The 72,089-nt window shown below is 38.3% G+C and overlaps 1 long non-coding RNA gene across 5 annotated transcripts; it reads left to right on the top strand.

The window, feature by feature from the left end:
- Window positions 1–27,396: 27,396 nt before the first annotated feature.
- Window positions 27,397–70,400, top strand: LOC101791220 (uncharacterized). Of its 5 annotated transcripts, none has more exons than XR_011808553.1 (9): window positions 27,397–28,262; window positions 42,727–42,770; window positions 53,501–53,577; window positions 58,048–58,128; window positions 61,580–61,706; window positions 61,958–63,079; window positions 63,233–64,140; window positions 64,283–64,340; window positions 65,251–70,400. It is a non-coding gene; the product is annotated as an uncharacterized lncRNA (long non-coding RNA). The 5 variants fall into 5 exon arrangements; XR_011808554.1 differs by lacking the exon at window positions 65,251–70,400 and having other exon boundaries at window positions 61,958–62,842; window positions 62,953–63,079; window positions 64,283–65,241; XR_011808552.1 differs by lacking the exon at window positions 65,251–70,400 and having other exon boundaries at window positions 64,283–65,241.
- The last annotated feature ends 1,689 nt before the right edge of the window (window positions 70,401–72,089 follow it).

The raw sequence follows: 72,089 nt of genomic DNA, 5'->3' as shown, positions 1-72,089 counted from the left end.
TAGCTAATAGTTCAGGTCAGGTATTAGGGCTGTGTGCAAATCTGTTAATTTAATTGAAAATCTACAGCTGCCTCTGCCAGAATTCACAAGCCTGGTAAACAAGTCATACAAAGCTTGTAGCTTCGGCTAGCAAGTTCATTGCTGTTCAGCTGGTGGCCCTGATCTGATATAATTGTAAAAGTCATCTAAATAAAAATAAAAATAAATAAAAATAAAAAAGTGTAACAAAAATCTTGATACAGGAGTAAAGAGAGAGTCTTGAATTCTGCTTAAAGTTATGCATTTTTATCACAAAAGAAAATTGTGAAGCAGTGGTAAAAGAGAAGATGATAATTATCTTTAACCAGATGACTAGATACAGTAAATATTTAGGAACTGCTGAAGTGAATTGGACCAGTAACCTATGTGCTGTGACACCCTGTGCTCTGTTGTAGGAAGCGCTGCAGGAGTGAGGAACCAGGTAGTGAGCACCCCTGGGGCAGGCTGTCCTAGAAGAGACCTATCGGGTGAGGACTCCAGCCTTCTCTTCATGACTCCTCCCAGGTGCTCCTGGGGGAACCAGACTCAGAAAGGAGCAACCTGGCCTTAGAAAGTGCTCCTCTGACTGATTTTATCATGAACTCATGCTTCTCCTTCTAGTGCCATGCAGGCTGAGTATTAATTTAGGAAACATTTTGTATAATAAAATGGACACAGAAACATCCAAAAGTCATGTCATGTTTTCCCTTACCATGCTTTATTTTCTGAAGCCAGGGCAGACAGCAACTTGAAATACCACATTAGGAACAAAAGACACTATTTATTTCTAGTCCCTCCAGTGACTACTGTATTTGGCTAGAGAAAGCATTACAGGCAGGAACGGTGAGCTTAGGACCAGACAGGATGGAAAGATTTTGATCTCCTGAGTACCAAGCAAATTCACTGGAGGTTTAAGTTCTGAATGCCCTTTCTTGGAACCTAGAGACATCTCTCTCTACCTCTGCTACCAGCTAACGTCATCCTTACAGTACCTCCATCAAAGCAGGAAAGACTATCCAAATAATTACAAAACACTGTGACTGGGTTGGGCTTATCTTATATCTTAAACCATTCAGCTGAAGTTGAGAACATTACTTTCCCAAAGTAGGAAACTCTTAACAACAAGGGAAATAACACATTGGTTTCAGTCCAGTAGCTTGATGTTCATAGGAGCGACATTAAATTCTGGTTCATAAAAGTTTCAGACAATAGTGATTCAGATCATTCCTCTACTTTGAAAACATAAAGAGCTCAGGGAATGTTTGCCTCGTAACTGTAAGCCATGGTGGACAAACACAGTGATGCAATTTGCCATGCAGAAGTGATTAAAATAAGTGTATCTACTCAAAAGGTAATCTGCAAAGATTCTGCTGATACATGATGCACTTTGGGCTCAGAGCTTATCCATGTTACCCTCTGCTTTGGTATCTGTGGTGCCTTAAAAAAGATTGTCATACAATCCATCTGGCTGGTGGGTATGTGTCTGCTGGATAGTGGTAGACTCCTGCCTTTTCCCCAGCACTTATGCAAGTTCCCATGAACAACAAAAAACTGTGAATTTTATCAACAGACAGAAGAACAGGATTATGTTTACTCCATTAGGAGACCTAAACACTACCAAGTTTAAGCATCATACCTGAATAAAACTGCATCAGTGTTTTTCCATCTTACAGGTCTGCAACATACATCAGCTTAGCAGACACTGATCATGGAGTAGTCTCTGTAAGCCCACAATTACTTCTTTGACACCAGGAATAAAGTGCAAGTGGTAAAATACTATAAAAAAGAATATTATTTATTTTGATTTACTAATGCAATTTATTAATATTACTATCTGCTTTACTATTGTTCTTGTAGAGGGCATATTACACACCTCCCCACCTTTCTGATTATTATTATATCTTTCCCTGGTGATTAGCATTTACAGAAGAACCAAAGGGTAATTGAACCTTCCTCACCTTTCATGTTTTCAGCTAGGGTGAGCCACAAAGGCATTTGTGATGCAGTGACTACAGTGGCTAGCCTTGGCCAGACTGTTCTGATCTGATCTCCTTCATTTATGGATATTGGGAGTGGAATTTGGTGACAAGCATACCAAAAACGTTGTAATTTATGTGAGTAGCAGTTGTCTCTTACTCTATGTACATGTGTCTCGGTGAGGAAGGTTGATCAGTAAAGCAACAACTATATTTCATCATATGGTTCAGAAAATGGAATGAAAATGAAAACATGAAATAAAGCAAACACAAGAAAAGTTTTCTGTGATTTCTCCCATATTTCTAGAACCTGTATCTTTACAATTCTATGTCAAGATGAGAGAGAAACCAGTGAAAATGATTCCACTGATTGCAACACTACGTGCCTGGCAAAAGACGCACATAAATAGCATCAGAAACAAAAGGTTTGTCACCTCATAGAAGGTAGTACTACAAAAACCAAAAGCTAATATATGACCTGCAGGAGATTTTCCTCACAGAGCTGTGAAGGGACATTGACAATAGCAGTGTGATATTCTTGGTTTAGCTCAGCAAATGATTTTGGCCATTAAATGCTGTTTAGAAGAGCTAGAGTCAGGAATGGAGTAAAGGGGAATGGAGTCAGTGTTTGGCAGCAGTTACATGCAGTGGGACCTGACCTGTCATCATATCACTTTGTAGCGAGAACGAGAAATAAATACGATTTTAGAATAAGAGGTGCCGTGTGTGACTTCCAAAGCACAACATGGGCCTTTTACAGCTCCACTGTTGCCAGGTCTCGATGTTTAGAGTGAGAGCTTGGTGGGAAGAAGGGCTTATAGAAGTCATTTGCCACTTGAACTGCCTGGCTCAGTGGAGTTGGATGGGACAAATGCAATATAACACTTGCAGCCTTCTGAACACTTCCAGAGACTGAAGCAACCACCGACAATTTTGCCAAACTGTTTTCAAATAAAAGAGTATACCTAATATATATATATATACATACATACATATATATATAATAGGATATTTTACTTGGGGAATTGAACAGGAATATTGCACAAAACCTTGCATGCGGTTTCACAGCACGCTTTCGTACAGGGGTAGAGATGTTTCCCCACACATGCCATGCACTGGGGTGAATGTTTGCCCAGGGAGGAGCAGAAGTCAGGGCTCTGCCACTTACAGCACCTCGAGGGCAGACGAGAACACAGGTGTGTGCGTGGGTGGGGAGTTTATAGCTGAGGAAGAATACCGAGTGAAGAGCAAAACCACACAAAGGGGCTGTGTTTGATCTTTGTTCTGAAAACTCAAAGACAGCAAGAGCTGTAAAAATTACTTGCTGTTCCCATGTAACAAGCAAATCGGTACAATATTTCGCAAAGGCCCAGGACTCTTCCACATTTCTTAAGGACAGATGAATGCATTTTGTCTCACTACGACCAATAGACCTCGTCTGGATAGATGGGAGCCACTTTTTTTCCCTGACACTCTGAAACTGTGAAACTCTTCACTGTGTTAAAATCCTTTGATGCAGGAATTTCAGTCACAGGTCATTCTTTATGTAAGTTTATGTTCCCTTGGTTATTTAGATTTGTATATTATACATTCTCAAGCTTTTTACAAGCTCATTTGTGTGTCTCATGATTAAAAAATCTGTTTATGTTTTTTTGCTTGTCAAGACATAATCAGCTTTCATGCTGTGTCTATGTGATATGTTCAATAATCAGTCAGGTTTATGGGGAAAGCAGGAGCAGCAATGCCATACAAAGTACTTCTCGGGGATAAGTCTGAAGCTGTGAACTCGCTTTTCATTCTGCTTCACCTAAAATCTTAAAGCTATGCACCGCCGTCAAGGAAGTTTTTGTAGCAACCTGGGTTCTGTTAGCTGACTAGCTCCCCCTTTTGAAACTCTGCAAACACTGACAGAAAACTGGTCAGGGCTGTAAAAAGGAGTGAAATGAAATCCAGCGGTACTGTAGTACTTAATTTTTATATCAGTTCTGGATTTTTATTTTTTCATTTGCGACCTTGACAGCTGGGGAACAGTTCTTTCTTTGCTGTTGCTGCCGGTTTCTGAAGTGAAGTTTTAAGAACATATCAGGGGTTTTGGTGCCTGTTGCAGAAGGGTTGAGGGCTGCAAAGTTCACCCTAATGCCGTGTCCAGGGGGGATGGAGAGCAGAGCTCCCCAGCTGAAGGGCACTGGAGAAGGACGGTGGAGGACAAGGATGGCTGGGGGACATCATGGTTCAGCTCCACCCTGCAGCAGACCCCATGCAGGGACTCCAGCAAGCAGCGGGGCAGGAAGGGTAGTGCCCATCTGTGCAGGAGTGCAAACATCAGCTGTGCCTCCTGGGGCATTCCCTCCTGACAATGAGCCCAGCTGACACAGGGAGGTGGCAGCTGTGCCTCCACGCTGCATGGCTTGGCTAGGAACAGGGCTGTAAACATGGTAGGTAACTACAGAAAGTAGTTTCTTTATAATTTTTGTTTTGTTTTGTTTTCTAGAACAGATACAAGGTATAGGAGGAGATTTTGTTCTTGGGTGTCACGGGGAGAGAGGTACGTGGGTCTGCAGCTGTGAACAAGGTGTCCTTCCTCAGTGTACAGCATGCCTCATTAAGTAGAGCAAAGCTCACGCACGTTTTACAAAGAGCTGTCCCTGCCCTACCCTCTATAGAGGGGTAGCTGAGATATAGAACAACACTCAGACTTCATACTACATTATTAAAGCATTTTATCAAAAGACTCTTTATTTGAAAACACATTTGGCATCCCTGAAGCAAGAAACAGAACTCAGGACTCTTCCTTTTCTAGGGTTTTTCTGGCAGTGGGCTATAAAACCAGTCTCCTTTCATTTACCCTTCCTTTTTCTGCATGAATCATGCCTGCTTTTGGATGCAGTGGCCCGTTTTCAACAGGAAGGACAGAGAGTGAGACTACTATCTAATCAGGTGAACTTCTTTCTGGGTAAGGACAGAAATTGTTTGGAAAGTCTTTAGGTTGAAGAGAGGGTGACCCAGTTTCTAGGTAGAAGTTTGTAAACAATGTTTAAAATGGAGAGAACTACCTCTAGCTTGATTTTAAGCTGATTTTGATGCTTTGTGTCATTTTCAAGGGTGCGTAAGTGTCAGCTGAAATAGCTGTTTTGGCACTCCATGTATGTAGCTGTTGCTTTTCCCTGAACCGCAATGGAGCAAACATCACAGCTAGTGATGCAACTGAGAGTTTATTCCCTTCTCGAGTGAACAATGTGGCATTTACTCACTTCTCATATAATCCAAATGGTTGAGGTTTTACAGTCTTAGAGTCATGCTTAAATCTTTCTGATCAGCCTGAAGACATCCTTGGAGATGCAGCTTAGTTGTTTAGGTGTCTTGAATCCTATGTAAATCCACAGTAAATCTTAAGTGTCATAATATCTTTCAAATATCTTTAACTTATGTTGCCTGTCCCAAGTCATCATGAAAATCTGTAAGAACTGGAAACAAATTATCCATACTCTTCCCAAGAGTCTTAACTTCAAAATGATGCTTCACATAAATTAAATGAGAAGCATTTTTTTAAATAAATGGCAGACACAAGGATTTCAATTTTTCTGTATCAGTTCTAGGACACCTTACATTTCACCTAAAGGTGATAGGTGGATAAATACCCCCTTCTGGACAACTGAAACATCCCTCTGATCTGTTTACACTGTAAACTGTGAGCTGTAAACACTGACCCAATTACAATTACTTGCCTTTTTTGAAAATCTTAGCTTTCATTTCTAGGATTAAGAAAGACATGCATGAATGCTTTCAGGAATAAAAAAGAAGGGTTAGAGATACCCTCTCAAATCTGCTGAACTATTGAGAAGAACCGTAGGATCAGTGAAAAACTAAAACAATGAAAAACTAAAACAAACAAACTAACTATAAACAAACAAACAAACAAAAACAACAAACAAACAAACAAAAAACAACACAGAGTTTTAGTCTCCAAAATGTATTTAGTCTCCAGTATTTAGTCTAGTAAACTATCAACAAATAAAGAAAACTGCTAAGGAAGTACTTTGAGGTAAACTTTGTTTTAATATCTTCCCAAATATTTTAACAATATCTTATGTACCCAAACCATAATACATGTTTTTAATTTCAAGCAGTAATGATCTAAAATTGAAGGAAAGACAGATCTATTTTGTATCCAGTCTTCTAATATACATTATTTCATACCTCTGAAAGCCCTTTCTGTGTGCTTTTAAAACAGAACTGTAAAATTCAGCTCTTCAGCTGATAACCTTAGAGAAACTCTGCCCACTTTTATCACATAAAAATCTGAAGGTCAAACGTTGTCACAAAAACAAACAACCCCCCAAACCTCACTATTCCCAAATTATGCATACTGGAAACATGTCATGGAGTGCGGTGGTATGGTTCAAAATACAGTGTATTATTCCTGATGTGCCTTTTATAAAACGCACAAATACCAGCACAAACTGAATGTCTGGGTCTGCATGCAGGAGTATTCTTTAATGCTCATCATGTTTAAAGCTGGGGGTCCTCTAGGCAAGAAGTGACTGTCTGGTTTGGAGGTGATGCAAAGAAGGTCATCTACATTAAATCAACTAGACTGGGCTCAATAATAGTGAGCCATTCTCAGATACTAATGACCATCTGGATTACAGATGCAGTAGCCAGATTGTCTGTTGTGTCCACCAAGTGAGTTGTCTTACCCTGGGAAAAAACTGTCATCTGTCTGTCTTGCCCTGTAGACACAAGCTTTCTTCCAACCTGTCCACATGGATTTACTGGTGGCAAGGTCATTCCGTTCTCTGGAACGTCACTCACTTGCGTTTGCTGGCTGCTTAGCAGCTGCCAAAATGTTTGGAACAGAGCAGAATGGCAAGGGGCTGAGAATAAGACAGTAAAACTGAAATATTTTCGATTTCTTTCTGGTGCACATTTACCAGTAGTTAAAGAAAACAATACCTATTTATTAGCTGAATAACAATTCTTTTTCCAGCTCTGTTTGTTAAATAGATGATGTCGGTTTTAGGGTGTTTCTCTTCTCTGCTCCCACGCTGTGAAACTCCTTCCCTTTTGTTTAGCAGAATAAGCAAATCATTGCAAGACCTAAAATCTTGTTAAAAATGCACCAGTTTGATTTGGCATTTAATTAACACATTTTTTGTTTTGTTTTACTGTGTGAATCCTGACTTTACTTTCAGGTTTCCTTTTCATTTTATTAATGTAATTATGCTTTGCTCTTAAATGTGGCCAGCAAACACATAATCTATATATTGCTATTGTTTGTTTGTTTGTTTGTGGTTTTAGCATCATGCTATCTTTCATGCAATAGAGGATTGTACATATTTTTCTGAGTGCAAAAAGTAGAAGTTAACTATTTCTGAAGGTTTTATACTACTGAATGTTATTCTTGTGTTTGAAATACACAATCCTAAACAACCTTTGCAATGCATCTCAAACAGTGTAATACACTGCAATATACAAACATCAAACACTTCCAATTATTTTCAGAACTTCCTTATATCCTTGTGAACACATACAAAATGAAGACATGAAAGGGGCTAATGCTTGTGTTAGCTTCAGATTCTGAGAAAATAGTCCTTCTGGAAAAGGTTTCATCCCCAAATCTACAGGTAGATATCCTGGGGATTCATTTGTGATTGTCATGGTGAAGTGTTTTTGCTAATTAATTTTGCTAATGAGGTGATAAACAAACTAAGGGAGCCCTCTCCTTTTTGACACTAGCTCAGATTTCATTAGTAGAAGCTTGTCTATGACAGATACAGGTAAATCCCAGACAGTGTGTGCTACAAACAGTACATATAAGGCACTGTGATGCTCTGACACCAGTTTGAGCCCAAAGACTAGGGTTACTTGTATAACTCTCAAGCTGACTATTCAGTCAGCTACAACGTGAATAAGGAAGGTCATACTTCCATGGTACTGCATGGCTTTGATGGGAACATGCTGTGACGGACAGTATAGGTAATGGGGAGAGGGGAAGGAAGGAGAAGGGCTACTGTTCCTTACCCTGTCCTTTAAGATTTGCATCTCTGTGTGTGTTTAGACACATGTATTCAGCATATATATTTTCCGCATGTATACATAATCTGGGCACCTAAGTAGGTTTACAGTGTTAAGAGTGTTGTTAAGTGTTGTGTTACCCCATGGTCGTAAGAAACATAGCTAAGAAAATAAAAAAAGAGGATGGTGAAAAGGAAATAAATTAGGAGATCAAATGAAAAAGGAAGAACAATATGTTAATTTTGGTCACATTCTGCATGGACTGCTAATGGAGCCTGTATATACATGTCTCTGTGTATATAGATGTAGACAAGTGCATATGGTTAGATATTCAGAAATCCTGTGTGCAGATAGAGCTTTTATCTTCATTACATGTGAAAAAGAACCAAGTGTACGGCTTGAAAAAAAATAAAAAATCTTCTGTATGGTATTTCATCTGGCATCATCAGAAAAGGTGTTTTCCAAGCAGATCAGAAACAGTCTGTAGCTTACTGTGGCAATTCTGTTTGGAGTAAATGAGCTCTTAATTAGGTGAGGGCTGATTTCTTGGCATTTGAGACTCTTTGAACCTCTCAGACTACTCTTCACATTAAAAAAGAAAAAAGACTGTTCTTTGTAAAACTTCCTAGGAAGTGGGAGCATAGTACAGGGGAAAACAAAACTGAAAGAACACATACTTCACTGCAAAGGGCACGATGCAAAAGCAAACTGGACTCTGTTTTGCACTTGAACAGTTCCACAGAGGTGTCATTTGGCATATACTGGAGTAAGATAAAAGAAATAATCTGCTGGAACTATAGGTGATTCATGGCCAAGACATGGGAGCTGAGACCCATCCTAAGAATTGTCCTCTGCTGTGGCAGGCATCACAAAGCACATCAGCTTCTTTTTGGAGCCGATTACTTTCTTGTCCTTGCAGTAGCAGAGGGAAAGCTGTTTATTAGCTTAATTCCAGGGGCGTTTAGAACCTATTTATCAGAAACCTTTTCATGGCCGTTCCATACCCACCTATATTTAACATTGGATGTCGTCACATTACAAGTCACATCCACCCAAGAGTGATATCTGGTCCCCTGACCCAAGTAGCCTAGAGTGGCTAATACTCAAGGCTAATCCTGTATAGAGCAGATGAATCCCATTCATGCCATATTGCCCATATGGTGCTCACATACATCTAAAACATATCTGTTTTTGTCTGTGGGGGTGGTTCAGTTCATTGTATTTAAAAATGTGAGGGCTGTGTTGCAAGCCCACAGAACAGTTTTTCTGTGGCATGAACTGCAGATTAGATGTTGCCTGCTCTGAGCCACAGTGTAGATGTGCTGCGAATTCTTGAGGATTCCTGAATTTTGTTTTGGTGGTGACTGGTTGATTTCCTCCCAAAGAGACCTTCTTTCACAATCAATAGAGAGAAATAAGTGATTCATCTCATTCTGAAGTAAAGGTTTGAAAAAGGTCAGATCAATAACGTCTGGAAGTGCCTATTTGTCTCCTTTGACTGCAAATGCAGGCTGGGTTGAGCAGCTAGGGGAAATATGCCTACACTGTAGACACCTGAAGTTAGGTCAGATGAATTCCTGATTGATCAATACTGAAATGATCACCCTGACCTTCCTTCTTTGCTGTCAGTAGCACCTAAGAGCCTCTAACTTACAGGAATTATTCTTGTTATAAACCTGTAATTGCAGGAGCTTCCATATGTTGTATTAATTAGGTAATTCATGAATTTCTATTAGCCTGGTCCTCAGGGTTAATATAACACTTCTCCTGTGTGATATTCCAATTCTCCTCCATATTAGCAGTGTCTCTCAGCTCTATGTCAGCACCCAGATTGAATTTGTAGGCTCCTATATTTTGTGCTGTTTTTGAAAACTTTCAATCATTTGCTCCCTCACAGCTTTTAAAGAAACTTTAAGATTAATGTCCTTCAAACACAGGTGTCACCTTCAGTACAAACTGTTGCCATCTCATAGTTGGTTCCATTTTTAATATATAATACAATTCTCTGTTAATGCTTAGCTTCTCTATTAACTGACAGTGTAAGAGAAGCTTAATAACTTAGCAAAGTCCAGGTAGATGAGATACATGTTTTAGAAAAAAAAATCTTTTTATAATAAAAATCAAGAAAGAATATACTGCTCAACCAAAAGGTATTTCTTGAAAATCTGTTACTGTCTTATCCTATGGCAAGTTATTGTTTCTTTCAAATTATGTTCTGAACAATGCAAATTCTTGAGGCAATATGAATGCAATCCTAATGTTTCTCTTCTTAAATATTAGTAGCTTATTTCTTTCCTCATTTATTATCAGATTGTGGTCTTTCCTCATTTATTATCTGATTTGATCAATTCTGTAAATACCACAGATTCACAGAATTGTAGGGGTTGGAAGAGACCTTGAAAGATCATTGGGTCCAACCCCCCTGCCAAAGCAGGTTCCTTAGAGCAGACTGCCCAGGTAGGTGTCCAGACGGGCCTTGAATATCTCCAGAGAAGGAGACTCCACAACCTCCCTGGGCCCTGAAGAAGGACTTTTTCCTCTGATGGTTCTTTCAATATTCTGAAATGTTTCACCTCCCATACCTTCTTCAGCCTGAACTCTCTGACTTCTGTGTCTACCTCAGATTTCATTTTTGTTTCAGCTTTCATTTCTCTTTGCCTTCTTGCCTTCACATCTTCCCATTCATTGTTAATTTCATTGAAAACTGGGGCGAAATATTCCTTTGATAGCTGGATTTTATCTAGATTGTTTAATTTCTCTTCTGCTATCTCACCCCTTGTCCTCAGTGATAAGAACTCTCTTCTTGCTTCATCTCTTCTTGCCCATGTGGCTGAGGGTATTTGTTTTATTTTGTTTTATTTTGTTTTATTTTGTTTTATTTTGTTTTATTTTGTTTTATTTTGTTTTATTTTGTTTTACTTTTTTGCTGTGATATGTAACTCAGCTTTACTGTGGCAGTTCTCACATTGTCCCTCCACTTTCTCACCTTCAGGATATATTTGTCATTTCTTTTCAGTCTTTTATTTTTTTTTTTCAGTCACTTGTAGAATTTGCTTACCTTTAATATACCTTCTATGGAAATTATTCTTCTAGTTATACCTAAAGCATTTTCTCCTTGCTTGCAAATTGAATGACAGACAAATTCAGAACTTTGTCAAGGAAATTCCAAGCCTTACATATGAGCTTTTGAGCTCTTCAGCACAGTTGACGACACTTGTTACTTTCCTTAATTTCCCACAGTCTGTTTCTTGAATTAAAAAATCTTAATTGTAGACTTGTTTCATTTAAACTGAATCAGCTTATCATTACTCAGGGCAAAATTTCTTTTGTGACTAGAGTTTCTATAAAGTCTTTGCTGTTTACAAAAAATAAGCCTAAAAGAATCTGTTAGGTGGTAGACTTCCTCTGCAGTCAAAGAGGAGAGACAGAAAAGTCCAAAGGTTGAGTTGGCCCATGCAAGGTCTCTAGAAGGGCATTTTTCACCTTCGTGACTTAGAGGAACTTTAGCTCAAACAGCTTGTGTGTCTTTTCTGGATCTGGCCTTTGGAGGCCACAGTTGGTCAGCTGTGGCATTCCCAGTGCCATTTGCTTACCCCATAATCATGTGTTTCCCAGCAGTCTGCTGTGTGTATTGTGTATGCATGTGGACCTGAGTGTTCTACAAAGCTCAAGCTATATTCAGATTTAAATGAAGGTCTGAAGGCCTCTCACACTGTGTCAGGATGAATTCCTTTGCACTGCTTTCCTAACGTATTTGTGAACTACGATAATCCCATTTCACTCATCCCACCACCTCCTATTTCTTTGCACTGTCTCACATAACTGATGCATTGATGTGATGATACCATCGTGATATGATTCTGATGACTGTACAACAGAGCTCACTGCCCTTACCTTGTTTCTACCAAGTTTGCATTTAGCAAGAAGTCAAAGGAGACCAGGACTTTCCTGTTGGCAGCACTTGGTGAAGTGAATGATCCCTTACAGATGTTACTGTGGAGTCTCCTCTTGCCCTTTCCCTGCTCTATAAGTATGCTGCAGTATACTGAATCCTTATTTTTACTTCTCTCAAGCCAGTCATATCCTTCATTCATTTCAGCCCTTAGAGCAATTAACTTAATCAAGCGCAACTCCAGCGTTTAAAAATAAGGCAGAACCTATAGGAATAGATGTGACTATCCTGTCAACTATGGAGTCACAGATAGGTGATATGAATTAAAAAATTACTATATATATATATGTGTGTGTGTTTTCACTGGGATACATTTTCTTTTCCTCCTGATCTTTTTCTCTCACTTTTTCTTCTTTGGTTGCTTTGTGGCTTCACCTTTTTCTTGCCTTCCTCTAAATTTCACTTATCCCCAGCTCTTATTTTTTAATGCCTTTCTAAGAAAAATCAGAAACTCTATCAGTGGTCAAATTAAGTCCTATGGGGCTTCAGCAGATGCAATCTAAAGGTGATTACTTCTATTGTGAACCCTGCCAGCTGTCACAGTATCTGTAAGAGCCGATGTCATGTCCAGGCTGATGGCTTAGGAGACCTCCAACCCTGTCACTATATGGCCATTTTTAACAGTCCCCCCAAAAGAAGCAAACACATAAAAGTAAACTCAGCTACTGCTGCTCTCAGTGCTGAAAGATATGTCACTGCCTAAAAAGTGACAAATCCCAGGAATCTGAAGATTCCTTTTGTTCTGATTTATGAAAAAATAAAACTGTTGCTTTGGTACAGGAAGTACCTTGACTGTATAATTTAGCATATAGTCTTGCTTTACTGGAAGTGTACTGAGCTATGTAATCTAGCAAACTTTTTAGCTCCCAGGAGACAGTCTCTGAGGGATTTCAATGAAAAATTCAGTTTCAGTTTAAGCCATCTCAGTCAGGGAATATATCTTTTCCTGGTTTAGAAGTAAAGGTCATGCAAACAAAGAATTTTCATTCCTGAAAGTGAATCCTGCTCTTTTTTTTTTTTTTTTTTTTTTTTTTTTTTTTTTTTTATGTAGATTTTTCACAGATTTTCAACAGACAGAAAAATTTCTTCAAAATTTCATGTGAGCTTTTGCTGTTTAAATTCTAACATGCTCACAAGGTAAAAAAGAGGGAGTTGAGGCTTTTAGGATTCAGGTTCTTAATTCTGCATAAAAGTGCCCTGGAAGTCTTGAAGTGCCTGAACTTAGAGTTGGTCGCGATGGATCTGCCTTGAAACTGCAGTCTTTGAAATTCTAGGCCAAATTCCCTTTTTCTTCAGTGGAAATTCATTGGAAGCAATACAGATATCTGTGATCCAATGTCTTATCAAGGAATAAAAGTCTTCTCTGATGAAAATGTGCTTTAGTGGGAAGTTCCATACTGGTGCTAAGTAAAATACTAGAAATAATGAATATCCCACTGAGGGAATATTTGGTAAGTATGCAAATCTGAAAGTGAACTGAATAATAGGGTGCAGCTGGTTCTTAGTCTTATATTTGACTGTTGCTGTTCACATACAGTATAACAGCCGTGCATGGGGGAGGAGTGTTAACATGATATTCAGTGAAGGCTGCATGGCGTGGGTGTATCACAGTTCCAGGAAGAGCCTGAGGTTATGGTTAACAGAGTTCACGCCAACTCTTCATTTTAAAATGTAGTGGCACACTGCAAGTCTGCTGCTGACAGAATGAAGTTTTACTGATGCTTGACATGGTGACTAAACTATTAGGCCCATCCAAGCTCAAAATATAAAGCTGTTTTCTGACAGCTTATCAGAAAACAAGACTAACTGCTTTTCAGCTGAATATTTGCTAAACCTCTCTCATTCCTCAACCAATACACATTCTTGTGACACACATTTTGAAAATCCACTTATGTATTTCGCTTTGTTTGGGAATTCAGGCCTGCTTTCTGTACAGAGAAAGCTTGAGCTGTCTTTTTTTTTTTTTTTTTTTTTTTTTTTTTTTTTTAATCAGACATCCCAAACAATTTGCTGTTAGCTCTTCTTTTCCTAAATTTATAAGTTTCAGATAATTTCTAGCATTACAACTTGTAAAATTTTAAACAGACTGACTAATGCACGAAAAATATATTTCTGGAAAAAACATCCTGTGTTGTCAGGAGATAGATTTTTTCCACATCTTGCATCTTTCTTTGCTAGGTTTGGTGATTGTTTTCAGTGAAATGCATTTAATTATTTCCAAAGCTTCTATGCAAAACAATTGCAAAACTCTCCTTTTGTGAGTACACTAAGAAAATGGCATTACCTCTAAAACTTTAGTCTCTCTGCAGCTGACTTAGAATGTGTTTCTCATTTGCTCTGTAGATAAGTTTGATGTCTCATTAGGTTTTAGCATGTTCCAAACCCTGGATTTTTTCATACTTTATTTGGATTGATCTCTGTACTAATATATACAGTAAGAGGTGAGAAAATAAAAATAAGTCACTGCATGAATGAGACTCCTTTTATATTAACCCAGTGTTCTGTATAACCAGTTTCAGATTTTCAGTGTCAATGTCTATTTAGTTGGGAAATGTAATACTTTAAAGTGCTTGATGGAGAGATATTTTGATCTTTATATGTTGAAAATTGAATTCTTTGTCTTTATATGTAATATCCATAAAATATATTTTTCCTCAGGTGCCTTTATCAGAAAAACAAATTTCAGTTATTCACACCAAAGTACATTTGAACAAAAAATAACTTTTAACACATGATGTGGAAACTGACACTAAGGAACTTGAAAAATGAAATACCCTACTGTTCAGCAGCCAAAACTATAACTGGTGCCTGGACGACAGGCTATTCCTTTGTCCAGTCATCACATTTCCTTCCGTGTCAAAATTCCCTACAGTCTGGAGTGGTCATCACATGATCATAGATCTTCTAATTTATTTCACTGTGAAGAATGTTAGGTTTGGAATATTTCTAATATGGTATCATGGAAAATTCAACAGGCAAGAAAAATACAATATTTTGAAATCTCTAAGAAACAGGAAACATGGTTGCTTTCTCCCTTTCTTCTTTTTCATAACACTGCAGTGTGTTGACTGCCTTTTGTTTTGCAGTATAATTGGAATCATATCTGTAGAATGGGAGTATCCTTACAATAAATGATTTTTAAAATTTTCAAATGCTTAAGCTTTGTTTGGCATTTAATTACCTCCTCCTCTCTCCAAAGCCGTTTTTGTGGGCTCCACACCTCTGTCAGGAGCTGTTCATTATCCTACATTAGAGAAAGCTGTTTTATCTTGAAACATACATTTTTAATTAAAAATTTCACTTATGCTCAGAAGGCTTAGGTATGCGTCACCATGTACAAGCCTATTTTTTTAATCATAAAAGTCATATTGAAAAGCAGGTCTGTTATAGACAGAGCAGTGTGGGTTTAATCAGTTAATTGTACAGTTACACTGTTCATAATCACTTTATTTGCTTTTAATGACAATGAGATGGATATTTCCAAAGGAGTCTCATTGTCCTCTGTGTAAATAACTAATTGTTTTGTTATTAAATACTGAAGTACTAAACATGCCCTGTAAATGAAATCTGCATGTGAAACCAAACCCCACATTTTACCCACTTTACATTTCACAGAGAGGTAGTTGCATCCAAATAGTGCCCTGGTTCACCTCTGGGCAAAGGTGAAGTCATTCCTTTACGTCAAGAGGTGAATAATCTGATTCTAAGTGATTAATTATTGCAATGTTCACTAATTATTTTACTTGATTTTATCTATTTCTCTACTGGAAAAGATACAGGGAAGACAACTATCCACACAGCCAGGCAGCCGTCTCATCTAAGAAGGTGCCAGCACTGAATCTGGGTGGAATATAAATGCTGCTCCTTTCTGCCTCTTAAATGAGACCAGTTCAAAGTAAGTGTGAGCTTTTCCTCCTTTCATCTGAATAAGGCAGAATAGGTGAGTACAAAAACCATGTAGGATATATATCACTTGGAAGATAATCTACTCAAGCTCCCACTACAGAAACCATGTTTGCGTACTGTTTCCTCAGTTCTCCCCCTTCTTCCCGGGAAAGCATGGCCCTGAGGGCCCTTGTTTTATCTAGTTTCATCCAGATTGCATGGCTTTTGCTGTCACTCATGTTAAAGGAAAAACAAGCTGGAAATGATAGAAGACAGACTGGAAAACAGCTGATCTAAGACGGCTGCAGTGTGGAGATCTAAATCTGATCTAGTCGCACTAGGCTCCCTTTATAGTCAATAAGGAGAAGTAGGCACTTTAAAGACATGATTCATCTGACCTATATTCAGTGTCTACTGTGGGTTAAGATGAATCATACCCTAAAAGTGCCTATTTCTTTCTATTGACTATAAAGAGAGTTTTGACAATGGCTCAGTTGTAGACAGCTACATTTACTTTTGTTGCTGGTCAAAGATGTGCTGTGTAGCTGCTAATGGATTGTATTACTAAGATGGAAAGATCTGGGTTGGGAAAAATATAATAGAGAGCTATTACAGGAAAAGTAATGTCAAAGGAGGTGAGCACTAATTTGAAGCAACGGAAGAAAAGCAGAAGTAGCAAAACAGCGGAAGGGGGAAGGAAAGTCTGAGTGAATTCAGTTGGCATAAAGATATGACTATATGATTATATTAGCAAATAATTTGACAGAATACAAGATATAAGTATGAGATCTTTATATCTCTACTGTATACAGACTGGGGCTTTTACTTCAGCTTAGATTTAGTGGTGTGCCCTGTACTGAACATCTCTGCAACAAATACATTTCCGAGTTAACTAAAGGACCAATAGTTGGTTGCATCTCCTATATCCACATGAAGGGCCAAGGCACATTTGGTGTGCACCAAACACAGCCTCCAGAGGGATCTGGTTTGTAAACACTGAAAACTCTCCATGAAGTCAGCCAATGTGCAGTGAGTGGGGTGACTGAAAGAGTTATTTCAAGACTGCACAACTGCTCTGAACCAATATGCTAATGTAAATGAAGCCTAAGACAGGCATTTTGCATACAAAATTTAAAATTGTAATGAAACAGTCCTCTTGACATAACTGCCTAAAATCCTGATGGAAGTGGTGAGAAGTACATATCTCTGAGAGCTGCCAGATCAAGTTGATAGATGAACTAAAGAGGACAAGATTTTCCTCTGGAAGACTTTACAGGCACTTCTCATTCCTTGTTGATTATACGGGACACGTGAGGAAAATCTAGCAGCCTGGCACCCACTCTGGCAGTACACAACTGTGTGTGTCAGGTCTGATGGGAGAAAAACAGAACTAGGTTGTTTTTTAAGAGAATAACATGGCAGGGAAATAAAAACACAGTTTGAGCTGAGTTGCTGGGAGGAGACCTGAATAGTACCTGATCACCAAAAGTTGACCAAAAACAAAAGATGAGAAGGAGACAGGTGCAAAGAAGGAAAACATGACATGGCAAGTGCAAGGAAATTCAAATTTGAAATACTCTACAGTTAAAATACAATTTTACATAAGGCAGAGGACAAAGCAATACATATGGAGAGTTTTGTTTGCATTTGTACCGCATTGTCCAGACTTTCTGTTGCTATGGTTTTATGCCACCTGTCTGCTCTCAAGAACTGTTTACCTTTTTCAGTACTGCACAGGGTTATTTAGATGGTTATCTCAGCATGATAGATTGAGTTACCTTTCTGGCTTCACATGCTAAGAACTTGAATTCTGTAAAAAGTGTCTGTTGAACCATTGTGTTACTCCCTTATCTCTTTCTCTTTCTCTTTTTAAAGGAACAGTGTACATGTCTTAATCACAATAATTGATTGTTTTATAAGAGGCCAGATGTGTTTTTCATAAAATGTGAAGCATGGTGAATGTAAGGAAAACCATTAGCATGCAAAAAGACCACACAAAGCTGATGCCAGTTTTCTTTTCAACTTCATATACATTTTTTTTTTTTATCAGTTACAGAACACACAATTTTGTTTACTTGTAGTTTGGAGTTAGTGAAAACTGTGAGCCAGTTTTTCAGGTAGTATGAAGCAATGCATTTCTATTGGTTTCGGTTTAACTGTTTTTGTTTACATCTTCTAAAGTTTATAGGATAGCATAAACATTTCAATAATGTATCGTTCTGTTAGCTTTGGAAAGACAATGTATCTAAGAAAGAATAAGATGGATTCTTGTGCTGATGCTGAGCCAAACTGTTCCTTCCTATATCTTCAGAAATCTGAGAAAAAACAGGGGAAAACCTTGTAGCTTAATCAAAAACTACTTGATTGTATTCAAGGGGCTCATTGGAGCTCTGAAACCCTCATTAATATTGTTACAAATAGCAATGATCTTCCAAGTCCAGCTGGAGTTTGTAGACATAATATTCAGAAGTAATTTCTTTATGTGTAAGCTGAGTGCATTTAAATGACCGTTATTGACAGACGACAATTGAGAAACATTATTTTGCTGTTTATGAAGTCAATTTTTAAAATAGGGCCATATTTTAAGCCCTAAAGCTTTACTCCCCTCATGCATTTAAACCAGATCTCACAAAGGAAGTTGGTGTGAGGAACAGGAAGCTTAGGTAGGGCTTAGTCAGAAAGAGAGCTCCTGACACCAAGAAGTCAAAACAAACAATGTGTCATCCCTAGCCTCACTATGACAGAATCTATGAGCCATCAAACATGCCGTTTATCTGATCCTCCATTCTTCTGTATATGAACATCACTGTTTGCATCTCTCCCCTTCAAAAATTCTCTACCTGACCTTGATATATGCGGATATACCACATAGCTGAGTCTCTTAAGCCTGTTAGCAGCGTATCAGGGCTGAAAATCTTCAATAATAAGAGAAACATGTTGCACAGACATCAAAGGCAAGAATTGTTGAAGCGGCCTACAGTAATAAGACTCTAGCCTACCTGAGATAGAAACTGTACAGCGGTCTTGGGATGAAGGTAGTCTGCACTCTTCTATTGAAGAATGAGAACGCAATGGAAAAACAACTCCTATTTCACCACACAAATAAGAAAACTCTCTAAACCCTCCCTTTTTCTGACACCTTCATTATTTCTGAAGAGTATCTGGCCTATGGATTCCAATCGTACCTTTTTAGGTACTTCAGAAAGAATGGAAGAAACTATTGTATATGGAAATGGTGTCAAACAGCCCCGTGAATGATGTTTCCATCTCTCCTTGTCAGAAAGGAGTGGTAAATTGCTCATCAAAATATCAGGTTTATTGTATCAAAAAAGGAGCAAATACACAGCTGAAGGGAAACCAGAGGATGAGCCCTCTCATGGTTGCTGTTTAGTATGGCTGAATGGTTTCAGGGAACAGAGATAACAAGCTGCAGGTGACACTGTGAAATTAAAATAGTAATGATCTATAATTAGTGGTCATAAAACAGGGTTGCAAGACAAAAGAGGGTTTCTTGTAAATCGTTATGGAATATGGCAGAACCTCTTCAGAATTTGGAGACAGAGAACTTGGGAGAGCAAATCCTGAATTTGAACCTGCATGGAGCACTGGCTGACCTCTAGGTTAAAAGTTGCCAAGCACCACTGAGCTTTTGCTAGCATTGAATTACATGAAAACTTTTAGTCTGCATGAACTCTGATGAAGCGTTAAAAGCTCAAATCCATGAACATTATATCTAAACCTTTTTTTTGTTTTAACCCACATCCTTAGAAGGTGTGACATTTCTTACTATTTAAAAGTTCAGAGTCAGTAGATCCTCAGGGAACTTTATTTTTTTATTTCTTTCAGAGAAAAATGAGATATTATTAAACTAATTATGGCCATGAAGAATCATTTTTAATATTTAAAGACTATTCATGTCTTTAAATAAAATATGTACAGTCAAAAAAAAAGTTCCCTTATGACAGAAATTTTAAAGCCTTTGCAAGCTTTATCTATGTTAAACTTCAGGATGAAAACAGTCCACTCTGGCCCTAAATTCACTGAATCTGTGCCATTTGAAAATGCTATTTTCCATTAAATAAACGAAAGTGTTTACCCCTTGTGCTTTTTATGGCACTAATGCATACGGAATACAAGAATTATCTTAAACTAATCCATGGACTTTAATAATTTGCAATCAGTTAATTGTTTCCTTGGGACTGAATCACAGGATTTAATTCCACCAGTTCTGATTATTTCAGGAAAGGTGATTGCAATTATTAGTATTAGTCATTCTTTCAAAAGTATTTGAATCCTCCCTTCTTGTGTCCACACAATGAAATTCTCAGCTATTGCCTTTCCAAAATAATCTAATGCAACTTAGTTTATGCTGCTAAAATCTAATTCTGAAATAACACTAGTCAAAAGGACTTCTATTTCTGCAGGTCATGTGCAAAAGTGACCTCAACAGGTTCTAGCAACAGTACTGCTTTTCATATTAAGCAGTTATTTTGCTCTACAGCCCTCTGCTGGAGTGTTCAGCTGGCCTTTATAGATTTTTTATAAACAAGAATTTAAGATACAGAGAGTAAAATACTTTTTAATCACTTCTATTTTCAACATCCTGTAAATCCCTGGTGAATCTCTGTGATGATTTCTTTTAATCATTTATGTCCAATCTTTTCATATAGTCCATGTATACTACCAGTATTCATGGGATTTCTGGTTCACTTATATATTTATATATACATTTTTTTTTATTTTATTTTTTTTCACGGACTGAGCTTTGTACCGAAGTTCCACCATTATGCAAGACTGTATCACTGACATTTTCTAAAATCTTACTTCTGAAAGTAAGTAAGCACTTCAGCAGCTGAGGTCTGGCAGTGCAGGAGCATCTCATTGCTACACCCCAGCAGTGGGACAGTAGCCTATCATTTTTTTGATGTTAAGGTCTGTTTTCCACCTGGAGGTCCTGGGATAACATAATCCAAATCAGGAAAGACAAGGCCAGGAGGAGTGATTGACAACAATTCCATGAGAAATATCCAGTCTCATTGTAGGACTCCAGCTGGGGATAGGAAGAGGTACAAGACTGATGACGCAAATAGTCTTTGTCAGTGAATAACAATAACCAAAACTGCCAGATTTTCATGGCATCCATATTTCTATCATAGATCCCAGATTTATTGCAGGCATTTCTACAATGGTAGGCGTCTAGGGAGCAAACTGACCTGTAATTTTATTGTGTGTCCACATCAAGGTGGTTGATTGGGCCTGCTGAAAATAGGTCAGAAGCATTAGCACAGTGCCCTCAACATCACCAAGAATCTACCTGTGAGTGGCCTATCACTGAAGCAGAGAGTTTCTGGAAATTATTCTAGTACATGGGACTGGATATTTCTCATCTCCTAGAATTCTCTTCTGTTTGGGCTACTTTTCTGAGAAAGGTTAGAAGGAGATTGTATTTACTTTTACCGGGAATAAACTGGGATTCTTTTTGCCTGTATGGTTGTTTGTTTTTTATTTGATTTTCTTTTTATTCAGTTTATGGACTTTGATCAAGTACATGGAAAGGCAGTGCAGTACATAATTCGAAGACTGTCCTTTTATGGATATGCATTAATACTAGATTGTTTGTGAAATGCCTGCCTTCCTTTGAGTAATCTGTCCCCCATCTGTGGCCTTAAAAGGGCTTCTGTGTGCACTTAATCTGTTCTAAATGACCCAAATAAACTACGACTGTTCTGATAGGAGCAGGTTATCTTCTCTGTAGGTGGACTGTGACTGAACTGCTCCCCTCATGAATTTGTTTCTGTAGAAAGGACAGATCTGTAAGCTTGCCCTTCAATAAAAGGTGTGTGAAGGTGGACAATTTCTAGTACAGACTGCTGCTCTGAGATTTCCCTGCTCAGCAGTCTCTCTACAGGGCCAGTATAGCTGTACAAACAGCAAATAATGTATTTGCTTGAGAATGTTAAAAGATTTTTTTTTTTCTTGGGCAACAACAAGAAATTTTGGCGTTTGATAGCACATAATGGTTCTCTTGACTGTGTCTGGTAGGAAAAATGAACTTACCCCCCACCAGGTGTGCCAGTGGCCCACTCACTTTCTTTTGTGTGATCTTCTTGGAAGCCTCATAGGTAAAGGCTCCATTCTCCTGATGTTAAGTGTTCAGAAAACACATGGATGATCTTTTCCACATTAGCATTGAACCATTCTCACTGTCAGAGTCCTAAAATAACCAAACACACATCTGACAAATGTCTGGCAGAGGCTAAAAATCTTGTTGTATCCTCTCCGTGAACGCAATGGTCAAAAGGTCATAAGCAGAAGGCAAAAATTCTTGGTTGAGGTTAAGTGAAGTTGGCTTGAGCTGCAGATTTGGTATTTTCCTTAAGATAAGATGATATATTGATTTATTTATTTATTTATTTTAGTCACAGAAGGATAACGTCAGAGATTTGAAATAGACTGGCAATATGAGCATGGCTGGTAAAGACGGTGCATGCAACTGGCCTACCATCATGAAGCATCCCTGTATGGTTATAATAAATTCAGATAGATTCAGCGAATACTGTGGGGGTAGTGTATTCTGTTGATAGTCTTGTAGCGGCTGGATATGGTATTCTTATGGAACATGGCAATGATGCCTGAGCTATCAGAAATCTTGTCAAGGATGAAGCAGATGGAGAAGAGCCCTGCAGAAGCTCCTTGATAATGACAGCAATAAAATAATTCCTAACTTGGAACTGTTAAGCCTCAGCTCTATAGAGGTCTGATATAGTCACTTTAATAAAGCTAATGAACCTATTAAGGCTCCAGAATAGTGTGTTGCTGCTCTAGAGCTGTCACCAGTTCCTGGCACAGAGCCAGCTGAGTAGCCTTTTGCAGCCTGAAATCATCAGCTTTGTGTCTATAGTATGATGTCTTTTCACATGTGAGTGCTAATGCCCTGGACAAGTTAAAGAAAGGTGTCTTGATCCTGGTTTTGATGCCATCCAATGTTTAGATCATGATTCTGTTTTACAGAGAAGCTGAGAAACATCTGACAATCTCTCTGGTCATGGCATCGTGGTTTATGAGAAAAGGCTTCATTTTGGTAATCCTGCCATGACCCAGTCCTGCTCCCTTTTCTCCCCATCTTCATCCTCTCAGGCTGTAGTTTACCACTTCGTGCTACCATAACAGAATTAGTGCGAACCCTAAGACACCAGAGTGCTTCTTGGTGCAGGTGGTACGCATGGTGTGGGTGAGTCCAGGGCTGATGTCTTCTGTATGCTGGCCATTGGGTCGTGGGTGCTGTGCCTGCAAGCTGACCATGCTCCATGAAGTGCAGACATGCTGCAGAAAAGTGGAGGTTCCCTAGAGGTCTGCAGTACAGAAAACAAACAAACAAACAAACAAACAAACAAACACAACCTGGGAAGGGGTGTCCTCATTGGGATAGTCCTTGAAATAAAACTGCATAGACAATAAGAATTATCAATAATTCAATGTTTCTTTATTTCTCGTAAAGAATAGAATTTGGGGGCAGGGGAAGAGGATGTTAAGGGAGCTGAATTAAAATAATCTTTCTTTAAATGTTTAAAATCAAGAATAATAAATTGTTCTTTCTCAGGTTGATTTGGCTTTTAGAGAAAACTTTCTAGCTGTAAACTGCAGAGTCTAAATGGTTGTGTCAACATGAGAACATGGTTCCTAAAAGTGCCCACTTCAATTTAGATTAAAAAAATGGAGGACTGGTAATAAAGCTGAAACCCGAACCACATCTTGTTACTTCCTTAAAATTTGTGTGAAAATGATGTTTCAATTTTCAGTACTGCTTCAATTCTGACCAAAAAATTTCCACAGTCTATACCATGAATTCCTGCAAAATAATATTTTTTCACCCAATGGCAGGAATCTCTTTCACCATATCAGAGAATTAATTTAATAGTCTTTAGAATAGTTTTAATAATAATAATATTAAAAAGGTCCAACCATCTGATAAAGCAGCCTGTCTTATTTTTACATTTTCTGTTGCTGCTGATCAGATTCCGTTTGTGTACAATACAGAAAACAGACCGCTACTGAAAGAAAGAACAAAAGGCAAATCATTGTAAAATCTGAACTGCCAGAATTAGGCCGTCATGTTACAAAGTGGTAATTCTTTCTGACAGCCTCAGCTGTACCAATCATGACATTCGGCAAATTAGCCAGGCCAAGAACAAATAAAAAGAAGAAACAGGTGTGAAACCAACTTCCTGCCTCCCAGGATAAATACATTGTACACTGAAGGGCAATGCACCTGCACTATTGTTTCTAGCATGTGTGTGTGGGGGGGAAGCTTTTAAGTGCAAATACACTTGAGACTTGATAAAGACTAGAGACTTCTCTATAATTTGGGTGTAAACGGGCATTTTCTTTCGTGATTATTTATAATAAGTTAACTCTTTGAGGAGACATTTAGAACTGGAGCTTGAATAAGTGATTGCTCTGCAAGGGAAGATGAAATGAAGTGAAGCAGAAAGCCTTCTCTGGGCTTGCCAGAGGAATAATAAGATAACCTCTCATTTCCTTTCTGGGTATGGCCTTGCTTCTCAACATCACCATCCTGGCTGGGAGCACTCAGATTCTCAGTGGGATCCAGTGGGGCCAGGGAAAGGAGCCCACTGCTGTCATCCTGCTGCACCTTTGCAGGAATTCCTATGTGACCAGATAATGTTGGGGGTGCTGGCCTGCCTGCACCTATTCAAGGGAAAAAGAGAAGTGGAAGACTGGGAGACAAGAGAAGGGCAACAAATAGGCTGTAGCCTGCACACCCTAACAGTTATTTTATTTTATTTATTTATTTTATTTTATTTTTTTGTCTTCTTAAATTCTTAAATTCTGCTTGTGACTTGGTGCTTGGGAATATTTATTTCATCATAATAGCTACTGGCAGGCAAAGGAATGAGAAGGGAAGTGACTATGATTTAAATCTAAGAGAGGTTCCTTTCTGGAACCCAAATCACATGCATCAGCCAGACTGCTTTTCTGATTTTTTTTTTTTTCTCCACTGGAACAGATTCTCAGAGACATATTCTAATATGTCCAATGGCATGACTGGAAGTCTAACATCCCTTTCGTTCTAGAAAGGGGCAGTAAGTATGAGGTTTCAGCCTCTGTCGAGGAATAGGGACTTTTTTTTTTTTTTTTTTTTTTTTTTTTACCCCTAATACATATGGTATAAAATATCCACATTCCACATTTTTCTTTTCAGTAGGAAGACGGAGTGGATCAGGAGTAACACACTGAGTAGATGATTCTTAAGGGGCAACAGCAGGACAGCCATGAACTGGTTTCTAGTTTTTCTGGGACAGCTGCTGAGCAAACACATAGCACTGGCTTTTAGGGTAAGAGCTCCTCCCTGGTTCTCTGGGAAAGACTGACTCCCGCAACCAGCACTTTTACAGCTGCACCAGTGCCTGGGAAGTGTGATGGGAAATTTCTGTCATTCTCACAAATCCCCGAGAGGACAGGAAACACAGTTGTAGAGTTATGGGAATAAGAGAATGTCCAGGAGAGATGGACCTCTTGCAGTGACCTCAAATGGTCCCCAGAGTTTTTTGTGAGCAACCTCATATACTACAGGTTCTTCTTGTTTGTTTGGTGCCTGGTTCCCTGTGACTTTTGGTGATGTGATTCTGAGAGCTGGCAAGCTCTCAGCAAGCCTGGCTCCTTGCACAGTCTGAACTAAGACAAGTGAAATAGGAGAATGAAGTTATTACATATAAATGTTCCTATTCTTGAATATTAGGGTTACTAAATGAGCATTTGTACATGGGGTGTCAGTATGCTTTATTAAAGCAGGCGATACCCCATGACATATGGGTACCTCCTCCACCTTCCCCTGCAGCCCCGTTATCCTTAACAACAAGGTGATCACTGTGACAAAACCCTTTAGAAAATGAATACCTGTGCACCCTTTAAGTCACATGAACCTGCCATTAATCTGAAGTAGTTTAGGGCCAGGCTTTATGCAAGGTGAAGAAAGAAAGCTGCTTCCATGTAAATATAAAACAGTCCGTGATGTAGTAGGTGGTGAAAGGACTAGTATAGACATCACTAGTAATCAATGTTATATTTTGATTTATATTATAGAGTTATGGAGAGCAAAGGAATCAAGATGTACAGGACAGTACTGCTACTGTGGCATTTTTCTCTAGCTAAGGAGCAGAACTGCAAATGAAGAGACTGTAAAGGCTTTACTTTAGACATTATTTGGAATGAGTTGCGCAATTGCAGTGAAGATTAGTGCTTGACTGCACCTGACTTTTTATTTATTTATGATTTTATTCTATGGGAAATATGACAGAAAAAGACTTACTGAAGTTCTGTGAGTGAGCACAAGCACTTGCATCATTTTAACATCTGTCACCAAGCACAATTGATAATGGTGACTGCTATTATGGCATCTTCCTCCCCTCCGCACAAGGCCATCTGGGATTTGTGTTATGTAAGAGGATTAGCATTTTTGCTTTCCTCTGTTATTTAAAGTATTTCTCAGAACTAGTTTTTGAATAATAATAACAACAACAATAATAATTGGGCTGTTTTCTGTGTGGCTTTCTGAAAGGAAAATTCGGGAATTCTAAAGCCATTGCTCTTAAGATGAACACCTGGCCTTGCCATTTGGGTTTCAATGGGATTCACTTGAAATGGGATTTTTCAAGCTGTGGTGGATAGGACTGATGGAAGGCTGATATGACTGGATGAAATGAAGGATAAAGCATAAATTATCGTGAGTGGATCTATTCCAGCAAGGAAACAATTGTGATTTCCTTTTCCTCCTCTCAGACCTGATTATTCATCACATTGTTTATAAGGAAAATTTCAGCTTCAAATACTATCTCATATAATTATAGTGGTGGCTGGTAATTTTGACTGTTAAGAAAGCCTGATATTTATCATTATCTGACCCTGGCTTGGGTTGTTTATATATTTATGAAAATTGAATTATTTTGTCTGAAATTTTTCATATAGAGTATTCAGACATCATTAAGATAGAGAATTTTGGAAAGGTCTAATCAAAATATCTGGCTATTTTTCAAGATTTACTTAAACAAAACAACAACAAAAATTTACCATGAAAAAAGCGTAATGCATTAGGAATACCACTCAAATTCACATCAGCTGGAGCTAGGACTCAGTACTGTAAGGCAGGAATAGGGAGAAGAGATGCGTAGTTAGACCTGTGACTGTTTCTGCCTTCACAGGAGACTTTCAGATTTAGCCAGAAATATGTATTTGAAAAAAATGTTAATTCAATGGAGCCTTAAGGAGACGCCTTGAACAAACACTTCAGTAATTAACGGTGGAGAATCTCAGACGGGAAAAAAATATATGAAAAAAGTAGGGTGAGATACAAATCCCAGTCTGCCTACACTGTTCCTGCAGTCTCCTTCCTCTTCCTCCAGTTACCTTATGAAAAATCTCTTCCTGTCTGTCACTTCTGTGGCCAGGCCATATCCAGTGCTTGTTGTTTCCAGATATCACTCCTTGTTTGCTGCATGTCTGACCCTGACCCACCATGTTTTCCAGAAGTGGAGTTTGCTCATGGATGGTCTCAGGAGGAGCAAGATATTCCACCCCCTATGGAGGACTTCACCTGAACTAGAGCAGAGCAATTAAATCAAGATAAGTGGTCACAGCCTGCTAAAGAAACAACATGAAACGTACAGCGAACTGTAAACAACCAAATAAAATGACTCACTGTTACACTATGATCATATATTCCCACTAAAGAAATCTTAGTCCACAGCTTAAGACTCCATGGTCTCCAATATACATTAACTGTGATCTAGTCTCTCACTCATCCTTTACAAACCTATGCAAAAGAAACCTCTGCAGCAGAGCTTTGTATACACCAGTAAAAAGTATTAGACTTTTTGGTGAACGCTGCTGGTGTGGGAGCAGTCTGTTAAAAGCAGTAAGGAAGCATTTACAGCCTCTGGACCAGGTGCTGGAGCTAAAAAGCAATAAAAATGGCTGAGTGAAGACTGGTAGTTTGGACTGGGAGCTTAGCATTAGCTTCTTAGAGCTAAAGTCTGGATGGGAAACCAGCAGCAGAAGCAATGACTGTTGGGAGATGGTAACTGGAATGAGCTGTGGTTGGAGGCTCATGCTGGAACAAGGCTCTTGGGCAGGGAGACAGAAGAGAGCTAGAAGAGTCAGGCAGCCCCGTGCATGTCAGCTTTTAATCCTGTCAAGCCTGCAGTGAAGCCAGTGAGTCTTGAGCTCTACCATTCCTCAGCTGCTAGCAATTTTCATGAAACCTCTTGCAGTTTTGCTGCTGTTAATGGTAAGTACATCAGACTGACTCGCTGGGTCAGACCATCTAACCCAATATCCTGTCTCCTCCCACAGCCAGAAGTAAATGCTAAGGGAAGAACACAAGAACAGACCCACAAAGTGTAAGTCAATACATTCTCAATTACCACAGTGTTTTTTTTTTTTTTTTTTTCCACATAGAAGAGGTCCCTGCAGTAGATATAAAGTTTTCAAGTAGCTGCTGACTCATAGCAATGTCAAAATAATGCCACGTGACAGCTTTGCTTTCTTTTCAGCTCACTTTTCAGAGCATTAGGAAACCACACATGAAAGCAGCTGTTGTGATGCTGTGCTCTGAGGTGATCCTGACTCGCTTGCTTCTCCCTAGGCTTGCCCTGGCCTGCAGCTGCATGGTGGCACACTTGTTTTCCACAAGAACTTACTCCCTGCCAGTGCAGAAAGGAGACCAGAGACCTGGTAGAGATCTGGTAGTGATAGAGATGTCCCAAAAGACCTGCAGTGCTAGGGAAGTTAAAAGTAGCCCTCGAAGGGTGGCTGCTGTAGAAGAGATTATTTTCAACTCATTTTAGAGGTTTAAACATTTAGGCCTCTAAACCTAAGTTAGTCATTACTGGTGCCTGTCTGATTCAGTGAAGACAGACACCTTGAGCAGATCTGTTTTTAACCTACGTAAGGATGAGATTAATTTTGAGGTACTCATTTTTCTCTGTTGATTGTAACAGGGACCTAAGATGCAGCCGGCAAACACTACCTTGCTTCCGTCACATCTTTCCCTGCTTGAGGCTGTGAGGCATTATGTGCAAAAATATTGAATTGTCACAGCTTGTTCCCTCAGAAAAGGGAGGGCAAAATAATCAAAGTAAGGAGGCTAAAAGAAAAAGTATAAAGAAGTAGGGCAGTAAGAAGGGCAAAGCCTATCAAACAGCTATACATTGAATGATTTTTGTCCATCCTGCATGCTGAGAAGTTAACTTTGCAACTACAATTGCCTTTGATTTATGATTATATAAATAAGCCTTTGTCTAGTAAGTATAAAACTATCTGGACAGAAGTAGTCTTTTGATTTGTTTATTTATTTATTTTATCTTTCTAGTGTTGCATAAACAATCTGCTAGCAACATGTCTGCCTACTATGTATATATATCCAATGTGAGCTGTTTTGTTTATGATATACAGATACTTATATAGTTGTCTCCCTTTTCTGACATCACTGTGATCTCATGTGGAGACTAAAGAATGCCACAGTGATGCAGCTTCAGTCCCTAAGTCATAGTCTCACAGGTGGGTCTGCTAAACTTTAGGTTGCTTTTGGTTCTTTAGGAGGTATTTTTCATAAATGACAAAATAGGAAAGCAAATTGGAAACAAGGTAGAAAGATGAACCCTGGAAATGAAGTGATTACATGTATATGCAAGGTGTAGGCTCAAATTTCTGCTTTGAATGTGGTAGGGCAGAAATCTGAAGTTGTAGTGCAGTTCTGCTAAGTCTATAGCTTCTTGCAGTTATGTTTCTTCTACATAAACATGAAACCTGAATCTCAGTTTTTCTTCACATGAAGTTTGAAAACAATTACAAAAATAATTTGTAGTAAGAAGAAATTCTTGATTGCCAGCCAGATAAGAAAGTAATTCCTCATAAAGTAAAGTTCTTGGTCATTGCCACACAGATCATTGCCACGCATATACCATAGGTTTAAGTAAAAAAAAATACATAAAAATTTGTCCATTCTTTTTCCTATCTTCATGTCAACCATACCATTTTTATTTTTTTTTTCTTCACCCTCTAAGTCTCCATTCTTCTGGTTATGTTTTGCCAGTGGAGCAATCAACATTTTAAACAGAATCTGTAATACAATCTGATAGAGTTTAACAGAAAAGAAAAAAAGGCAGAAAAAAAAGGGAAAAAATGATTTTAATAACACAGCAGATAGCAAAGGAATGCTATCCTTATTGCATCACTTAGGCAGACATGCAGTTCAGTAAATCCTTCCTCTATCCAACCCCCATTTTCTTGGAACCAGGTCACAGTTCCTATTGGGCTTCAGATTTCAGTGCTGTGCACTGCAGAAGTACATGATTTTTTCGCACAGTGTGTTTTCAATGTGAAATAGAGTATATTTTTTCTCTGTGAAACTTCCAAACTCTGACTCCATGCTGTTGGAGTCATTTTGCATTGTGTTGCTGGTTGAATGCCTAGGAACAACCTTATTCCTAGCTGAGAACTAGATTGCAAGGAAGCTAATCCTTTTATGCATGTGTGTTCCTGCTTTCTCATTCGGACGTAGTAAGTATTGTTAAGAATCTTGGCACTGCTCTTTGCCTTGACTTTCCATGCAAATCCATGTGCCAGATGTCATCAGAGAGTGTTTTTCTTCTTCCTTTTTTTTTTTTTCCTTTTCGTTTCTTTCCCTTTTTTTTTTTTTTTTTTTTTTTTCCTCCCAGCTGTATGCGTTATGTTGATATACTAGTGGACCATTGTAAAAATGTGGTCATAAAGTGGGGAGCCTGGTCATTATATCTGCAGAAGTCCCTGATAGCATTTTCAGTATGGCTTTGAAGAAAGCTTTTATTGCCCCACCCCATCCTTAACTGGTCTCTTTTTGTTATAATCAAACCACAAAGAGTAAGGTCAGCAAAAAGGTATGAGGGAGGTTTAACAAGAAGGTTCTCTGAGAACATATCCTGATCTATAAATACATGAAACTTTATTTTTCTTGATGTAAATGTGCTGCAGAACTGGAGCCCAACTGCTTGTACTGAAGTCTGGACATAGATGCTAATATTTTTCTTAACATTTTGCAAGAGACCATTGTCCAAATAAGCCACAGGAGATATTAGTGTGCAATCTGGTGAATTTTAGCATATAGCATGCTAATATGATATTTTAATATGCACACTCATATGTTTTTGGAAACTAAGCCTTCTTTTTTAGGAGAAAAAAAAAAGAAACTGGTATTATTGGTAAAAAAAAAAAAAAAAATTAAAACAGAAAGATATCCTTGGAAACATAGCCAGATGTAAAACAATGACTGGGGCTGAAAATTTGTCACTGATTTTTTTTTTTTTTTCCTTAAAGATCACACATAGGTTATTTACTGTCCCCTCTACAGCTGGTCAGGGTTATGATTTTGAGCCTGTGATTATAGCAGGATTTTCTTTTTTTTTTGTAAGAGCTAGCTCTCAACTAAAATCTGTGATATGCTTGTGTGAGGAGCAGAAAACACAGGAGCTAATGGAATGATAAAAAAAAAAGTTTCTCTTTTTGTCAGTTTGTAAATATGTTAATGTCCTTGAAAACTTAAATTTAGTTATGGTCAAAAAGAGTACTCATTCAATGAGTACAAGAAACTAATCTTCTCCCTAAAACATTTTTTTTTCTTATTTCACTAATATGAAACATGAAACATTTTCCTATCATCCTGATTTCTTTTATTTTTTTATTTTTTGTCTATGATATGCTAACCCTTACTAGCAAGAGAAGAAACTTAAGCAGCCTTTACCATAAAAGAATGACATGCAACACCTTGGTATCAGAAAATAATGAAATTGCTTGCAAGCTTGTATCTGAAATTTGGGGTTACAGGACACATAAATCGTGTAGTATTTAAACCCTCATTTCTGTGTGAGAATATCAATGAAGTCATGTTTCTTTTGGTGTTATAAAACTCCATTTTGTACTATATTTGGCATTCTGCATTAAACAGGCTGTAAACTTTCACCTATTTATCCTTCTGCAAAGACAAATGATTAAAACATAGCTTCCATGTAGTTTTGATTTCAGGGAATTGACATATGGCTGATTCATCAACTGTTATATTATTCCCATGATTATTTTTCTCCCCCTAAAGATTTGTATCTGATTTCAAACTGGAAATTCTCTGATGCAAAATTGCAGCTGTTGGTTCAATTTGGGCCGTTCCTCCTCTTGATAAAAAATAACAGAATTTGAAATTTTAAGAATACCTGAAATTTAAGGAATAGTGAAATTTGAGATATCTGGAACTTTGTTAACTCAGCAATGTACTACTACATAGCATTCACATCATCTCTCATTCCTTCTGAAAAATGAGACCAAACACTTGAATGAATTGTCTGCTCACTTCAGAGGAGAATGGTCAAAATTATGTAAAAATTTCTAATGTTGTCCTATAGTCGTAATATGGATAATATGAAACCTAGACTTTGGTGCAGTACTGATTCATTAGTTTTGTTCTGTTTTCCAAGGTAAAATAAATCCACTAATTTACTCATGACATCGCTTTCATACATTCAACAATTTCACTGGCTCTTGGTATATTGGCTCCCAATATATGTAACACACACCTATTTATTTTTAATATTTTTTATATCAGAAAGTTAAATCAGAAATCCCAAATATATTAGAAAACTATATTGCATTTATGCTGTTGTCTGTATCAGCCAAACTATAACCTCACTCAAATAATGGAATCCTTTTTGTTCTCATACATTGTCTTCCATAAAAATATGTTGACATAAAATCATAAATATAGTATACCTATGAATTAATTCCCTCTCAGTTGTATCCACATATGTTTTCATTATTTAACTCAGAATTAGATTCAGGCCAGATAGCCTATGCTTATCCAGGTCATTCAATTTGCCCTTTTAAATACTGCCCCAACCTTTTTATTCATAATTCGTCTCTATTCAAAAATGCAGCAGAAATTAACAAGTCCAGAAGTTATTTTCCTGGCTCTTTTAGGAGTCTTAGGTACAGAATTAATACCAAGTCTATCAATTTAAAGGTGTTTAAACTTGGTAGGTACTAATTAATAATGGACTAGAAAATATTTCACATGTTCTATCCAACTTAACTCCAAACAGAAACCAAATTTGTTTACTGCCCCATTGCCTCTTCTGCCTTACTAACAGCTAGCAGAAAACATTTCTGAACAGCTAGTGATCTAAGTGCTAGAGAAAAGATAGCAGGTGGACACAGACAAGCAGACAGAGGCAGAGCACAAGGAAACCACGTTGGTCACCAGGGAAGATGGTGATCTTGGCATGCTGCTGCCGAACCATTGCCAAGCTCTGGCAGGCATAGTGGAAAAGGAGAATGTTACGATGGAATTGAAAGACAATAAGTAACTGAAAGAACTTATTTCCCTGACTAAGCATTTGCTGTCTGGTATATTTGGGGCAGATGGCACCTACCTAAAGCAACAATGAAATAGAAATTGAGATGTGGAAGGGGTAGATCCAGTCATTGTCACCGAGTTGTGGGTATCATTCTTGTCAAACCACTTAGCTACTCACTAGCTGACAAAGTTTTTTTTTTTTTTTTTTTTTTTTTTTTTTAAATAAGTTTAAACCTCCTCCTCTTGTACAATTAGCATTTTTCAAGTGGAGCTGAGTTAGTTGAAGCAGATGGTTTATCTTTTTTGGTAGTGCTTCTAGTTGGACAAATGAGACTTATATCATTTCTACATCTTCCTCTCTCTTGCAGTGCTTACAAAGTCATTCCACATTTTACGCACCGTGTTTTGACTTATTTAATGCAGACATACTTTCCCTGCAGTAAACATGATTACCCAAATACTTTAACTAGAGAGCTTCTGCTTTCCTCTCTGGTATAATTAGTCACACTGCACTCACACTGCATTTAAAGGGGGAAAAAACCCACACATGGAGCATCTTGCAAATGTGCCTATAATCCCATACAGCTGCTTTCTTCACTTTATTCTTTTTTTGACTGCTTATAGAACAAAATTGCTGCAGCTGGGCAGCAAACTGAGCAAAGTTGCAAAGACACCTCTCTTTTCTTTTCTTTGTGGAATCCACCCATTCAGGTGTCGAGGGATAGCTCTTGATTAGCAATAGCTTAACATGGGGCTAAGTTTTCTTGGATTCTAGCATTGAATAACTTGGCAGGATTTCTATTAGGTTTGAATTTCAAAGCCAAAAGAGTGATCTGAGATCGCATACTGGCAGTTCCACAGTGGTAATTTCCATGTTAAAAGAATACTTATCACCAGCACCACAGCGAAAGAGGCAGCTTTACACAGAAAGGGCCTCTTGTGAAATTAATTTGGTGTTTATTTTATTAAGAAGCCGTTTCCAATTTTTTATTATTTTATTTTATTTTTTTGTAAAGAAACTGTTTCTAATTCTGCTGATATTTTAAGGGAAAGATCTGGTTGTTTAAAAAATGTTCACAAAAATCCCACTGAAAGTTTTTTCATTTATGTGGCCAGCATACTTTTTATTCCAGCTTTTTAGAAATGGAGCAGGAGATGGAAAAGGAAATATCTGTTCATATTCAGTAAGATGCTGGCTTGATTAGCTTGGCTACTGCTCTAAATTCAGTAGAAGGCTTCCTTGAAAGATTATTGAAGTATTGACCTTTGATAAGTTTAAAATAATAAGGTTAAGGAAAGGAAAGGGGAAAGGAAAGGGGAAAGGAAAACGTATATATGTAAAAGGTTTACAAAATCTTTCACCATAAGCAAGCTGATTTTCTTAATAAAGCACAGGCATAGGGAATAGAATACCAGGTGAGATTCACGTAACAATCATGGTGAATACAAAAATCTGTCTGAATCCTGGATGTCTAGAATACTCTAACTGCTGATAGAAGGAAATGGGCATTTCCAGTTCTGATTTATCTAATCTGAAAATATGCATTTATGACACGTCAGCTAAATTCTGTGCTTATTTTTATGTTAACTCTAAATGAACTTTAGTCAACTTGTTCAGATGTAGGCACCTAAAGTCAACTAAAATTAATTCCACGTTTCTCTTTCTCTGCTCCTAACTTGCTATGTTGCCTGGTCAACGTCTTTTCTGGGCAGAGATGTTTTCTGACACAAGGCAGTCTTGTCCTGTGTGTCGGTACAGTACCCAGTTCCTTCAGAATAAATACAATATTTTAGGATTCTTTAAAGAGCTGATGTATCCCAAGGAAGCAGCAGACGGACGTTAACTTGTGATCACAAATACAGAAGCAGTAGCTAGGATGGACACTAATGCAGGGAAAGATAAAAGCTTCATGAAGAGCTCTATGTCTGTTACCATCACTGAGGAAGAAGGGGTGAAAACATATGAATGCTCCCTAAGAAACATAGATCATAAAAAAAAAAAAAAAAGAAAAAGGAAAAAAGAATCAAACCTGGCTTAAGAAAGGCTCAGAAATAAACAAACTCATCCATATCTGAGTGCATCTGCCAATGCATTTCCTGATAGCACAGTTGAAACAGACCACTTTTTATATAATAGAGATCACTGTAGCATAATGCCTTTTCACCTCTGGAGACGTTAATATTGATCTGTTGATACAATAAACAATAAACTTTGCAAAAATATGCAGAGAGCTAAGTAGCTCTTCAGTTGTTGCAGGAGATCATTTCATGCACTGAGAAAGGATCACATTAAGTCCCGACAGCAGCAATGAAAGTGAAGAAGGCAGTAGGATCGAGACTGTCAGTTCAAGAAGATACAGCTCTGAGAAGAGGGACCGGAGAACTGGTCATTGAGTGACTGAGTCCATTGTATTATTGAAGAAGAAAACCCTAAATGGTAGATAAACAAAAGATCTTGAGAGTTTCTGACCTTGAGGAAGAAGATTGCAAAGTTTCTGAACAACCTTCTTGTCATTTAAACAAATAATATTATTTTATTTTGAGAAGATAGTGCAACTAGAAGAAATGCAAAGCTATGCCACAGATAAATATTATATTATGCAGTATTCAAAAAGATAATTGCTAATACATTTAGAAGATAAAATTTTGATTAATTTAAAACAACTGCATTCAGAAGATGGCAAATGAGTATTTTATTAGAACAATTGTATTAGTAGGGTTTCACTCATATAATTATTATTTTCCTTCCCTCCCTGGCTCATTCTTATAATCTTTCTCTGCTTGTCTATTTTTGCATTTTATTTTATTTTTTCTTGTAGTTTGGAAAGGGTCTCTGTTCATTCTCTACATTTTCTCCAAAGTACAGCATAAATCCAGGAAACATTAGGATTGAACTTTCAACCCAGACCTGTAAAGGCAGAATCATAATTAGGCAAAGTTAGTTTGTCTGTCACTGAATGTAAACACATTGAATAACTTCATTATTTTCAAGCTTTGCCCCTACATTAGAATAATTCACACTACTTCAGGGAAATGACACCTGCTAATTAAGCACAAGCAGACAAAGCACTTTAACAGTCATAATCAGTCATTTTCTTCTCCAGTTTTAAAAAAAGACTAAAAAAAAAAAAAAAGGAAAAAAAAAGAGATCAAAATGAGTCAAGATGTTTTCATGTTTCCTCTTGAGGAAACCTTATTGCCTGAAGTAGACTTAACTACAATGACTTTAGGCAGTTTAGATTATAAGTAAAAACACATATATACCCCACCATACACACAAATGCATGTTTGGGACCGTGAAGAGACTTAGTTACAACTAAAAGTAGATGTCAGTATGTATAGTTAGTATGCATTTCTTGTATGTGATTCATCTTATTCCCAAAGGGGGGGGTTGTAATAATGAGCCAGCAACTTCCCTAAGAACCTTCTTTTTCCATTGAAGAGTTTTACTTTTGATGCACGCATCAGCATTGTAGATGTCTGAAGTTAAATGGTATGAATCAAAACCCCAAACCCTTTTCCCTGGATAATATACATTCAACATGCACAAGAGAAATAAAATGTGGGCAAAAGGAAATTTTATTCCTATTTTACAGTGAGAAGATGAAGCATGGAAAATAAATCTTATATGCAAAGGTTCAGTGAAAGTCTGTGATGGAATTAGGAAATTGGGAGCTAATCCCAAATTGTCGGAGTATTTGTTCAGGAATCTAGTCACACTTTTTTTTTTTTTTTTTTTCTCCCTCTGCTTTCACATCCTGGGACCCTGCAGAATTGTTTTTCAACTGTACTTTTAAGAGTTCTCATAAATCCTAATTTCACAATTCATTTGCAATGTCTAACGAGGTACTTTATATGTCTTGGTGGGCTATCATGTTAACCAAAACTGTACTGATATTCTCCAGAACTGAGTGGAAAACTTAGAACACGATCAATAATCCTTGCTGGAAACAGCAAAGCCTTCAAAGCCTTCTAGCTATTTTCTTATTGACTCATACTTATGCTGGATTGGAAAGAGATGCTTCCTGGGACATACTAGGAAGAAAAGCCTTAATGCTAAAAGTGGGAGACATACAAGAAAATGGCTTCAGAGTAATTAGCAGTTGGCAAGCTGAACGTAAAAACACAAAACACAGATAATACAGTCTCAGTTCTCCAGTAGTATGGAGAGAAAAATGAGCCCTGGAGAAAAGTGGTGAATCATAGGGAAAGAAATTACAGAAATTCATTTAAGAAACTGAAATTGTGAATGGTATTCACAAAATAAAAGGGGACTCCAAGGACATAGAAGACGTCACAGCCTTCTTGCATTTGTCGAGAGAAGTGAGCATATTTGATATTTCTACTGTATACATGAAAACCAGGTAAATGCTATCATAAGGAGAAAGTGAACAGGCTGCAGGACTACAGACACTTTCTGCCATCACACACCTCAGAGCAGGTTGGATAGTCCTAGTGCTGGAGACCTTTAATCCTTTATTGAAGCTGATCATCTCTGGACATGTTCTTGTCCTCATCTTTATTTTGCTACGTATCTGCATACCTTTTAATAATCTGTGAGATAAATTAGAGAAGCTTTTATTAAAGAATTGTAATTTTCTCAACCACAGCTTCAGCTGTTACCAAAAAATAATTATAAACTTTGATCAGATTCTGAATGCGTTTATATGATGGGCTTGCTGGAGATGCTAGGAGAAGGGAAATTTTCACTAATCATTAATGAAGGACCTGCCAGGAAATCTCATTCTGCAGATCACCTAAAGGAATTATTGTGGTCTTTGCTTTGAGAAATTCTGGTACCTCCACTGCTTCCATCAAGGCTTTGTTATTTGGCATGTGATAGCTACATAGGTGAGAAAAGTATCTTTTCTTTCTCAGAAGAAATTCTACATGGATTGGCTGAGCTGTATAGTGTTGAGGATTACTGTCCTTAGCTTTTACAGGAAAATGCTGCTGATTGCCAAAATCTGGATCATTCCAGAGAACCTCATGCAAGACAGTGCCAAAAATGCAGCTGGACAACTGCAGCCAACAGCACTGTTCTGGGAACACTGAAGAGGAGGGGTAGTTGTCATACGTGGTAGAGAGTGACCCAGACTTCACATCTTGCAACTGCTGTGTAGTGTCAGGATGGTTACCACATCCTTGGAAAAATTTCTGGAAAAGGAACCCTACTGCTGAGGGACAGAGGGCTGATCTCCTGGACAGACATATGACCGATAGTCTTCTATCCCTGGTACCATATGGTCTGGAAGGACTGCAAGCAAGTATCAGGAGTCTCTGCCCTAAGTATCTAAGGAGTATCAGGAGTCTCTGCCCTAAGTATCAGAGAGGGAATAAAGAGAGTGTGAGAGGCAGGAGGCTACCTTACCACCTTCTGAATCAAGGATCTGCTGCCTGCTCCCTTGGGGCCTTTCCCCTAAAGCTGCATCCTTTCTGTGCTGCCTGACAGAGAGCTAGATGCAGTCCAGAGGACTTGAGTATTCAAGTAGCTCAAGTATTTGCAGTCTGTGATGCCATCCCATCAGATTTCTCTGATATGTAACAGCATTGAATTCCATCTTTTCTCTACCAAAATTTGTGCAAAAATACTCCTGAAAGATTGTTGCTTAGGTTGCAAAATTGAAGTCCTGTGGATTACGTATATATATGTGAAAATCTGACCTTGCCCAGGATTTTGAAGAAATACCAGAGAAAGAATTAGGATGTCCATATATTTGGCATTTCCTAAAAATTAATTGAATTTACAACCCAAGCAACTTCATTTTACTGTTATTTTTGTTTTGTTTTAGTTTGGTGTTTTAATTACAGACACGCACATACACTTACATGCTCATGTAAGTTTCTAATAGTGAGAGAAAGGAAGGTGTATTTTCCATTTAGTGTGAAAGTATGTCTGACTAACATGCTTATCCTAACATGATAGACCTTTGACTAGCGATGTTCCCCAGGGGTTGTTGCTGGGTCCAGTCTTGTTCAACATCTTCATCGATGACCTTGATGAAGGAATAGTGTCTGCCCTCAGAAAGTATGCCGATGACACAAAGCTGGGAGGAGTGGCTGACACGCCAGAAGGCTGTGCTTCCATTCAGCGAGACCTGGACCGCCTGGAGAGATGGGCAGGAAGAAACCAAATGAGATTTAATAAGAGCAAGTGTAGAGTCCTGCACCTGGTAAGGAACAACCCAAAGTATCAGTACAGGCTGGGGGATGACCTGGTGGAGAAGAGCTCTGAGAAGGACCTGGGGGTCCTGGTGGATGACAGGTTGACCATGAGCCAGCAGTGTGCCCTCGTGGCCAAGAGGGCCAATGGCATCCTGTCATGCATTAAAAGGAGTGTGGCAAGCAGGTCAAGGGAGGTGATCCTCCCCCTCTACTCTGCCCTGGCCAGGCCTCAACTGGAGTCCTGTGTCCAGTTCTGGGCTTCCTGGTACAAGAAAGACAGGGATCTCCTGGAAAGAGACCAGCGGAGGGCCACAAAGATGATACGGGGCCTGGAGCATCTTCCTTATGAAGAAAGGCAGAGAGACCTGTGTCTGTTCAGCCTGGAGAAGAGAAGACTGGGAGGGGATCTCATCAATGTGTATAAATACCTGAGGTGTGGGAGACAGAGGGATTTGGCCAAACTCTTTTCAGTGGTTTGTGGGGACAGGACAAGGGACAATGTCCACAAAATGGAGCCCAGGCAGTTCCGCAACAACATGCGGAAGAACTTCCTCACGGTGAGGGTAATGGAGCACTGGAATAGGCTGCCTAGGGAGGCTGTGGGGTCTCCTTCTCTGGAGATATTCAAGGCCCATCTGGGCAGCCTGCTCTAAGGAAGCTGCTTTGGCATGGGGTTTGGACCCGATGATCTTTCAAGGTCCCATCCAACCCCTACAATTCTGTGTTTCTCTGATTCTGTGATTATCAGTAACAATTCTTGAAAAAGACAGGTAAAGTAAAAAGGATAGTGACCTTACAAACTGTATGCTACATCCATACCCATAATTGCAGTACTTAAGGGTTCTTAACCACAGTGCACAAGAATCAAAGCACTCAAGCACTCTTGGATACATGCTAAAAGTCCGTTCACCTTTTTCATAGACCACAGGCTCCCACCAGCTGACCTAGTAAGTCCCTTCTGACTCCAGAAAATCTACTTTCACCATTCCAGCTGGGAACGAGCAAGGTTGTATGTTGCCATGGCAGCAGTTAGACTGAGAAGGGGATAAGTAGAAAAGGTGGCAAAGGCAGCCAAAAATAACAAGTTATAAAGAAGTAGGATTCTGTTTATCCGCAGTTAGGTGGATAGTGCTAAGCACCCAACCCTGATGCTGTGGAGCTTTGGCTAGGAAAGAGTTTTAAACCCTGTTTCAGCATGGTTTCTGTGGTAATAGGCTGTTAACCTCTGGGATCACAGGCATTTAACATGATCTCATTTCTCCACTCTACAGAGCATCCTCCTGCTTCATTGCATGTACCCATTCTCTACTACCCACTTATTATTCAGCACTGTATATTGTATTGCAAGCTGTGACTCCTCAATTCTCTTCCTTGAGCAACATGAGATCAGAGTAGGAGTCTTGGAGTAACAAATGAGTATGACTAGGTAACAACAGTTCAGCGGTTCAATAATTTTCCTTTATATCTTGCTGAGAGTTCATCACAGAAAAGGTTGTTCCAGGTCTGCTTCAATGTAAGGGAGAGTCAAGTCCTTGCAGAAAAACATCCTGATGGGAGACAGATTATTCATAGCTTCTAATTTTAATTCTGCATCCTCCTATTGAATGTATTTGCTTTTGGAGATACTTAAAAAAAAAAAAAAAAAAAAAAAAAGGAATAAAAACTCTGAAGTCTACAGACTTGCAGACCTCCATCATTACTTGCAGCTGAACAAACCAAGCAATTCAAAATGTACCAAAGAGATGGCGTGAAGCTAGAATCCCTGAGGTCTGTAAAAAGTTTGAAGAGAAGAACAAATAGTTATGGCAGTTTGACCTAGCCCAGCTATTTGATGTATGACTGATGTAGGAGCCGATGTGTGGCTGGTAGGCCAGGTTAAATTAGGAAGTACAATTAATTGTCTGTATGGATTGTTCTTATACCTGTTTCCTCTTTCTTTGCTTTCTGAGAACTCTGCTGTATTTTATTCACCATGTTATAAGGTATTAACAGGTCATATATGATAGATGTGTGGAAATCCTGGGATGAAAATGGTCATGCATTTCACAACACATCAAATGATTTATTTAGTTTGTGGTCATATAACCAGGAATGATCTGATCAAGAATGCGTTTTCTTTTGGTTTTATTATGAGAAGTTGATATGTATGGTCCTTGAGTACTTCCATGTGAGGCTGTTATGTTCCCCATTAGCTAAGATGCAGATCACTTGTGCAGGTGGCCGAACAGTGGTTATAACTTAAATTATTTAGGGCTTAAAATTGAGACGACATTTGAAATGTGTCATGGCTAATTTCAAAAATAGGATTATTGTGATGTCATGCCCACCCACATGTGGATAGCTTTGTCTATCTGTATATTTATCTTGATTTTGTACCCGAGAGCAACTTTGTCACCCTCCTCAGCCTGCCATTTCCACTTAATGATGAAAGAAATATTAGGATATTTAGGCCCCAAGAAGCTATGAAGAATATAACCCAGTTTCGGCTGCAAATAAGAAATAACAAGGTGTAATGTGGAATAATGTCTGAAAACTCATTTATCTGAATAGTCCACTTATGTCAATAGAATTACTCAAGTGCTTAGAAGTGTAAAAATAAGAGCAACATTTTGTTAGAATGAATATTGTAATTTGTCTTTTAGACCTTTTATGTATTCATCTAACCACACTGTTACTGTAGAACTTGCTGACATTGTCATTTAAACTTTCATAGTACTTTCAGTACCCACAGTAGGGACAATGCTCTTCTTGGGGACTGTGGAGTCTGCCCCCACAATAGCTTTATAGCAAAATCTTTTTCTGCTGGGAGGTGTGCTTTCCAGCACCGAGATAAAGACACACCAGATCAGGATGTTACTCTGACAGCCTGCTGAGATCCCACCAGCCAGACTGTAATGGTGTTGCCACTGTCCCACAGTTCTCTGAATTCCCTTAGAGCATAGTTTTTCAACTTACTGTAAATAAATTATCCATGCAACAGGCTGTAGTAAGATACCCCCACTAATCCCCATGCCCTGGTCAGTGTGAGAAGAGCATATGCATTAGCAGAGCTCCCAGACGGTCACCGAGTGCACCTGACCCACAGTGCATTGAACAGCCCAGTATGCTGGGCATTTGGAGCAGCTGTGCTCCACCTAACTCAAGGTGTCCACTGTTTAAGTCTCAGCAAGTCATACCTCACCCTTTAAAAAAAAAAAAAATCAAAAAAATGTTTGCTATAAATGGAAATAACTACCTCTAGGGTAGGAATTGAGAAAGGCTCTGCAAATTAATTTGGGATGAAATCCCTTTCTATTAAGTAAAAATATTAATTGTCTTTACAGAAGCTGATGAATGGCTGTAAGCCAGCTAACTGTTGGACACTGAGGTGAGCACTACCTTTTGTATCTTATTGTAGAATATTATCAAATTTGCATGGAAGAAGACTAATATATGTAATATACAAAATATAAATATAATTATATTTATATATCTATATATAATATATAATATATTTATATATTTATTTTATAAAATATAAAATAGAAGAATAATTAATATAATTACATTTATTTATAAGCTTGTAAGCCCTAATAATTCTGTGGTTGCTCCACAAAATACCTGAACTTATGGAATATCATAACTTCTCATACTGTAGTATTTATTTATTTTTTAACAGCCCAATAATTAGTTTGCAGCTTATATATTGTTTCAGATAATGCTTTATGAAGTCAAGATTCAGTATTATAAGCACATCATTCAATCCCCAAACTTTTGTACCCTTTTTGAACTCTTTGGTATTTTGCAATTTCAGTTCCCCAGTGCAGCTGAGAGAAATTTGGTAGTAGCATATGTTTTGTAGTTTTAACTTGGAGGGATACAGCTAAATATATTTTAGAAATAAGTAGGTTATAGCATTACATTTTATTATTTATTATTGAAATAAAACAATGTTGTAGGACTTAGAAATCAAAATAAACCTTGGAAATACCTTACATTGCTTCTTTGGATTCATAGTAATGAAGGTAAAAATAAAATCAGAATATATTTTTGTGGGAGACAAATGAACAAACAGACAAACAAACCACTGACAAAATGTAGAGGATGAACAAACGTCACTTAGTTTTTGCCCTCTTTAGTTTTATAAAAGAGGACTTTGTCATCTTGAAAACCACTATTCATTAGCAGTTAACAGTTTAACAGCCAGTATAATCCTAACCATTAAAACAATACAAGGAAAGCAAGAAAGAGATAAAAAAATCAGCAGGCACTGTCAACTCTCATGTGGGGATAAAACTGCAGGAAAAAAGCAGTGCTCTAAAAGTACATATGATTGATTTGTAGAAACTTTTTTTTTTTTTTTTTTTTTTTTTTTGTCGGGCTTGCAGCTTTTTTTAAAGAAACAGCATGTGTCTTTTTCAGGTATTTCTGGGTGCTCTGCGCTGTTTCTGAAGCATTAGCAAACTGACAACAATCAGTACAGAGCAGATTTAAAATACTGTTGTTTAAACATACCCTACTTCTGTACATATTGCTCATTCTGCATGCTGGAAATGGAATACAATCCCCCTTTTTCTTAAAAAGTGTGTTCTTAACATAAACTAGATGCCTGCTTTTCTGATTTGGAACATGTAAACTCTCACTTCATGAACAGTCATGAGTCAAAAACTGAAGAATATTATTGGCACGTTCTGAGTCATATTGCTATTTTAATATCTACACATTACACTTGCACAGATCTCACAAGAGAATGAATTACCTCCAGACACACACACACACACACACACACACACACACATGCACACACAAAGACACAGTTGATATTTCCTTATCTTCTAAGTCAAACTTTATATAAAATCTTTCTGAAAATGTATTTTTGATTACTACCAGATTTTCTATAGCCGCTAAATTAAATGTGTCTAATGAATTTAAAAAGATTACAGAGAATTTCATCTATCTGGATTTACTGTGCTTAGATACTGGGAAAGATCAAGGAATTCATATTGGTTACTTATAATGAGGCAATCAGGCTTTAATGAAAATCAACAGTTATTAGATAATCAGTTCAGCCTGGTGACTATTGGCCTGTTATTGCAGGACAAGAATAATTAAAGGGCACTTAAGGTATGGAAAAAATGGCAGTCAGAAATTGATGTGTCTATAGAAGTCTCCAAACGACAGACATTTAATAGTCCTTTATATGTTACTATAGCAACCCACTTTGATAACTCATCTACCCGCACCATAGTAAAACAAGGGGCATGGGGCTCTTCGGAAAGTGCAATCTCCTTTAAACAGATCTATAAGCACTGCAGATGAACAGAACTCTAAACATTCCTCCATGAATATTCATGAACTAAGTTGTTTTTTGTTGCCTGCCTAGTCAGCAGTCACAAAACACATGGTGTGTGTTGGCAGCATCTTGCCTAGGTAGAGGGCTATGGACTGAGGCAATGGCAGGAACCAGGACCTGTGAGGCTGACTGACATTTCCATCTGTAGCGAAGGCTGGTAATTAACAGGAAGGAGTGTGCCTGCAGCATTGCACCATCTGCTAGGGAAACGGCTCAATAAGAAAGGAGCTGGATATCATCTCAGTGGTGGCTCGATCTGGTTCCGACATGAGGCTGGGCATCTGTTAGCTGAGGAGATAGGCTATTAGGAAATTCGACTGGGAATGAACAACATGGAAAGAGCACTCTGACCTAGCCCATAAAAGCATCTCTTCAGAAATGGTGTCTTTTTATCTTACTTACACAAGTCTTCTGAAAATGGTTTGCTGAGGGACCATTATGGATCTGTTTGAAGTAACACAATGCTTTCAAAAATGCTGCTTAATTCCAACATGAAATTCTTGAAATCAGGATACAGCTGTCATCTTTTGACAATAGAGCTAATTTCAGAGTGAGGATATGAGGTTAAATTCCTTCTTGTTGTTTGTTTTTTTGGGGGCAGGAAAGAAAATTAACTTTTAACTATTGTATAGTTTAACTCTCACAGCACAGTAAAATGGATACTCAAATGGAAAACGTGCAGAGATGAAAACATAAAACCTTGCCATTTTTTAAATGCAGGCATATGCAAAGCACAACAGTTGAAAAGGACATCAGTATACGTTCTCTGTGTGTATGTATACATGTATAAATATATATGTATGTGTAAAAATTCTTAAACTTTTTTTTTTCTGATAGGAATTTAAGTAGTTTGTGGGTTGCAGAAGGATTTTCAGGGACAAGTTTTGCATTTCAGGGTGTTATGATAGGTTTTTTCTTTGTGCTAGTACATAATTTAAATATTTCAGAATATAAACAGTGTTACTAAGGTCTTTTTAAACATAATGAATTATAGTGTTCTTGGAAATGACAGTCTGACATTCCTCAGGCCTCTGCTGATGTACAGATTCAGCAAAATTTGGGTAAATTTCTCCGTTTTTCTCTGCTGACGTTCTTGAAATATCTTCAGGTGAGGAAAAATCTTTGAATCCTTTTCCTGCCTGGCCCATGCTGCTGACAGCAAGTGTCCACGTCGTGTGCATGACATGATGTGATTCACTGCAACTGGCACTGACTGCGGGATAAAATAGCTCCAACCATCCTGCATTTGCAGGCTCTGAGAGCAAGTATGAGTACAACAGCTGGGCTGGTGTTCACTTAGACTATGATAATGTGGTTTTATGCCAGTCATAAGGGTATCTTCAGTCATCTCTGAGATCTTTCTGGGCTTTGTCTGCAGTCCAGGAACAGAGATAACACTTCCAGTAAACTGCTTCAGTGTTTCAAGGGGCTGGTGTGATTATTTGTTGAGCCTAGACCTGACACATACCTCTTAAATCCTCATCCTAGTAGTCATTCCCTTCCCAAAGAGTTCATAGAAACAGTGACATGCACAAATAACAGCTGGGAGATGAGCTTACATGTAGAGCATTGTCCAGAATATCCAGGAGAGGGAAACTATTTTTTATCATTACAGGAATGAGATGGATGGGAGCTTAGGGAAAAAAAATAAAAATAAAAAAATGGTATAACCCTGAAAAGATGATTGCACAGAAGTGCCTGGAACAATAAAAAAAATAGATTTATTTGCATGTGCTGTATATTTTGGGAGTTTTCTGTTTATCTGTTTAGTTTTTAAGCTGCTCCTCTTGCAAAACAATTTTGTATTTTTTTCTTGAAACATTGAGGAACATTTGGCTTTTCCCTATAATGATAGGGACCAACTTGTCCCCCACAGGGGTTATACAGCTGTATTTATATTTCATCGCCATCCCTTTCAAATGGAAACAGAAACGCTATAGGGCTTATTCTCCTAGGGACTCAGAAACCAGTTACCTGTAGTGGAACTTTGATCAAAGATATTAGCACCGAAAATGCCATTGTAACAGTGTATGAGAAAGTATTGGAAGGCATTTATGCAGACAGTGAATAGTTAGGACATGCAGCCTTCCTGCTGCTGTTTGTGTTGGTATCTTTTACAGGGATCCATGCAAACTGGAGCTCTCATAAGTTACTCTCCCCTTATCGAGCTCTCCACTCACAAAACTGCAGGCAACAATGTCCTCCTAGTCAAAATCAACAGGCAATTGGAAAAGCAATTTTTGTCAACTGAGGGGCTAATCAAGCATAAATCACCATTGTCTGTCCTCGGCAACTGAAGGCTGACAATTGAAGGCTGATCCACACCCAGTAAAATGGACAAATCTTTTTATTTTTATTTTTTAAATTTAATTATTATTATATATATTTTTTTAAGATTTCCCAAATATCTCTTTTCTTGACAGCAGGTTCCTCACTATTCAGTCAAGGGCAATATGACTTCAGTCAACAATTTTCCCTTTCTTTCTTTTCTTTGTGTGTGTGTGTATGTGTATAACACTGTTCTTAAAGCTCTCTGCAGCTGGTTGTCATCTGAATGACTGCCAATAGCCTCCGAGAGCACTACCCCCTCCTGAACACATCGTTTGGCTCCCTGAGATTATTTACTAGTGAAAACTCTGCATGCACTGAGTCAATCTGATACGACTCTCTGAGGAAAGTGCTGGGTGTGGTTGTGGCATTTTGGGAAATGAGTTATGAGAGGAGACAGAAATACCACTTGGCAAGTAGAAGGATGTGTCCTCTGAAGCCACGTGTCAAGGCAGGGCAGCCCAGGACGGCCCAGAGGAAAATGTAGTTCTGATCAGCAGAGTCCTAAGACAACGGATAGTTTAACTGAAAGGCAGCACAACCTTTTGGATAGAGGATTTTCTTGGAGACAGGGAAGCAGAGAGTATGGTAATAGTGGAAAGGGAATGATACAAATCCTTTTGAAATCCACAGAAGAGTTAATTGATTTCAGTGGGCTTTCTTCTAGGCCCAAAATGTTTACTTCATAGCGAAAATGGTTATAAATATACAGCTGTAATTATTTAGTTTAATATTAATTGAGTGTAAGTGGATTCAGTCCCAGAAGGTTTTAACAATACGCTAAATAAGAATTCATTTAGGTATCATTTCGAAGAGGCTGATATTCAGTACTGGGCTATTAAGCCCACACACATGCTTGCACACACATGCGATTACAGCATCCAGCTTCTATCTGCAAACATGATGTTTTACTCTGTCCAGTGAAATGAACTCAAAACTTGAGGGTCTTCACGTTACCTTTAGCACTCGCCTCCCAAGCATTCCCCATGGGAAAGATCCAGAGGTAACTCTGGAAGCCCAGGGTGCCAATTTGCACTTCCCTCAGCTGAAATAGGAGCCACTTCATCCCTACGGCTAGTAGTGTAATGAGTTGCTACAAAAGAAGAAAAATAAATATTAGTCATTATTTGAGTTATTGAATTATGTGAATTATTTGCATTTGCATGTACAATCTTTTCAAACTCATCCAAGGATGCTGAGTCAACAAACAAAATGCTAAAGAATACATGAGATTTTTGCTGCCTTATTAACACTATGGGGTAAATATTAAAGACAACATATGTTATCAGGTGGCACTTGAAAGATATTAACTCTGGTTATGTTGCTTGAAAAGGTTAAACAGCTCTGCTTAGTCCATATCCTAGCCCTGCGTTTACAAACATTTCCAGAAAATTATGTCTTTAACCCAAAGAAAGGGATAGAATGAACTTCCAGATTTGAACCCGACATTAGGGTTCCCAGCAAAACAACTTAGGTGGGATTTCTCCTAGGTTCGAACCACGCAGACAATAGCATGGGCACACATCCAGGATTGGGGCCTTTCATTCATACCAGCTAAGCACTTGAAAGTCCAGATTCTGCTCAGGGTAATAAAACCTTCCAAACTCTCCTTCCAAAAGCCCCAGTGCAGCTTGGCAAGGTGGAGCGAGTGCAGGGGCACAGGGAGGAGGGAGGCAGGATGCTGGGCGTCTGCAATGCATTGGCAGGGCTGCGTGGGGAGAGCTTGCACAGCACCTGCCTGCACAGGGTCTGGCTCCAGCCAGTGTCATTAGCCACTCGTTTCGTAAGCATTAAAGCCAGCCATAACATAAATAAAATAATAAAAAAGGGGACCACAATGTAGCAGAGCAGTGAAGGGCAAGAAACAACACTGTGAAAAACTTTAAAATACTTTAACTTTAATGTTTAAGTCTAGCTCCTGCAGATGCAGAGAAACAGTTTGTGTTCATCAAGGCATTTAAACTGTACAGAGAAGGTATCCATGCACGTACAAAGCTTCCAGTGCTATAGAGGATGAAAAGGGGAAGGAAATGAAAGCTGAAGGTTCGCTCTATAGTGAGGACACAATGCTCAAAGGCCGCAGCGTTTGGAACACATTGAAGTCAGTGTGATGCTCAATATTCTTCATAATGAAGAAGAGGGGTTGTATTTTTTTTTTTTCTGCTTGCCTCAGTCATACTACTAATTATTTAGTGGTCTTTCAAACCTTTTGTAATCTCGACTTGAGAAAGCACTGAAAGATATTAATTCTTAGCCATGTGTCTCATAAATGAAGGCCATTCTGCTATACTTAATGACAAGGCTGAGGCAGCAAGATGTCATTTGCTTTTTTCTCGGTTTTTAAATTGCTTTCTAAATGAACTACAGCTGTGAGGGCCAGGTGCTGTGATCCCTTTAGAAAGATCAGGAAATGATGAAATCCAAAATTTCAAAGTGTGATGGATGTCAGCTCCCGATTTGGTGTGTGTGTGAGGTCACCCCCATGCACCTGGTGCTATCTCCACAGCAGAATCACTTTACTGTGGAAAAAAAAAAAAATAGATGCACATGTCGAGTGTAAGTGTAACAATATGAGATGCAGTTTATAATTATCCCTTTGTTTTCTCCTCATCGAGATGGAAATGACGAATATACAGTGTGTGTGCTTCTTGTTCTAGGTGCTGTGGAGTATATTAAAGCAAGTTTTTAGTTAAAATAACCAACATGTCAGAGTAGTGAGTTGAGCAGCCATCACACAGAGAATGCAATGTTAGGAAAATAAAAGATCACTGACTAACTTCACTTAATTAGAAATTCTAGCTGCAAGGTCAAGAACTCTATTAGCTAAAATTTATTTCACAAAACATGGCTTGGAAGGTGACTGAGGTGCATGAGAGCAAACAATGCTTTTGTCGCAGTTACTCCAGGCTCTACATCTGACTCTGTGATAATTCAAGCAGGCTGGCTGAACCATTTTAAAATATACTGTTGAAATATTATTACTATCTTTACTGAAGATATAGCTTAATCCTGCACAATCAGCAAGCAGCCTGAGCAAGAGGGGATACACTCTAAGGGAAATACAAATAAAACACAGACACTGAAAGCCGGAGCCCTTCTCTCTGATACCAGCATTTGACGTGTTGCTGTGCAGAATCAGCCACTGCAGATTCTGGGGTATGTGCAGACATAGTCAACTGCTCACCCTATTGCACCTCTCCTTGTGAATTGGCCAAATTGCTCCTCTGACCTAGCACAAAGACTAGCTTGCTCTGGCAAGTCACCAAAGAGATCCAGTCCACCAAACACAAGGTATGTCAGATTCAGCCTCGGGACTGTCCAACAGAAGCACAAATAAAACCATTCAAAGGCAGTATTCTCTGTTGTTTAAAGACATGTTGCATCTTCTGCTGAGTTTTAGTAACAGAGCAAGTCAAAAATAAAACATCTGGTTTTATTCAAAGTTTTCTAGCAACTGAGGTGTTTTTGACTGAGATTAATTCTTGAGAGAATATGTAATTTTACATGAAACACATCTAAGTTCTGGACGTTATTGGGAGCTTATCCTCAGTTCTCAAATCTGCATTGTCCAACCTGAATTGGAAACCTCTTGCGAGAAATATTTTGACTTCCAGTACTTTGTCATTCTTAGGTAGAGCGTAGTCATAGCAATGTGCAGAAAGGTGAATAAAAATTAAATTATCAAGCATAAATGGAAAGTTCAGAACAGGGCAAATGTATCTTCAAAATATATGACTGGGCAATTTACTTCACAAAACATTATATTCATTACTTGTGAAAATTTTTGATTTGTTGGGAATTTTCCACATCAATTAGAATAATATCATACTCCAACAAACAGCTGTCTATAAGGCTACCAACTCAGACAAAGAGTTTTAAGCTTCTCATTGTAGGCATAAATGAAGTACTGGTTTTTACTTCTTGTCTGCACTGCACAAAGTGGAGAAGTTTTGAAACATCTACCTTAGCGTAATATATGTGGCAAAAGATGCTTGCATCGTCTTTGCTGAGAAAACAGGAAACATCTTTAATTTCATTTAACCCCATAAATTTTATGGGATGTCAAATCATGTGATTGCCTAAAGAAGTTCATGTCACCTATCCACTTACAAATTTCTAAGTGATCCATTACCATGAAAGAACTACAGGGAGGTCTTCAGTCTAAAGGATTAACAAGCTATTAAGTAAAAGGTAGTGAATTATTAGTACAAACATGTCTAAACTCCTGATACAGAAACCTAAAACTCACAATTTAAATGAATAAATAAAATCTACAGAATATTTAGATGCCAACTAGCTTCAACACTTTCAGATTTATAGAGAGATCATTTGAGAAGGATGTCAGTGCTTGACCTAAAAGATGACTGCTCAGTTTGGGAAATTTTTTTATTTGTTTCCTCCATTAGCTCTGTATTTGTATATATTTGTATCAGAGATGTGAGTGCACAAGTCTTTATGTCAGATCAGCTCAACTACGACATTACAAAATGATTTATTTTTTTTTTCAGGCAATTGGTTCCAGAGTCTTTTACTTATTTCAAAATCTTCAAATATTCCAATAAACAAGATTCCATTGAGTCATTTCACAGCAAAGCACACAAAAGACATTTGTGCAATGCATAAGAATGGCAGAACAGGCCACTCGATTTCCTCTAATGTCCTTTTTTTTTTTTTTTTTTTTTAATATATATGTATTTATTTATTTTGTGCAGAACACTGTTTGGCTAAGAATTGTAACTCCTTACTAATGCAGATACCATTATAAAAATATTGACAGGTTCTGGACTGCTATCCACTGGTTCTAATCTTTACAAGGTCTTTAGAAAGAAAAGACACAGAAAGGAAGAAATAGCCACTAAACAAAATCTGTGCATTGAGATGCTCCTGGATTTTGGGGCTGTCAGTGTTACAAAACTAAGTACTCTGAAGATCAGTTTTGGAAATGTCTTTTTATCTGTATCAAAGTCTATATCAAAACACCAGATTGAGATTTCATGTGTCTGAAATCCAGATTCAAAGTCTGTGGTTTGAACCTATTTCTGGCTTTCTGTTGGTTCAGTTTGCAGAAGGCATTGTGAGAAATTAAACTCACAGATACTTGGTATAATGACAAACCAATTTAAAAAAAAAAAAAAAAAGAAAAAAAGAAAGAAAGGAAAGAAAACTCAAACTGCACCACCCTTCAGTCAGATTGGAACAAAATCAATTGTTAACCCCTGGGGAGCCACTAATTTTTCTAACACAGCTGCAACAAAGCAGCTTTCTCCATCCTCGTGTTGCTATTCTTTAATGGCATTATTGTAGTCAAAATGAGCAGGATTTGTGATGGTAATAATTTCTTTAAAATTACCTGTTTTAAATAGTTCCAGGATTTACTTTACATTGTTAAAATATTTTTGTCAGATTCGATTGTAATACAGCTTGATATAGCAGGAGAGCAGGGGGAGAGGAGTCTTTTGTAGACAGGTTTGAATATATGGTTCCGCAGATCAGCTATTTGTTAATTTTATGCAGGCTGTCTCCAGTTTCTGCATCTCACAGTTTGGGCACAACAGGAGGTGACACTGTTAACTGTTACTCTTTTCACTTACTTTTTTTCCCCTAGCTGAACATAAACATATCATTACACAGTTACACTACACTATATTTAGAGTTGATTTTTAACTATCTATTAGATAAAAAGACTAGAGCTGAGCTAAAGTACCTGGAATGAACTGGGAAGGTCTGACAGAATGGCACTACCCACAAAAATTCCAGTGTGAGTAGGCTATTTCAGCAGTGTGATGATGCTACCTATTTCATTTACTGCTGAGAATTCTCTGATTTGACTGGACAAGCTGAGTCTATGTGATGTGGTCCGTGGAGTGGCTGTCAGTAATTTGGGATTAAGTTTTGATTAATTTGGGATGCCCAAGTACAAATTATATAGGCCCACTACTGTAGGCTCCCTACATGAGAAAGGAATTTACACTAAGTCTACTAAAGAGTTTAGTCACCAGCACTGAGTCCCTTAGTCTTTTCTTTCCCCTGAAGGCAAGAACCATGCCTGGACTGTGAAACCTGGGAATATTTCCATCATCTGACATGGCATCCTGGCTGCATCAGAGGGGCACATGAGTCTGCTTCCTTCACACCTCTCCCCCATAACTGGCTTCTTGCAGAACAAACATGGGTCCCATGCCAGGAAGGAAATAGCAGACATTCCAGCAGATTGTCCAGCTTGGATGTTCATGGGATGAAATTCAGGAGTATGTTGTAGAGCACATTCCTTCCACTATGTAACTCAACCTATGCGCTAAGTGTTTGCCAATTTATGTATACATAACCATTAAAACATTTGAGAGGTTAGGTTATTCCCACTGTAACCCTGGCAAAACACTTGCCAGACGCCCTGTTCCAGAGAACAGGGTGGTCTCAACACTGAGATTTCCTCACAGGATCTTTACCTGCTGGGACCACAGGAAAAAGCATGAGGAAAAAGATGTGTCCACCCATCACCAATTTGACAAACAAGGTAAGGAATTTACCTGGAAGCCAAAATATTATTATTATTATTATTATTATTATTATTATTATTATTATTATTATTAATTATTATTATTATTATTATTATTATTATTATTATTTTCCTTCACATTTCACTTGAACATGATCTGAAGCACAGATTCAAATGTCAGTCATTAACATCTGAGTTGAGTGTTTATCAACCAGACCAGGCAATTCTTCACATGAATCTCTATCTTTGTCTCCTGTACAAACTGTTCTGTTTTGTAAAATGATAGGATACGCTGAACTTGAGACCTGAACCCTTCTACCACATACCGATTCAGTGCTGTAAATGCTGGTATAAAGATCTCTCTTTTTTTTTTTTTTTTTTTTTTTTTATGAGAAAAAGGTGTACCTAGCTAAGGCATCCAGCTCTGGATGGCTGAAAGTGTTAAAATGTATTCCATGTGTTCAAACAGCTCTATATGTTCTTCCACATTTGGATGCAATATTTATAATAAGGAACATACATATACCACTTAAGAATGTATCTTTTGCCAGCAGTTCCCATATATCTGGGAATACTGTACCTTTCCTCTGTGTTTCAAAAAAGAAGTATTACAGACTCATGATCATTGGTTGATAGCTGGTAAGTGACTGATTGTTCTATGACTTCTTGGCTGCAATTCTCTTTTTATCACAGGGGAAGGGAAAACAACTTTTTAATATGCTTAGCAAATTTATTTTGTTGGTGGTCTGTTTCTTACAGTGCATAGGTTTTCCACATAAAACCTGACAGCTATAAATAACTTCATGAATCAAAGCAATCTCCAAAGTAATTGTATTAATTCAAATGAGGTCAATTGAAGTATAAATTGGACTCAGTGATGCTTCAGTAATGTATCTGACTAGTACAAAAGAAGGGTCAAACATCCAAGACTGAATATCTTTCTCAGAGAAACAGAGACTTAATGGAGGAGTACCTATACTGATGGTAACTGTGCTGCTTATTTGTCTGAGCTCTTATATACTGTGTTTTCTGCATGTTCAGTCTTAAGTACACCCTGGAAAGGAAGTGCTAAAAACATAGCCTGTCTTAGACATCTGTGCACCACTTAGAGTCAAAATATCTGAGCATAAAATCATAGAATCATAGAATCATCTAGGTTTGAAAAGACCTTCAAGATCATCAAGACTAAACATCAACCTGACCTATTGAGTCACATCACTAAGCCATGTCACTTAGTGCCATACCCATGCATCTCTTAAATACCTCCAAAGATGGGGACTTTTCACTTCCCTGTGAAGCCTATTCCAATGCTTGACAACCATCTCTGTGAAGAAATTTTTCTTAATATCCAATCTAAACCTCTCATGGTACAACTTGAAGCCATTTCATCACATCTTATCACTTTTTCACCTGAGAAAAGAGACTGACACCCTCCTTGCTACAATCTTCTTTCAGGTAGTTATAGACAGTGATGAGGTCTCCCCTCAGCCTCCTTTTATCCAGACTAAACAAATCCAAATCCTTCAGTTGCTTCTCATATGTCTTGTTTTCTAGTCATCTCACTAACTTTGTTGCTCTTCTCTTCACACATGCTTCTTGTAGTGAGGGGCTCCAAATGGAACGAAATATTCATAGTGCAGTCTCACTAGCACCTCAAACAAGGGGAAAAATCCTTCCCTAGACCTGCTGACCACACTGTTTCTGATGCAGGCCAGGATGCCATTGGCCTTCTTGGCCCCCTGGGCACACTGCTGGCTTGTGTTCAGCTGGATGTCAGCCATCAGACCCAGGTCATTTTCTGCCAGGCAACTTTCCAGACACTCTTTCCCAAGTCTATACCTCAGCATGGGTTTGTTATGACCCAAGTACGGGACTCAGCACTTAGTCTTATTAAATACGCTATTGGACTCAGCCAATTGATCCAGCCTATCCAGATCTTACCCTCAAGCTGATCAACAGTCCCACCTAACTTGGTATCATCTGCAAACTTACTGAGGGTGCACTCAATCTTCTCATCCAGATTGTTGATAAAAATATTAAACATAACTGGCCCTAATACTGAGCCCTGAGGAGTACCACTGGTGACTGGCCTCCATCTGGCTTGAACTCCATTCACTGTGACTCTCTGAGCCCAGACATCCAGCCAGTTCTTTACCTACTACACTTTTCCAAGCCATAAGCAGCCAGTTTGTCCAGAAGAATACTGTGGGAACCAGTGTCAAACACTTTACTAAAATCTAGGTAAACATCCGCAGCCTTTCCTTTATCTGCTAAACACATCATCTTGTCATAGAAGGAATCAGTTTAGTCAGGCAGGACCTGCCCTTCTTAAACATGTGCTGTCTACATCTGATCACTCAATTGTCCCGCATGTGCCATCTGATGACATTCAAGAAGATCACAGAATCACAGAATCACAGAATCTCTAGGTTGGAAGAGACCTCAAGATCATCGAGTCCAACCTCTGACCTAACACTAACAGTCCCCACTAAACCATATCCCTAAGTTCTACATCTAAACGTCTTTTGAAGACTTCCAGGGATGGTGACTCAACCACCTCCCTGGGCAGCCTGTTCCAATGTCTAACAACCCTTTCAGTAAAGAAATTCTTCCTAACATCTAACCTAAAACTCCCCTGGCGCAACTTTAGCCCATTCCCCCTCGTCCTGTCACCAGGCACATGGGAGAACAGGCCAACCCCCATCTCGCTAGAGCCTCCTTTAATATACTTATACAGAGTGATAAGGTCACCCCTGAGCCTCCTTTTCTCTAGGCTGAACAAGCCCAGCTCCTTCAGCCGCTCCTCATAGGACTTGCTCTCCAGGCCCCTCACCAGCTTCGTCGCCCTTCTCTGGACCCGCTCAAGCACCTCGATGTCCTTCTTGTAGCGAGGGGCCCAGAACTGAACACAGTACTCGAGGTGCGGCCTCACCAGAGCCGAGTACAGGGGGACGATCACCTCCCTAGCCCTGCTGGTCACAGTGTTTCTGATACAAGCCAGGATGCCGTTGGCCTTCTTGGCCACCTGAGCACACTGCTGGCTCATATTCAGCCGACTGTCCACCATCACTCCCAGGTCCTTCTCTGCCTGGCAGCTCTCCAGCCATTCCTCTCCCAGCCTGTAGCTCTTCTTGGGGTTATTGCGCCCCAGGTGCAGGACCCGGCACTTGGCCTTGTTAAACTTCATACAGTTGACCTCAGCCCATCGGTGCAGCCTATCCAGATCCTCCTGCAGAGCCTTCCTACCCTCAAGCAGATCGACACACGCACCTAGCTTGGTGTCATCTGCAAACTTACTGAGGGTGCACTCAATGCCCTCATCCAGATCATTGATGAAGATGTTAAAGAGGACCGGCCCCAGCACCGAGCCCTGGGGGACGCCACTAGTGACTGGCCTCCAACTGGACTTGGCTCCATTTACCACAACTCTCTGGGCCCGGCTATCCAGCCAGTTTCTAACCCAACGAAGCGTGCGCCAGTCCAAGCCAAGAGCAGCCAGTTTCTTGAGGAGAATGCTGTGGGAAACGGTGTCAAAAGCCTTGCTGAAGTCAAGGTAGACCACATCCACAGCCTTTCCCTCGTCCACCCAGCGCGTCACTTTGTCGTAGAAGGAGATCAGGTTCGTCAAGCAGGATCTGCCTTCCATAAACCCATGCTGACTGGGCCTGATCGCCTGCTTGCCCTTCAAGTGCCGCATGATGACTCCCAAGAGGATCTGCTCCATGAGCTTCCCTGGTACTGAGGTCAAACTGACCGGCCTGTAGTTCCCCGGGTCTGCCCTCCGGCCCTTCTTGTAGACGGGCGTCACGTTTGCTAGCCGCCAGTCAGCTGGGACCTCCCCCGATAGCCAGGACTGCTGATAAATGATGGATAGGGGCTTGGCCAGCTCCTCTGCCAGTTCTCTCAGCACCCTTGGGTGGATCCCATCCGGCCCCATCGACTTGTGCACATCCAAGTGCCGTAGCAGGTCACCAACCATGCTCCATGAATTGCTCCATGCATGATCTGCTCCATGAATTCCCCTAGCACCAATGCCAGACTTACAGGAATGTAATTCCCTGGATCTTCTTTCCTGACATTCTTGTAGATTGGAATCCCATTCACTAGCATCCAGTCAGCTGGGACCTCCCTGGTTAGCCAGGACTGCTGGTAAATTGTTGAAGGTGATGCATACTTCCATTGATCCTCAGGCACCCTGTATAGAAACCAAGGTGAATATTTTTTTAAAAATGAATTTAAGAATTGCTCAATTTATGGAAGTGAACATCAGATTTCAATTCATTGCTCATATTTTAATTTTTATTGTTATTGATGAGTGGTCCTTCACCAGTGAGCTATCTTCAGTGGCTGCACTGACTTGTGCTGTTCCCATTTTAACATAATCGCTTGCAAGACCTATCTTTAGGTCATCTCTTTATCTGATCCAGCTTTAAGAAGGCCCCCCTCAAAATTTCTGTGTTACAGTGTTGTTTTTTTTTTTTTTTAAAGCCAGAACTCTTCATCGATCCAGTTTACAACATGAGCTACAAATGAGATGCCATTGCTGAAGTACTAGTGTACTATGCACAGGTGCGGGGTTGCATACAACCTATTTACAGCTTTTCTTGAGCTAAAATAATGTAAAACTCCTTAAAAGAAAGTAAAAGGAAACCAAAAGATTTATATCAAATTTATCTGACTTAAAGCATAGATGTACAAATGGAAAAGTATTGAAACATGAGGTTCCAGGCCTATTAAGGACTGTCACACTCAGATGAGGCTGCTTTTGTCTTCAGCATAGAGCTAGTTGGTTTCCATTAGTGGTGAGGACTCTACACAGTGGATTGTGGATGCAAACCTAATACACAAGTTTTTCAGTGTAATAACCAGAGCTCAAATGGGTAGCAGGTTTCAGTAATCAAAGTGAAATTTCTAGTCTGTGTTCTATTAATTACTGGAAGAAAAACACAAAATTTGAAAGAATTACTCAGTATATTCTTGCCTTGAATGCTGTAATATCACTTTCATGGTCAAGCAATGCAAGGGAGGGAGAGTGGTTCATCTGAGAGAAGAAATCAGAGACACTGCACATCTGGCTTGTAGAACACTGTTGCAGGATAAGAAAGTTTGATAAGAAACATTTACAGTTTTGTTTCATGTCAGAGTAGAGACACTGCTGGGAAGAAGTGCATCCTATTGGCATAAAACTTGTTATCCTGTGGGAATCTATAATAATGTCACACTATGAACAAAGTTAGCAGGTTCCATAATAATAATTAAGGTCTGACTTCTGTTTCTGAGACTGGTTATTTTAAGTGTCTTATGTTTTTTTGGAAGAAAAAAACCTGGCTTTTGTTTATTTTTAAAGATTTATTGGCTCTGTTTTCAAGTAAACAAGTCAGTTTATTCATCCTGAATACTTTAGTATCATCAGGGGCTCCATTGTTTCCCATTGCAAATTTTGGAAGCACCATCTCCAGAAATTTTCAAGAGTCTCTTGTGCCTCTTGTGTGCTGAAGCAATTGTACAAACACCACATGCACTTCTGCTTTGCTATGGCAATTATTTGCTCCATATCACCCACCTCCAACAATGCTAGTGTTCTTTCTTCCTCATGCCCACACAGATTTGTGTATTCTCATGAAATGCACCATCAAATAACAAGCAGAATTCAGTGCTAGAAAAATTATGACAGAGTCCACAATGGATACAGAGACACATCTTTTTTGTTGTAGGACAAAAAAGAAAAACAAACAAAATGTTTTGAGGTTTGAATTAAAGTGTCCTTCTCATTAACAGTTATGCCACCATGAAAACAAACAACCAAACTAAAAGCAAAACAGTTTCTAGCTGAAAAAGAACAAAATACTGTGCATATATATAGTTGTCATGGTGTGCACACTGCTAAAACTTTATTTTTAGTGATTAGCTTGTTTGTAATGGAGTTTGAAATAATGTTAGGTATAGTACGAAAAATCTATGGCCAATTTAGTCACTCAAGCAGGGATAGAAATCTTCTTGTTCAGGCTGCAGTGGGAGATAACTTGCCACAAGATGCAGTGATTGGAAGTCTGCAAAGTCTATGCTTCAGTGACTTTTGGAACAGACAAAAGCAGTGCATGAATTCAGAGGGGAGCACAAAGGAGGTAAAGGCACTCACCAGCAGTGACAGACTTTGGAATTTAATAGGGGATTGTTCTCTTCTCCCACTTTTGAAAAGGAATTCTTGGAATATGTATTAATTGCCTTAAAGCCCAACGACTGTCTCAGGGTAGGGAAAGTGGAGCGGGTCCCAACTGGTACAAGACTGGCAGCCCATGTGTGGTTGCTGGGTGACTGGACAGTGTAGAAACAATGATGTATATATCAATAAGATCAGTGTGCTGACAGACTTGGAACATGGTAAGAATGTTTTCATGGGTTTCATCATCAAAGATGAGTACATATTAGGCATTCAATGCTTAACAAACAATCAGAAGATGGATTTGAAGTGCAGGACAGTATTTTATTATTTGCATAAGCAGACGGCTCAATCCGAATCTCTTTAGGCTTTCCTTTGCTCTTTTCTGCTGACCCTGAAGAAATCCCAGAGTAGCCCTTCCCAAAAACACATGCATTGCAGTTGGTCTGCTTGTATCTTGCAACACAAAGTAGAGTCAAGCATGATCTGGGAAAAACAAATGAACTTTGAATGGAAAATGAATGATTCTAGGAAGCAGATAATATTAGGATATGGTTACACGTTCTCCCAATCCCCAGCCTCAGAAGGCTATGCATTAAGTGCATGCCTATCCTATATCTGAAGTCTTTACTTCTAAACTGCCATAATGACTCTACCATTTTAATAAATCAGCCAACACCTACTTCTTGGAGGTATAACTCTTCGTTTTAGGAAATGGTAAAACTGATCTCATACAATGAAAATAGCACATACCTGAGCACAGGGAGGTGAGAACAAGAGAGAAACATAGAACATGACAAAAAACTTACATTTTTTTTATTAATTTTATTATTATTTTTAATTTTTATATGATATTTACTTCAGGTATGTCCATAACACTTGCTATGAAAGCTGAAAAGTTTGAAAAACTGTTATCACTGTGGGAAAAAAAAAAAAAAAAAAAGGAAAAAAATATGATTTGCTATTTCAGAGATTCTTTTTAATATAAGTGGGTTGTGCTTTTTATAACACTGTTCTGCAGAATACTGAAAGTTCCTAACATATCTGTAAAAATGATAACAAAATGTCTATACACTGTATATCGAGAAATACATATGTTGCAACTTCAAATATGCATTTTTGTATATACAATAAAAATAACCTTTTATACTTTTGCACTTTTTTTTTTTGCCTTGGTAACATTAATTTCTAAATGACTTTTATTTTTTTATTTTTTTTTCAGAAATGAGGAAAATTAAGAAAAATATATCAATTTAAAATCTGGAAAGCAAAATTCACTTATCATTATAGAAAACAGCAATCGGCTCAAATGCACAAAAATAACTCAGGCAGTTATCTCTCACCAGCTTGCACACTCTACTGATATATATCGTTTACTACTTTATATCCATCTGCCAAACCCACCTGGGTTTCATATGGGGCATTTGCTAGCTCTGTTAATGATAAGCTTCACTCTATTCCCTATCATCCTCTCAACACTTTCTGAAAAAAAAAAAAAAAAGGAAGAAATTATACAGACTGTATTGTGTCATAGTGTGTTAATCTAAATACTACATTAAGCGAAGAGCATATTAAAAAGTATGTCAGAGAGTGTTTTCTTCTCATTATGACCCCCAGAATGAGTCAGGTAGAAGTCATATAATCTACAGTCAAAAGCCAAAAATAGATGGATGGTGGGTAAGGCAGAATAATATATATATATATATATTTTTTTTATGAAGCACTTTTCAGGATGAAGTTATCTCCAAGCACTTGCAGAAATACTACAAGTGCTAATATTTTAGTGGATTTGTTGTAGTAGTATTTAAGGCCTGCTGGAACTGGATAATTAGAGCATCACAGACCATCTTTGGCTTACAGGGAGCTTCAGGTCTGCAGAGATAATGCCGGGAGAGTGGAAAGTTCCCTGTCATGATCATGCAATGTGAGGGACTACCTTGTCCTCCAATTTCTCTAAGGCCCAGATGAACCAGGAGTCTTTACCCAAGTAGGTAGCATCAGCGCACATTTTATTCTCATTCAAACCAACAGTGTTCAAACATTCTCTGAAAGTAACCCATGCTTAACAGGTTTCATGAACAAGAACCCCAGCTCCAGAGAAGCACCCACATGTGCAAACTGCACAGTGTTTGGGAAGCTGTGGCAGACAGCAGACAGGTGAGTAATACACTCTCACTGACCTGGAAAAAGTCTATACGATTTCCCTTCTCTCTGACATGCTATGTCTTCCTTTTGCAGGAAGCTGAACTTGGCAAGTCACAAACTCCAGCAGAATGGAGATGCACAGCACTGCCTTCAGGACGCAGATAAAGTGGCAAGGAGCTGACCAGCTACTTGGTCATTTCTACAGGCTGATACACAATACAGTATTGTTTCATTTGAGAGAATCCCTGCTTACTGTAGGGAAAAGCCCTTCCCTACTTGATTGCATCAAGTTTTGTTTGTTTGTTCTTACCAAAGCATTAAAGTCACCTTCATTCTGTGAAGATAACAGAGCAGAAGACAGAGACAAGGCCAGCACTGCTCGCTAGTGCAGCAAGAAAAAGTAAATTGCTTTCTTTTAGGGCAGAATTTCACACAGATGGTGCACAGGTGTTTCCTGTACATCATAGTAATATGTGAGTAACACACAGGGAAATTAGTAGGGTGGTTCATGTCCATGAGGTTGTCCCCTTCTTATGGCTTTTTGTCAGACTTTAGTGACTAAAAGTATGTCTTAAGCTTGTCAGCCTAAGTCCTGCAATTTCCCATAGCTAACAGTCAGGAATCCTTCCCAAACTCAAGGGCTGAAAAGGGATTATTCTAGACATTATCAAGTAATTGACTTTCAGCTTTTTTACTTTACATTTTGACATTGAGCTCTGAAATAAGTAAAGCTGGAAACCATTTCTGTGTTACATGAAGGGTAAAAGAAAGAGATAGTATCCCTTCAAACAGGCTAGGTGTGTAAGAGATGGCTCTATCAGCTGAAGATCAGCAGTATCAACTACAAACTTCTCCTTCAAAGCTAATTTTCCAGTCTCCCTGGAGAAGATTGGTTGTGTACACATTCCTCTCCAGGCACCTGCACAGGATGTGGGCACACTCAAGGACAGGAAGGCTTTCTGTTCCCCAAACATGCAGGTGTGTGCAAAGTCAGGCGTCAGCTCTGCATTTTCAGGATCATTTCATATTGCACACGCAGTGCTGTTTTGCTGGATGTCAGCAATCTGAAGCTGTTTTCTCACTGATAGAGTTGTGGTAAATACGACAGTAAATGGACGGCTCTGATGGATGGTTCCCCTCCAGCTCTTTCAAGATGGGGGATTATCAGTGTTCTCTGCTGCATTCTCCAAACCACAGCCAAGAAGGGAGGGTTTGGTGAGCACACTCTATATTGCACTTTAATGTGGCTGAGAAAGAAGTTATTTTTATTTCATTAACAGAAACATGAGCCAAATAATAAGAAGTAAGGCAACTGTTGATGGCTTACTGTTTTCCAGGTTGGTGCTTATTTTGGTATTTATATCATAGGATAATTGTTGACTTGCCTCCATGAGCAAAATGAAGTGACCAGCAGAGACAGACAAGATCATGTTAAAACTCAAATAAGGAGAGACATGTCAAACAGTAAAAAAATGTGAAGCAGACAAGCTAAGTATATTTAAAGTCATAAGCAATTAGTAATTAAAAGATAAGATAAAACAGAAATAAGGAGTTTGCAATATAATTCTTATCTGGTTCTTGTAATTGCTTCTAAGCCTGAGGCTGGTGTTTGGGGTCTATTTCTTTTCCTAATCCTACCAAAGTAAAATTTAATCCTCCCGAGTAGGTCATTTAAAGTCTCATCTATGTGAAGACCCTTAAGTAAATATCACAGAATCACAGAATAATCTAGGTTGGATGAGACCTTCAATATCACTGAGTCCAACCTGTGACCTAACACTAACGAGTCCTTCACTAAACCATATCACTAAGCTCTACATCTAAACGTCTTTTAAAGACCTCCAGGGATGGACTCAACCACTTCCCTGGGCAGCCTATTACAATGCCTAACAACCCTTTCAGTTCTTCCTAATATCCAACCTAAATCTTCCTTGGTGCAACTTTAACTCATTCCCCCTTGTCCTGTCACCAGGCACACGGGTCACCAGGATACATAGGTGCATATTGTCAAAGTCATGTATTTGGAAGCAAAATAGAATGCTGTTTAGACATTCATTTATTTATTTATGCTGCTTCTTCATATTTTTACTTATATTTTGATTATGTAAATCAGGGGTACTCTAATCCCAGGAACAATGAGGGTCAGATGGACCTTTCTGGGCCCTCCAACTGAGCACGTGATATTCTTCCCCTCAAAGCTGCAGCTTCTGGCATTGTCTGGCACTGACATTCACTTGGTGCTGCTGCTTCAGGAGAAAGGAATTGTTTTTGAGGAGGTAAGGGAAAGTGCCTACACTCCCTCCCACAGGTGACATCAGCAGCTTTACTCCATGTGCTGACTGTGTCTACAGCAGGAGATGTCTTTCAGCTGTTTTCATTGCTTCTGATGCATGAATGCTGATTTCATTGCTTTTCCAGGCGAAAAAAAGCCCTCTGCCTTGGATGAGGATGTTCGGTGGGCCACCATCTAACCAAGGTAACAAGACCAAAGGTCCTTCCTAAAAATGTGGTATTAAAAGAAGACAGTGTATTGTGTTGAGTTATACTGAAACTGTGAAGATGGAAGACCAATTTGATGACTGTCTCCTAAAACAGAGCAAACCCAAACAGAACAATGTAAAATATCACATCTAAATGATACCTATGTTATTCTTCAGGAAATCAGTAATCACCCATAAAGGTATAACATAGAAAAACTGTGATATGCTAATGGTGTTTTAATACAGAGGATTTCAAAAGAAAAATACCATTCCTTTAATCATTAATATTATTTTAGGAGGAATAAATGGCTTTACTTATTGTGAAAAAAAAAAAAAAAAGAAGAAAAATTCTGAATTTTGTGTCCCTTTTCCTGGTCCAACCAAACCCCTTTCTCTTAAAAGCAGGGAGAAAAAAGTGAACAGAACTTGTCAGAGATGCTTAGGTTTTAAATCAATAGTTGAATAAAAGCCTACTTTTGATATATTATTGATATATTTTGATATATATTTATTGTATAGCTCAGTCTCACTGGTTGTAAGTCTTGAACTGGGGATGAGAATAAAACTAGATGCAGTCTTTCAGCTATAACCCTATCCAAAATACTTTAGAAATACCTACTATCAATGCAAAGCAATCCATTTTGAAATCCAGAGAAGGTTCTTCAGAAACATTTTATGACCCTGAGAGGTAACTCATCTCTGGCAGGGATTATTTAGTAGTATCTAGACAAAGTTAGAATTGTATCAGAGGAAGGGGAATCATCCCAATTTTACCTTCAGTTTGGCAATGAAATTATAACAATCATAAATTGCTCCCAGCTGTCCCTGAAATCTCCCCTTCAGTACATCACTGTAGGGAAGACAACAAGTTCTGCAACAATCAATCCCTTTTATATCTCTCTACAGACACATAGGCATTGTACTGGAGCTCAAACTATGTTGCTGGCTGCAAAAAGATGACTGGTAAATCAAATACCCAATTAAATCACTCATATACTATCCACTACCTTCATTTAAGCAAGGGAGCTATTCTTGAAATACTTTCTTCACTTTTTACCAAATGTATATATATAAACCAGGAGTTCCTTCTTAATGTTTCTAACCTCTATGCACCTCAGATATTTACTCTTGTGTACCATTTCTCTCATTGTGTGACCTACAGGTTGCCTCCCCCTAATTCCTTTTTGTTTGTGATCCTCTGTAAAGTCCTCTTTCCAGGTGCCCTCTATTCAGTGTATGCTTACCTCGGTCACTGGACATCATCATTACTTCCTTGCTCAGAGTGCTTTTTCTGATTCCTACACTATGGTACTTTCTGGACTGAATGGATCTCTGTCTGTCAGTGATCAAAGCTGTCAGTTGCTGTTTATTTCCTCACCTCCTCAATTTGGCTCCTGGGAGGATGTTTCAACAGACGTTTTAGAGAGATGGAAAAAAACAATGTCCTATTAAACTAATGACCCTTGGCTATACTATCTACAAATGAATGCAGGCACAGACAATTGCCCAGTTTTGTACTGAGGTTGTGTATGCATATTTTTGATATCAATACTCTCTCTTTTTTTTTTTTTTTTTTTTAATTTCAAAACTCTTATGCATATTGTCTAGCTATAAAATGTATGCATATAACATCAAAAAAAAAAGTGTATTATTTCCACTTAACAGTAATTATCCCAATGTAACTATGCTACTCCACTAATTATTTTTGCTTATTAAGAATATTAACAAAGTTCATGTCCAGATTTTCTGGTAGAAAGCACTGGTGGCTCTTCTGTTTATTCTTTTCAGAAGGCTTCTGTAAAGAATTTCTGAAGCCTTTTTATTACGTTAGTTTTTGTTTGTTTGTTTGTTTTGTTTTGTTTTTACAGAATCAAAAATCTGGGATAAATTTGTTGTGACTAGCTATTAGCAAACAAGATTTTCTATTCAGAACAGCAATAAGCTCTTTCTTTTGGATAACATAGCTGTAGTGTTTCACAAATTCAACTCCATCTTCATGTCCTACGATCACCGCACTAATCCCAAATATTGCTGGTGATTTTTACTAACAAATGGTTTCTCCACTATCAACATTCTGCTTAATAGGTTATATTTAATATATTTAATATATTTGCATTACACAAATGTTGAGAGGACTTTTTAAAAAAGACTTTTTTTACTGTATTGGATGAGGGATTTTGGAGACCATGATGGAGGAAAAAAAAAAAGTGGAAAGACCTTGAGAAAGAGAGAAAAAGAAAGATAAAGAACATTTTTTTTTTTTTTTATGTCATTGAACAGAATAGCTGACTAGGAATACATGAAGAGCTGTTCAGGATGAGATTTTAGCATGAACAGAAAAACAATGGTCTGAAAGAGAGACACAGATCTTTGCACAGAAACAGCAGTTGAATATGTATTTAAAAGAGGGGAGAGGAGAGGAAAGGATGGGGGGTGGGGAGGGGAGGAGATTTCTAACGACTTGTTGGACTCTAAAGAAGGCTGAAGGTGACTGCACTGGGATGCTCTAAAGGAAAAACAAACAAACAAACAAAACACACAGGAAGAGTAAAAACTTACCAGTTAAAAGAAAGGTGAGGGCTGACGTTGGGTCAGCATGAGGAGAAAATACTAGGAGTGTAGACTAAAATGTCAAAAGTACTGGAATCATTAAGAGCAGATCCAGTAAAGCCTAAGAAATGAGGAGAGGGAAAGAGGAGAAAGAGATTAAAATGAAAGAACAACTCTTCACAGTTAATGTTGAGAATATATTCAGTATTTTTAAAATTGAAAGGAGGCAGAGAGATTAACAGTTGGAGAAGCAGGGGAGTTCACTTGACAGTTTTTAAAATTTATTTTTATATGCATTAAAATTTATTAAACAAGAAGAAACTTGAAGCATATTTTTATTTCTAGAAGAAGGAACTATAAGATACAGGGAAAAAGAGGCTATGATAAAGTAGTGAAGGATGAGAGTAGCCACACTGGAATTTGGAAAACATGGTCAGACAGGGCCGTAAAAATGGAAATGTGAGGACGCAAGGTATCAAATGCTGAGGAGAGTGGACTAAATCATCTCTGTCTGTGAAAGAAAAACATAGGAGCTGTGGTTAAAGGGAATGAGAAAGGGAAAAAACTCAAGCCATACTGTGTTTGCTAATTTTTCTCCTGGAAGAAATCATCCACATTACCGGGAAAGACACAGAAACTTTATTGTAATAACCGATTCCTCATAACACTTTGTAATACATATAGCATATAATAAAGCAAAACACTGTGAACTGCAAAATTATCTCTAAAAAATATAGAGAAAACAAAGGTTTTATTGGATTGATCAAAAGCTTGTGCAGGTGATCTAGCTAAAATTACCCTTGTTTGGATAAACACTAGTAAAATGTGCATTAAAGTATAAAACACAGGTCATTATTCACTGTTTCCAAGGCACTGTTCATACGGAAAAGCAAATGAGAGATCATGAGAATGGTTTAAGCATTACTGTTGATTCATGCCAAATTAGGTTTCTAATCTGTGCATACAGCTATTATTATTAAAACAAAACATTTATCCTCTTGAGTACTCTATTGCTTTTTCTGACTTCAGATGATGTCCTGTACCTACCAGTGCTGTGCACCCATCTTTTAATCTGTGTTTTTTGGCACAATTTCTTGTTTGTTGAGCAATAGATTGATACACTCGCAAGGAATAAAAGAAAGTGCTTTGCAGTACTAGCATACATGCTGTGGTATTTTGAATACACTGGAAATACCAGCTAATGATAACAGGTTGTAATGAAATCTTTCAGGGCTGTAAGGCTGAATGGAAAAAAAAAAAAAATTAAAAAAAATCTCCCTCTAATTTGTAGTGGGGAGGACTATAATAAATGTTTCTGTACCTCAGTGTGTTTGCATGCATTCAGTGTGTATAGGAGGTAATGTTTAAAATGATAGTTGCATTTGGCCTAACCATTTACAAACTGAAGATGCTTCTGAGACATTTCTGCAGCCGGTTACCATTTTATATCTTTTATCAGGGGAATATTTTGCATGATAGCCTTGTCTTCCTCACACAAAGGACAATAATTATGCAACAGAGATGAATAAAGCAGCTCAGATAAGGAGTATATCAAATTCATATCCTGTGCTACCTCAGAAATCTGATAGGAGATTGAATTTATTTCCACAATACAGATCACAGTTACAAAAAGCTTTTCAGTCACTTCTGGACAGAGTTAGGACACTGGCTCATGAGAAAAGTTACAGCAAGCTAAACTATAGCATGATTTTAAAGCCTGTCAGCTTCAAGGGTTGCTTCAGTGGATGATTCAGTGCATGGTCTTACCACAGAGAAAAGGCAAGGTAGGTCACCCAGCTTTTATTGAAGAGTAAAGTAAGCTTCCTTGTATACAGGCAGTTCTCACAGACTCTACACGTTTTACTTCTCAATAAGCTAATTGTTTGTTGATACCACCAGTCTCCTGTGCTGCTAACAGTTAACATTCTATCTGCATTTCTTCTTTATGTTGAAAATAAAAAAGGATCAAAAAAGAATCATTAAAACAATAATAGCACCCTTAGAGAAATATAGTCATGCATACTCACCTAGACAATAAAACTGGATGTAGAAGGTGGTCTTATTAGGAGCTCAGACTAGATGGCCTTTCTGATACCACAGCCAATTCTAATTAGCAAAATGTTTACTCTGAAGTGTCTAGTTCAGCCCTGGAAGGAGATTCATCTACAGTCTTCATCAGATCATTCAGGTCTATTCTTGCATGTTTGGCCTGGGTCCTAATTACATAAAAATCTTCCCTCATCTGGGGACTCACCACCTTAATTCTCCTCCTGTAAAACACAACACCCCCCCACTCGATGAGCTCCCTAAGAGTTGAAAAGTTTGATTGTAAAGCCATTTTGTCTAGGAACTCTTGAAGAGTACAGTTAGTATCTCCAGACCCTGGGGAAGAAGATTTGTTCTCGGACATAGTGTAGCACAGAGCCCTGTGATTCAGGGGTACATAAACTGGACCAGGCTTCTGGTAGCATTCTCTCTGTACCCTCTCCAAAGGTGTCCAGCCCTCCATTCGGACTACAGCACAACAGGTCTCACAGTCATCAGCATGAGGTCACCCGTTCATCTCTTTCTAATTCTATTTCTCTTCCTAATTCTAATACTTGGAAGTTGGCTTAAAACAATGAGCATGAGGTTTTACATTCCTTTCCACCATCTATTTTTAGCTTTCACTATCATAACATGGAGTATTCTCAGCATTCATACAAATGCCCATTTCCCCACGGATTTTTGCTAAACTTTTGGCCTTGGTGGTATCTATTGTCAGTGATTTATGAAGTTTAATTGCACATTGTCTGCTCTCTCCCCCCCCCCTTTTATGCATTTTCAATTGGCTGCCTTCAAATTTAATCAAGTGTACTAATCTGCCACTGTATTATTTTAGAATAGCTTATCCTTTCTGAAATTCTTTACTGTCCCTCTGGATTTCAATAAAATCTAAAGAAATTCATGTTATCTGTAAATTTTAGTATCTCACTGCTTGACCCCATTTCTGGATAATTAATAAATACATTAAATCATTCCTTAATCTCTGATGCAGCCTTAAAACCTTCTGTTGCTAGTGGTTTATTATCATGCGTCTCCTGCTTTCTGATTCTTAGCTACTTTTGAAAGCATAACAATACTTTGCAACTTTTTCCTTGTTGTTCACAGCTGCATTGTATCCAATGAATTTTCACAAGCAATGGTAAATGTATTCTCTTGAAACTTCTGTATTCTTCTCAGGGACTTTGTCAATTTTTCAAAGGAGGGTTAATTAACTGGTAGTTTACACTAACTTTGGACTTTGAGTATAAAATAGCTAATGTATGTCTCACAAAAGCACACATATACATCACTTCTTAAGCTTTGCATTCACTGGTCTTTTGGAAATTTCCATAGAGCTATTAGGATTTTTATTTTCCTCAGTCCTTGAGAGAAAATGTGTTTGTCCTTTAATTCGTTTGAGAAGGGCCCTGTATGGGCCAGTTTGGGAATGAGCATCACAGAACCCCATCAACAAAATGTCTTTGAAGCAAGAAAATTTTAAATATCTATCTTCTAAAGTGTTTTTGTTTGTTTGTTTGTTTGTTTGTTTTTTGTTTTTTTTTTTTTTTTTAATTCCTCTGAGTTTCTCTTAAGTAATTCTTCTCTAAGTAAGAGTTCTTTGAAGCCTAGTCTCCCATGTGCAGTTACAGGGTCCACCTGTGCATCCATCCACACAGAGAAGGGTTGGTGTGTCAATCTGATGTGCTACACTTACATGAAATCATCATCAATAATAATCACGTAATGAGGTATTGCATTTTGTATGAAACTAGAAAAAGAATCAGACCTGAGTTTCACTGTTATTCTTTTTAAAAGTTTTACATTTTACAAAAGGTGGGGCAGACAACCATTTTCCTGTGAAAAAGCACGTCCTCCCCAGTATACTCCCAGCATTTTCCAAACCATTGTCTTTTCATACAGTTCTCAAATAGCCCTGGGAAATAAAATATGTTATTACTTTTTCACTCTTCCCCTTGTTCAGAATGTTACTAAATTAAAAAAAAAAAAAAAAAAAAAAAAAAAAAAAAAGTTTATAAAGGACAACATGAAAACCAGTAAAGAATTAAAAAAATTATCTGTTATCTAAAAAGACATTTTTTCCTCTTCAGTTTAAAATGCTCAGACAAAACCTGTATTAATTTTAAATTACTAACTTGAGAGAGAAATGTAATAAAATGTTTTGCTAATGCTTTGTTATCCTTATGGTTTCAACTCCAGCTCAAAAATGCAATTAATTCTGTAACTTACACTCTGTGGCGGATGTCATTCAAGCTGCGACAGCTTATTGGGTAGTTAAAAGGATAAAATCAAGTAGTCATTCTACTAATCCCTTTACAAGGAAACAGCTTTATGCATAAAAAGTGGAACTTATGTGGTCATTAGCAGATGCTACATCAAGCAACCAAAAATACACACATTTAAATTCTTAAGCACAATCTATGAACACTACACAGATGGTTTCCAAGAAACTGTACCTAAATTGATTACGATAAAAATGATCTGCTGCAATTGTTTCTGTCAAAAGGGAGAACAGAATTTGTCCCAATGTGTCGCTCTGCCCACTCATGCAGAGAACCCAGCTGCTGAGACAGATGTTGCTCTAAGCACTTTATTTTAGGGTCATTAAAATGGTTACAGGGGTTAGTCATTCATTGTTTTATAAATTGTGCTTACTAGCTGAGCTCCATAGATGCTAGAAAACTTCTTTGTGGTTGATCAAAAAAAGTTGCATGTTATATCGCATTTACCTTATGCTAGCAGTAAAAATGAGTGAAGCACTTGCATAGGACAGGATGAGAACAAACAAAAAAACAAAAGCAAAAAAAACAGTTACTTTTTCTGGTTTGTTTAGACCTGATAAAAACCTGCCTGTTCTGTAATCAGTAGAAATACATAACTTGCCTCTAAGGCCTTCTTTCATTTTAGTTTCTTTAGTCATTAAAGACTTTGTTTTTTCAACATAACTCATTCCTGTAACCATTCTTCCATGGTATTATGAGAAAGAAGTGTCAGACAAGCAAAGGTTTAAGATCAGTTGATTAGATCAGTGCAGAATGGGTCCGTCTACCTCCCCGCTGTCTTTGCAAATGCTGCTCTTTGGCAGTTTGAGCATACTCAAGCTTTACTTAGAAATATTTGGCTAAATCTCTTCACTGTTGGCAGATTCTATG

Source organism: Anas platyrhynchos, chromosome 3, assembly GCF_047663525.1.
Source record: "Anas platyrhynchos isolate ZD024472 breed Pekin duck chromosome 3, IASCAAS_PekinDuck_T2T, whole genome shotgun sequence".
Classification (NCBI taxonomy): Eukaryota; Metazoa; Chordata; class Aves; order Anseriformes; family Anatidae; genus Anas; species Anas platyrhynchos.
This window is presented reverse-complemented; position numbering and strand designations above follow the sequence as displayed.